Raw genomic sequence first — 70,199 nt, 5'->3', positions numbered from 1 at the left:
CAAAACCAAACCAAAGCAAAGAATACAAAACATACCCCAGACTTGGCTCCTCTGAAACCAGTGGCGCAGCACTTAGCTCCTGAGTCCCCTGATTTTGTTCCCTGAGAACAAAAATTGTAGGTGTAAATCAGTTGGATTTCAAATCCAGCCTACTTGAATGTTTTCAAAACACAGAAACAAAAAAAGGGGGGTGGGATTATTTTGGAAGATAATTATTTTGTGAATCTGCATGTCCAAACTTTATCACACATAATTTCAAAGTACTCACTGGCTGGATAAAGTTCAGTTAGTGTTTGCTGTTCCCCTTTGCAAATGGACACCCTCATGCACTCATGCACACCTGTTGGCATGTACATGCCCCAGGCAGGTTGGCCCTTTAGGAAGCTCAGGGACACCATGGCCATCGGCATTTTATGGCCAAGGAGAAGGAGGCAAAGACTCGAAAACATGTTTCCACGTTTGCTCAGTAAATGCAGAATCTGGAATTTTAAAGTGTCTCTTCTGCCCAGGAGGCTGAGGCAGGAGGATCAGAAGTTCCAGTCAGTCTGGGCAACTTTGTGGGATTCTGTTTCAAACTTTAAAAAATAATAATAAAAAAAGGGCTGGGATGTAGCTCAGTGGTAGAGTTGCCTCTGGTTCAATGACCAGCATCAGACAGGCACAGGCACACCTTTCTCTCTTCTTTCTTTTCTTACCTTACTTTCCAATTTTCCTGGTGTCTCTCAAGTTAGCCAGTCCCCTCCAAACTGCAGTGTCATAGTTCCTGGCCTGGCCACTGTAGAGCATGTGACTGGGTCACAGAGGCCCTGGCTTGCCAACCTCCAGGGTATGCTCGGTGCCAGATGCCCTGCTGTCCAGCTGGGCTTTGGGGTGAGGGCAGACTTGGTGGCAAGGCAGGGCCTCCTCTGGGGCCCTCTCAGCTGGCCTCCCAGTCTTTGTCTGGCCCTGTATTTAATGTCACTCCTTCCCTAAGTGTCTGTGAGCCACATGTCCTGAGGTACTCTCCTGGGAGGAGGGATAGGAACATATGGAGGAGAGGAGCATCATCAAGGAGGAGGAGGAGGAGTCAGTGGAAGGGTTGGGAGCCAACAGATAGGGGAGATGCACACGCTCTGAGTTTTGGCAGGTGGTCCTTGTTTAGGGCACAGACCTGAGCTTTAGCACTGGCAGCTCTGGAAACCCCCAGGGGCTGGACGGGCCCAGAGGGCAGGGAGCATGGAAGGAAGGACAAAGCCCAGGGCTCTACTACATCCTGCAGCAGGCAGTGGGGAGGCTTTTAAGTTAAGAGGAACCAGAAAATCTGGTGACCTTACAGCCCATTGGAGTGAGACCTCAGGGAATGAGAGTCCCATCAACATCCAGCCACATGTTTGGCCTTGACTCTATGCCTCTTGCTAAGCAGAGGCAGCTGGGGAACCTGGGCCTGTATGTGGTGTCTGGAGCTCTGTCCCCATTCCCTGTCTTACAGAAAGTCCTCTAAGTACCATCACAAGGATGCAGCTCAAGGAGGATTAAGAAAGCCTGGTTTCCTTTCCCAGGCTATGCCAGCTGCCCGAGGTGCTGCCAGCCCCAGGCTCTACCCCCGTACCCAGTAGGCGGCCCAGGGCATTCCCAGGTTCCCTTGCTGTCTGACTCTGGCTGGTCTGGCCACTGAGAGGCCCTGATGGGTGGGACAAGAGGCAAGTCAAGGTCTTCCTGTCTCCGGCCCCTCCTTTGCTGTGGACAGCTGCTGAGATGTGGCAGGTTCCTCTTGGCTGCAGGACCAGATGGGCAGCTCAGGGCTCATCATTTTCTCCCCCTGCTCCTTTGGCTCAAGGGTGGTAACACAACTTTCAGAACCCTGGACCCCTGTCACCTCTCTGCCCTTTCATTCCCTTCTCTTCAGTCAACACTTCTGCATGCACCTGCTGTCTTTTATAGGTAGGGCCATCAGATAGAATGTAGAAGGCCTAGCAAAATCTGAATTTCAGATAAACTACAAATACTATTTACATTCGTATTTTATACTATTTTTCATATAAATATGCCCCAAATATCATACAGGATATAATGATACCAAACAGTGACTTGCTGCTTATCGGAAATTCACATCTAACTGGGTGTCTTGTGTTTTGCTTTCTAAGTCTTACAGTCCAACTTTCAGGGCCCCTGATTGATGCATCAATGTGTCCTGCAGGGCATGGAGCATTTCCAGCCACCTTTCCACTTCCTACAGGAGTAGGTGGACTTGGCAGCTCTGCCAGGCAGAGAGAGTTTGGAGCTGCTTCTTTCTGATGTTGGGTGGTGGAGGCTTTTCTGCAGACAGGAGCCATGCTCTAAAGATGAGGAAGTGAGAAGATTCGTCAAAATGTAACCCCAGTTGCCTGTCATCAGTCCGCAGAATGCTTCCAGGGACATGGGCACCCCAACGACCTAGGAAACACCTTTAGTGATCTAGGACACACCCCAGGGACCTAAGATACACCCCAACAGCCTAGGACACACCCTCAATGACCTAACCCCTCCTGCTAGGCCCCACCCCTTAAAGGTTCCACCACCTCATCACTGAGGACCAAGCCTCTGGCACATGAACCCTGGGCAACAAACCACATCCAACCACAGCAACACCTACAAAACATGGTAGAGGAGTAGAGAAGGGAGATGGGAAGGGTCAGGTAATAAGAGCATGGCCTCAAGCCAGTCTCTAATGCAGGAAGCTTAACGACACCTGCTGGGAATCCTGGGAGTCCACAAGCAGTTGGTACTCCAGGGTGTTCCACTAAAGGGAGCTGGGCATTAGTACCTAGCTGGTGACCAAGTGCTGTGCCCAGGAGTGTGATTACTCTCTGGCACTTGTGACCTCTACACAAGGCAAAGGAAGTTCAGGACAGGCAGGCAGGGGCCAGCAGGTGGAGGCCAGGAGGTCAGCTGTCAGGAGCCATCACCACTTTGCCAGGAAGCAGCTAAGGTGGTGCTTGTTTTTTCTTTGTTTGTTTGGGTTTTTTGGTACCGGGGATCAAACTTGGGTCCTTGCGCTTGCACAGCAGGTGGCAAAACCACTGAGCTAAATCCCTGGCCCTAAGGTGGTGTTTGTGAAGCCAAGTGCCAAGGTGAATTCAGATCCTCTGAAGGCAGCATGACTGAGCACAGGCCCTGCAGGCCCCTATATAGGACCCCGCATCCCATCTATAAAGTGAGTATATTCAATCCTCCCACCTGCTGAGCTTGTGGTGAGGAGGTGGGGCGCTGGCTCCAGCATGTGCAGGCCTGGTGCAAAATGACAATGCAGGTCCCTTGCTCAGAAATGATTAAGTTTCAAGAGAGCAGCAGCATTAAACCAAGTGCTCCTGAGTGCAGGACCCTTGAACATGAGATTAGATGCAGAAAGGTTTTATCAACTGATGTGTTCAGGCCTTGTGTGAGATGGTGATAAGCTGAGGGCAGCAGGTATCCAAATGAGCACATAATAAACATCCCTCATGTGGAGAGAGGTCTCGTGCTCCAGCCAGAGTAATCAAGAGGATCAGCAGCTGCTGCAGACCCTGGGGATCTGGACAGACTGTCCTCAAAAGGGGCAGCTGGGCTATTGACCTTGGCTGAGGCTCAGAACTTTGCTCCCAGGTCAAAGGGTTGGCAGACTTGGACCCAGGATAAGAAACACAGACAGACAAGAATTGCAGGCTTCTGAGTAACACACAGTAATGTTCCAGTATGGAAGCCTGTTAGGGCCAGAGCACATGCCCAGGGTACCACTTGCTGGGTCCAAGCCTCTGCTCAGAGAAAATGCTGCCAATGTATAGTGCTCCTGTACACACAGCTCTCAGTGTCCCCCACCATGTTCAGAAGGGCACATGTGGGCCTCCTCCTGCCTCACAATCTCTGGAAAGCTCTCAGGATTTCATCCAGGTATCAGTGCTCTCGTGGCTTGGGATATTTGGAATTGAGACAGGTCAAGCTCACACTGACCTTGATTTTTCAACAGGACCCCTAGATCCCTCAAGATCTAGCTGTTCAATTCTTAGTATGTCTGTAGTAATAAAGCTATCTGCCATAAGCAATTTACAAGATTCAACCCAGGAATTAAACTTAAAAAAATAGAAAATGAGAAGACAGCTAAGCAAGGTGCAATCCATACTTCCAGGTCACCAAAGGCAAACCCAGGGGGCAATGTGGTGGAACAATTCGAGGGCCACCCACCTAGACTCTCTGAAGTGGTAACTGGAAGTAACAAAGCAGATGAATGAGGCTCTAGAAAAAATCAAATCAAATCAGAAATAATCTCTTAGATAACTACAGAGATAATGACCATAATGAAAGACATGGTTAGTGACTCTAGAGCAGATACAGACAAAATAAATAAAGGAGCTTAGAAAAATGATGGAAACCATGAATGCCCAATGTAGGGGAAAAATGGAATCATGAAACAGATTCAAACAGATATCCAAGAGATCAATAATTCCAGTGAAAGTACACGCAGCAGAATGAGTCAGTGTGAGGACAGAATATCAGATATTGAAGACAAGATTGCCATTAGTGATCATGAAAAGAAAGATTTTTAAAAAATAGGAAGGGACCATGAAAAATCAATCCAATAGCTGTTAGATGATGCAAAGAAGAATAATATAAGACTGACTGGAATCAAAGAAAAAGCAGGAGATAGTGCAAATGACATAAAAAACCTGTTCACAGAAGTCATGGCAGAAGACTTCCCAAGCATGGAAAAAGAATTTAACATACAGACAAGTGAGGTATATAGAACTCTAATTAGACATGCACAGAATCCCTGTCACCATGAAAGGGAGCACACTCACAAGTGTGAATGCTCAGGTGTTCACAGCCCAGGAACTCTGGGGGAAATTGCAGGGCACCTCAGATCCGACCACCTCTTTGCTTCCCTCCTGCCTTGGCTTCCAGAGCACACACCCTGCCCTCTTGGTTCCCCCCTTGCTTGTTGCAGCTCCTATTTAGTCTCCTCACTGCCTTCTTCCACCACCTGCAGCATTTTCAGTAACTTCAAGATCCCTACAAAAATGATGAAAAGAAAAAAGTCTGGGCCACCCAGAGAGCTAGCAGAAACCACTCCAGCTGGGGAATCTCAGCCCCAGCTCCAGGCAGCTTGTTCCCCAGGGATAGGGGCAGCTCACTTCATGCTCAGAGGTTGGAATGTCCACCCAGGGTCCGGAGGTCCCACTGGAGGCTTTGGAAAGTACAGAGTCACCCTCTTGTGGACTGTGAGAGGGCAGCTCTGGTGGATGGGGTGAAGGCAGGACTGTGGGATCCACATGGAACTGGCCAGCCCTTTTCCTGGATGGGCCAGAGAGCATTCAAGAGAGTACCTGGGCTCGACCAGAAATGGCTGTGGACCTGGGAATACCCACAAGTCTGGATGCAGCAGTGGACCCACACAAGGCAGCGATGGATCCACAGTGCTTTATGGACATGCACTAAATGAATCTCCACAACAGCTCTATGAGGTAGGGTCTCAGTACCATCCCCACCCCATCCACAGTTTCAGTTACTCATGATTAACTCAGGTCCAAAACTAAATGGAAAATTCCAGGAATAATTCCTAACTTTTAAATTGTGTGCCATTCTTCTGAGCAGTGTTGTGAAATCTTGTGCCATTTCACTTGTTATAGTTTAGATCTGAGGAGTCTCCCAAAGCCTCACTTGTGTGGAAGGTGATTGGATCATGGGGCACTATACTCACCAGTCGATTAGTCCATGGATGATTTCATACCTGGCTTGCTATTAGGAGGTGGGGCCTGGTTACAGGTGGGCCACTAGGAGTGTGACCCAGAAGGATTTATCTCCCTCCCAGGTTTCTCCTTTTACTCTCTGCTTTCTGGCCACCATGATATGAGCAGTTGTCCTCCATCAGACCTTTTCACCATTCCCTTCTTTCCCTCCTTGGAGCTGCCCTACTATGGACCAAATCCTCTAAAAACCATGAGCCAAAAGAAACCTCTCCTCCTTTTAGTTGTGGGTGGTGGACATTTTGTCCCAGTGACAAGAAAATCACTAAGACACCACTCCTTCCAGCCCAGAATGTGAATCATCCAGGTGTTCAATGTATCCAAGCTGTATATGCTACCAACCTATTGCCAGAGACTCCTGCAGTAAGTCTCTAGTCCCCACCTGCCTAGTGTCCAATGCAAGGTTGAAGAAAAACTTAAGACAGAGTTAAAGAGAAAGTGTGACACTGGGATGGCCAATGCTCCTTTGGCAAAAGGCACTGAACCCATCTCTTCCACCAAATTTTATTACTCATCAATCAGGGTAAAGGTGCATGTATAGATGTTCAGTATGTGAAATTACCATCGGAACCAATGCTTTAAAGAGAGATCAAAACATTTTCAAATTAGAAACAAGATAGACAAAATATATGGCTGTAATTAGAGCACTGTCCTGCAAGCTATGAAGGGACTAACTGTGGGAATGGAATTTGGGTGTGATTACTCCGACCTCAGCTATGGATGTTGTCTTGTATTAGTCCCACAGCTTCATAGGACATTACTCTGGTCTCAGCTGTGGCCATTAACAGGAAGGTCATATTGACCTCCTCGATACCGCAGTGCTCATGAGATACTTCTGTGAGTCACGTAGCTTCAGTCAGACTCGCTTCTTAAAGTAAGCCAATCGAGGGATTTAACTCTTTGCAGCCTGCACTGCTTACAGCATGTTTTGGGCATAATCAATATTGAGGGCTCTGGCACCTATTGGTTGTATATAACTGTTGTAACAGTTTAACTTTCTTATTAGTTATAAAATCACTTACTGTATTATTGTATCATCTACTGTATAGAAATTCCTGTATCTAATTTATAAGGAACTATATCATAGGTATGTATAGGAAAAACATTGGCTACTTAGGTTTCAGTACTATCTGCAGTTTCAGGCCTCCCCTGGGGGTCTTGGAATGCATCTCCCAGGTATAAGGAAGATCTACTGTATAGTCAACCCCACTTTGCAGAGGAAGAAACTGAGGCTCAGCAAAACTAACAGACTCACCCAGGACTGGGCAGTTCATGACCAAAGAGGTACTAGTGACATGCGTCTGCACTTGGTGTCCTTCTAGGCAGAAATGAATGACTCTATCAATGCCAGAACTTGGGTCTGGAATGATGTCCCCAAAGGCCCATGTACTAAAGGTGTGGTCCCCAGCATGGTGCTACTGGAGGTGGAGCCTAGGGGGCAGTCTTTCAGTGCTTGGGCTGTACCTTGGAAGGGAACTGTGGCACCTCAGCCTTCCTTTTTCTCTCTTTCACATTCTGACCAGGAAATGAGCAGCTTTGCTCTGTCACCTTCTCCTGCTGTGATGTGCCATCTCCCAGCAGCAGCTTTAAAACAGTGTGTCCCCCTGATCCGACTGGGACTCCAAAATCATGAGCCAAAAATAAATATTTCCTCTTTATGAACTGATTGTCTCAGGCATTTGTTATCATGACAAAAAGCTGATACAATATTCCTACATTAATAAAGTGCTCATAATGGCATGGGACTTGTGTGGGAAGTGGATGGATCATGACTACAGGAAAGATGCACAGGGAGATGATGATTCTGTTACTGAGGTTCAGAGCAGGGAGGGAACACAGCATGCAGGTGGCATAACTGAAACCCAAGTCGGCCAGGTCCTGGAAAGCCTCTGTTCCGAGTGGAGATTCTTCCTGGGGAAGGTTCTGGTTCCAGGAATCAGAGGAATGATGATGTCCCTGGCTTCCCTAAGCCCTGGCTCCCAGGTCAGAGAACACCTTCCCAAGCCTCACCTTGGGAGGGTGGTCCCCAAGGCACTGCAGGAAGTGGAGGCTGAGGCAGGGAGCTGAGATGTCACTCCTGTAGGGAACAATCCCCACCCACCCCTCTGCGGGCGTCTGTCTCCCTCCAAGGAAGGCCCTGCCTCAGAAGAGCTGGGCCAGGCATGGCCTTGGAGCACCTCAGGACCTGCTTGGGTGACTCCCCAACTCTGGAAGTCTTCCTCTGTGTAAGGCAAAGGTGGGGCAGAAGCCTGGGGCAGCGGGACTGGGCTGGGCCAGGCTAGACCCAGAGCACAAGGCGCCCAGCAGAGCTTCCTGGCCCCTGGGCTGCTCTGGATCTTGCTTGCTCTTGCACCAGGGCTGGGGGAGGGTGGGGTGGGTCACTGAGAGTTCCCTCTGGAGCACAGTTGCTCAGCAACAGGCCTGGTGTCATCCTCGCTCTGCTCAATCCTACCCTGGCTTTACCTCCACCCATTCCCCAAAGCCACCTCTGCCAGCATTATGACATCACAGCCCGACTGTGGCTTTGTGCTTGCAGCAGTGAGTGAGTCAACAGGGCCCCTTCCTCCTCCTGCGTAGGAACCTGTGTCCAGTGCTAGGGTTGGGCAGGCTGATGAGGGGACACAGCTCTCCTCACGGCCCCACTCTCTCACTCTGCTTCCTCATACACTGGATCTGGCTCAGCAGACGGCCAAGGAAGGAAGGCCCTGCCAAGGGACAGGGGCCTAGGAACCGAGCTGTGGGGCTGTGATAGAACCCTTGTTAGCTAGACCCAGCTTGGCCATGAACTTGCTCATTGTCTCTGTCCAGCTCCAGCCCAGCTCTCGAGGCCCTGTGTGAGCCCAGGGCTCACAGTAGGTGGGAGGTGAGTGAACAGAGTGTGATGACCCCATGGCTCCTTCCAGGATGTTGCTGGAAGCCCCCCAGCATCTTGGTGCCTGGGAACTTAAATTTAGGGGTGATGGGCTGTACCGCTTCTGGGGTGTTGAGGATGCTGGGTGCATCTCAAAGGCTCTGAGCTGTGGAATCAATGAACCTCAAGTCCAAATCAGTCCTGCTCTGTGGCCTTGAGCTGGTCATAGCTGTTCTGAGCCTCTGCTTCCTTTGCTCTGAGGTGGGATCCCCAGCCCAGCTTCTGAGGGCTACGAGAGGATCCTGAGAGGAAGCCACCTCTGCAATCGTCCTGTTTGGTCCACCTGCCTCTTGCCCTGTGCACCCACCTTCAGCGTGGCCTGGGGCCGTGAGGATCAATGCTCCTGGCCATGGACGCAGGCCAGAAAGCTGGCCTGAATGACCCTGACGACAAGGACAGGGACCTAGAGATGCTCTTGCACCAACTCTGCCATCTGCAGGCCAGGTACAAGCTGTCCCAGCCCTGCTGTACCCTGCCTCAGCCTTTACCCCAGTGCTACCCACGTGACTGGGATGGAACAAAACTGCCTTGAGAGGAGCCCAGGCCAAAGAGAGTAGAGCAGAGGGGTGCTCTGCCTGAAAGAAAGTCCAGGCCATGGGGTGGCTGTGGGGACAGGCAAGAGGCACGGCCATCGTCCTTTGGCCCCAGCTCACCTTTGACCCCACAGCGGGGGCCGCTCCTAGGCCCACTGGGGCTGTGTCCCCTCATCAGGGAGGAGGGCCGGTGGGTGGCTGTCCCTATGCCCCATCAGCAGGGTGCCTCTGAGGTCAGTCTGCATTTCTGCTGCCCTGGCTAAGTGGAGACCCTGGGTCCTCACCTCACTTGGAAGGGACTTAAATTACTGGCCACCTATAAAAGTCTGAAGCTGGTGCAGAAGGGGGTGTGTAGCTTTATGAAGCAAGGTCCAGCCCTGTCATCAGGACCTCAGGGGGCTTCTGATCCCAGGAAGGGCAGCGCTGCTTGGCCCATACCCCCTAGGCACTTTAGAGAAAGACCATTTGTTCCTGCATTTTTCAGGCTTATAGGCTAAGAACGCAGGGCCCAGAGTGGCAGAGTGGCTTGCTCTGGGTCACTCGGCAGGCGCTCAGAGATCCCAGCCTAGCCCCTGTTGGCAGTCAGAGCGTGGGTGGGCAGGCTGAGGTCAGGCCACTGCCCCCTTCCCTTTGCCCCTGAGCTCTGACCTTGACTGGGCCCAGCGCAGGCAGCCTACCAGGCACGGGGATTCCTTGTCCTGAGTCAAGCTGGGGCTGGGTGGGGCCCGACCTCAGGCTGAGCCTCACCTCACGATGTGTTGAGCACCCATGTGTTCCTGCCCGCTGTGGGAGGGTCTCACACTCCCCAAGCACAGGCTGACAACCACGCACGGACAAGAGAAGCACCTGGCTTCAGTCACCAGCTGGGAGGGGTGGTCGGCCTGCTAGCTGGCCTCAGCCACCACCTGTCCCACCTCGGGAAGGACACTGAGGACTCTGACACCGAGAGGACCTGGTCTCCACTCTCTCCGTTTCCCCCTTTGCTGCCTGACCACCGGAAGTCATTTGACCTGTATGTGGCTCCGTTTGCTGCACAGGAAGGCAGGGTGGGGGGCTCCTCAGTCAGTGGCCATCTGATAGGCAGTAAGTGGCCGGCTCAGTGCAAACCTGAGCAGGAGGTCCATGGAGGGGAGTCGAGGCTGGGGCCATGCAGGAGCAGGGGCCACCGTGCCTCGTTCTCAGCATGTCTCGGCTCCACAGGCAGAGGAAGCTGAAGAGAGAGCTGGAGAGGCACCAGCTGTCTGCAGGCTATCTGATGAAGGTCCTCAAGAGACTCCCCAAAGGTACATGGCTCGGAAAAGCCAGTCCCCTCCATGCTGGAACACAGCATGTGACCGCACTGAGCTCCAGTGCCTGTCTGAAGCCTGGCAACGAGCAGAAGTGACAGCACTGTGGCTAAGAAGGACACAGGTGCCCAAGGCAAGCTGCCTGGTCCCTACCCCACCTACCCTAACAACCCTGTGTCTCTGGGGGTCCTCAGGGTCTTGATTTCTCTCTCCATAAATGAGCACAGTAGCTGTGGGGGCTGCATAAACTGACCCATCCTTGTGAGCACAGGGCATCGTGCCTGGCGTTTAGCACCAGGTAAACATCAGCCACGATGATGATCGCAGCCACCTCTGTATTTGCAGGGTCAACCAACCTGGGATCAAAAATAAGCAAAAATCCCGCATCTGTACAGAATAGACTTTTTTTCTTCAACACCACCTTGATATTGCGTTAGGCACTGTAAATTGTGGAGAGGTGTTTAAAGTACGAGGGAAGTTATATAGGCTCTCTGCAAACTCTCCACCACTTTATAGAGGGGCCTGAGCCTCCTTGGGCTGTGGAGTCTGAGGCTTGGGGGTCCCTGGGGCCATGCCCACCCATACTAAGGAACAAGTGTGTTTTGCTTGTCTTTGGTATTGTGGTTGGTTTTGCTATTGTTAAATAAACACTAAAACTGGTGTTTTGTTTTGTTTGTCTTGTCATAATTTGTGTCAAAGTTGGCTGTTAAAAGTGCATCCAGCTTATCAGAAAAGTGAAAGAGAGACAAAAATGCGTATTTATTATCATCTTTATTAGTTCAGTATCGTGATAATAGAAATAATTATTCCCACTTATTAATGTGCTAAGGTCTTCAGCAAATTTTTTTTTTACATGCTTCTAAGCTTTGGGTTACTGTGTTACCTGGGCTCAGAGAGGATAAGGAACTTGTCCAAGGTTGCCCAGCCAGGAGGCAGTGGGGCTGGGTCTCAACAGCTGGTCTAGCTGACCTTGTAGCCATGGTGCTCGGTGCTACAAAGATGGTACTGCTGCCACGGGGCTATGGGAGCCTCAACTGTGTCCTAGAGGTCAGGAGAGGCTTTGAAGTGAGCCTGGCAAAGGGAAGGGCATTGCAGGAGAGGGAAGAGCACCCTGCTTGGCTGGTGTGTCAGGGTGGGCACATGCGCTGGAGCTGGCAGGGGTGCTGGGAGAGGCATCTGGGGTAGACCTTGAGTGCTGAGCCAAGGGAGAGCAGAGGACCCCAGCCAATGTGAGGCTTGAAGTAACCCAGCATCCTTAGCTTCCTGGTTTGGAACCTTCCTGACTCAGCTGTTCCTCCCTATTTGACCCATCCAGGGTGGTCACCAGCTACACTCTTCCCTGGGCTCGAGTCTGCTGCTGCCCTGGGGCATCTCCTGCCTCACCTGCAGCCTAGGTCCAGAATCCGAGCTCTCAGCTGAGTGGCTGCCAGAGCCCTTTTCTATGTTCTGGCTTCTCCTGGGGTGGGGATGAGGTGCGGGCACTGTCCTGGAGTCAGTGGGCAGGGTTATCTGCCCCTCAACCCTGGGCTCTGGCAGGAATTCCCAGCTGCAGCATCGCCTGCCTAGGAGCACTCAGTGCCAGCCCACCCACCGAAGCCTGGTCCCCATAGGCTGCAGTGACTTGGAGGAGCCGGAGGCGGCCCGGCTGGAGGCCCTGGTGCGGCACTGCGGGAAGCTCCTGGTGGTCGGCAGGGACGCCCAGCAGCACCTGGATGCCTTCTCCCAGATGAGCCAGGCTGTGCACTGGGGACTGGAGTCCCTGGAGGATGAACATCAGGCTCTCGTGCCGGTGAGACCGGTCCCCCGGCTCAGACCGCTGGGGACCCAGGCCCCTTTCCTCTGCACTCAGGAGAGCCTGCAGCAGGGGGTAGTCTGGGTAGAAGGTTACTCCTGATCCTGTCCTGTCCTGTGTCCTCTCTCTCTCCCTCCCGGGCTGACTCTCTTTGTGCACAGTGGAAAAGCCAAGAGTTCTGGATTCAGAAAGATGGAGGCTCTGGTCCCTGCTTGGTTACTGACCAGCAGTGAGAGGAATCTGTGCCCTCTCTGAGCCTCAGTTTCCTCATCTGTGAAATAGCCACAACACATCTGAGCTATTAGTGTTCTTGTGAGACACCAAATAACTGTCTCACCGGTGGGCGTGTGGCACACACCTGTAACCCCAGCTCCTCAGGAGGCCGAGGCAGGAGGATCACAAGTTCTGGGCTAGTCTGGGCAATGTAGTGAGACCCTGCCTCAACATGAAATAAAAAGGGCTAGGGCTCAGTGGGAGGAAGCTTCTCTTGCATGGGCAAAGCACGGGGTTGAATCCCCACAACTGCAAAACACAAAGAAGCAGCAAACTGTCACGATGAATGCTCAGAAATCCCATAATGCATAGAACTTTTGTGAGGTACACATTCCACGTGGAGGGACAGGACCTGCCAGCAAAAGCCTGGAATCCAGAGGACTGCTGTCACCGCACCAGGACCATTGCATGATGTTTGGAGAGTTGCTGCCCCCTAGTGGTGAGGCTGCAAAACTACCCCACTCCGCAGCTTTTTCCCTTTGGACAAGAACCAGGTCGATGCCTGGGCTGGGTCCCTTGAGAAGCAGTTTAGAAGCTCATGGCCTTTAAATCTGCAGTACCCGAGGCAGGTGCTTTTATCCCCAGGGCTTGGAGGACTGAGAGATGAGTGAGGTGACCGTGCAGTGGAGGCAGGACCCTGTTCTTCCTGAAAGCTTTGATGTCCCTCAGGGCGATGAGCTGCTTCCCAGGGGAAGAAACACCATCAAACCTTGGCCTGCATCTCCTGTAACTCACCAGGGGCCCGAAAATGAGCAAATTGAGACTCAGCATCCAGGGCCCGAAGCATGGTCAGGTGAGAGACGTTTCCTCCCCAGGCATTTATACTGGACAAGATAGAGACTGAGGATGATCTTGCTGCTCATGGGACCCAGGGTGCGCTGGGGTGAAGACAACCTCGAGGACAAGAGCCTGCGAAGGTACCCTAGGCCCTTCAGGAAGTGGCCAAAGAGCCGAGTCACCACCCTAGGACCCCTTTTCCCAGTGGCCGGGCTTCAGAGAGCTCCAGCCTGTCCTGATGGCCCCGCCTTCCAGGCCAAGGCATCAGAACCCTGGTGGCTCCCTACCTGCTTTGCCTCCTCCTCTTGTCACTACGGAGGGGGCAGAGGGCAGCCCGGGGCAGTGAGAGGGCAGGTGCAGGGCCATGCTAGGGTGGGCAGGGCTCAAGGTGAGGCTGCCTGGAGGGGCTGGGCAGAAGAGGGGCAGGAAGCCCCAGGTTGGCATCTGCTCACAGGGGAGCCAGGGCTGCATTCCCACCAGTCACTGGGGGCCCAGGATGGAGGCACCGTTGGGGCCCCTGCGAGCTTGAAGTAAAGGCGCTCTCAGGAGCCCTGGCAAAGCCCTCCCTGGGTGATTTCCTCCCTGTCAGATTGGGTGAGAGGAAGTCTGAGGAGCCCAGCCCCTGCCTGACATTTCTAAGTCAAGGTTGGGGACATTTGAAAATCATCCCACAGCCACTAGCAAACAAGGACCCAGAATAATCCGGTGACTTATGTAGGTGAAGACTTCAAGGTAAGAGCGGCTGAAGAGCTGCAAACAGCGGTGAGCCAGCAAATTACCTCTTAAAGGTGTGGGGGTGAATGCTTGTAATACCAGCAGGTGAGAGGCTGATGCAGGAGGACTGCTGCTGTTGAGGCCAGCCTGGGTTACATCGTGAGTTCAAGGCCAGCCTGGAATACATAGCAAGACCCTGTGTCCAAAAGCAAAGGACCTGATGTAGCTTAGTACTAAGGCCCTGGGTTCAATTCCCAGTGCTGACCCAAAAAAGTGCTGATATTCAGTCAACAAACACTGGGGTGGACTCCATTCCAAGTGCTGCTGGAAGGCAGAGGCAGAAGGAGCAAAGGAGGTGTGTGAAATGGGAACTGGCCACTGAATTAATCAGGGTACTCAAACATGATAAAGGAAGCCGAGTGTGGGCAGGTCTTGCTAGTATTTTGTTTTTTGTTTTGTTTTTGGTACCGGGGATCGAACTCCAGTCCTTGCACTTGCAAAGCAGGTGGGCGAAACCACTGAGCTAAATCCCTGGCCCAAGGTCTTGCTAGTATTTTAAAGAGGGAACCAAGGAGGCACCACCGATCTGAGTTTCTGGTGTCTTAGGTCTGTGGAGAAGTCTTGAAGCTGAGCAGGAGCTTTGGGCTTTGCCTCTAACTCCCCACCTGCCTGGGGCCGGTGCGGGTCAGGTACTCAGTGCTGGATGAATGGAAGCATGGGAGTGAATAAGGGAGGTTTCTGACGGGGGCTCTGAAGGGTCACCTTCCTGCTGGATGCCAGAGGCCTGGCCCTCAAGGTGTTGTCCCCATAACCCAAGCGCCAGGAAGCACTAGTTTCCTAGCCTCCATTTACAGGAGGAAGCCAAAGCCCCGTGAAGCCAGTGGCTTGACCAGGTCTCACAGCCATGGAGAGGTTGGGTTGGGATGAGAATGTGGGTGTAGGAGCCCCGAACTGAACACCGTCCCGTTAAAGACCCTGGTGAAGAAAGGGTACAGCATACTGGATGCCTGGAGGCAGTGTCCTGGCTTGCATTCGGGTCTGGGTGGCAGCTCTGCAGGTGGAGGCAGAGGGCATGGGCTCCTGCGGGTCCCCAGTACTCGAAGTCTGGGGACCCACATCAGTGACACCGACTGAGGGCCTGGGAGGAAGCCAGGGGCTGAGCTGGGCTTCACCCTCCAGGAGGAAGGGACCTTCAAGGACGACAGGCCACGTACACTGCGGGGACACCAGCTGTACCCTGAGCCCACCTGCCTGTTGTGGTCATGGCTTAGTTGTCTGGACTTTTATCGCCCTGCCTTGAATTCTCAAAGGTTTATCTTAACCACATAGCCTAGCACCCAGGTGCAGCCTGGCACAGAACAGGCCCTCTGTAAATGTGTGCTGGGTTAGCACGTGGTTACAAGCTCAGAGTAAATGATGAATGAATGAATGAATGAAAGTCTTAAGCAAAGGAGTAAATCTCTAAGTGGAAATTTTAAGGAAAGTAGAGGAGCCACAAGTGAGAGACATTTGGTAGAGGGCACGGAAGACTCTTGGCCAGCACTTGACCCTTGGTCACCCAAATCCCATGCACAAGTGGGAGAAACACTTGGGGCCACACCACCTCCCAGAATGAGGTGCTCCCCAGCAGCCCCGAAGATGAGCCCTGCAATGCCAGCCACGAGTTCGGGTTCGTGCATTGTCCAGGGAATCACTGGGGGGAAGAGCTCCCTGTGTCATGGGAGCAGGGGCTCAGGACCCAGGCAGAGTGTGGTGCTGGCTCCTGGGAGCAAGCAGTCCTCATTCTGGGACCCAAGAGGTCCTTTCCAGCCCCTCGGGTGGGATGGGAGGGGGCAGAATAACCGGCTAGGCCCGAGATGCAGTTGCAAACGTGTGTGTGCGTAGAGCTAAGTTTCTGTGGGGGACCAGATCATCCACAGGGCCTGGATGGATTATCAGCCACTTGGGAATGGATTTGGGAAGATCTGACTCGAACTAAGGTCTCATGATATCTGTAAGATTGACAGGTAGGGACCTGGTCTGGCGGGTACATGCCTATAATCCTGGCACTTGGGAGGCTGGGGCAGTATCGTAAGCTCAAGCTCCACTGGGACGATTGAGGGAGATTCTGTCTCAAAAACAACAAAACAACAAAAAGTAAAACAGAATTGGCAGATAGGCTGGGCCTACTCTCGTTTTTTTCTTTTTCTTTCTTCCCTTCGAAGAGAGTAGTGTAGTGCATTTGGAAAGGTTTCCAGAAGTTGATTTAAGAGCATAACACAATTTGAATCTTGCAGTCGTGTCCTGCACTGGAGATGGTGGAGGGAGGGGGGCTGCCCTGGGGTGGTTTATTCCTGCACTGATGGGTCTTAATTTTCCCATTTCCTTCGATCTCACCTGAGAAATGATCTAGGTAAGACACTGCCACTTGGAAGATGAACACTTTTCAGTTCGGCAGCTAATGGTAAAAAGGCTGAGGGTCAGACAGCCACTCTGAGAGGAGCGAGGGCTCCAAGTCTGCTTGGGAGAAGCAAGGCCTTTCAAGGGCAGCTGAAACTGATGCCCTGCTCAGAGAGGCACAGAAATTTGCTCAAGGTTGCACGGTAAAAGGTGGCAGATCCCAATTCCAGCTGCTAGTCTTTGATGAAATAGATGATCCGGGAAGTGCTCTTTGTTTCTGCTGCTTTCATTTCCCCCCAGGGACCCTGGCTGCGGTGCGCACACCTCACCGCCTCCGTTATCTGCCAACATAGCCGCATTAGAAGAAGGCCCACTCCACCGCAGCTTCCCATGTTCTGCTCCCCAGGCCCAGGAGGGTTTCTAGGGGTCGCAGAGCCTGGCATGTTCTGCCTTTCCCGCTCCGAGAGCTGGTATTCAGCACCTCGCTGGCACTGGCTCCGCCCAGGCTGAGACTGCGCTGTCTTGGTGCCCGGCCCCCCCTGGTGGTCAGGTGGGTCCCGTGCGGCACCCTGGGCCACTCCACGCCCAGTTGGCTTCTCCATCTCTGGCCCCCACCCTAGCCCTAATTCATCTCTGGCCTGGACCTCAGCTGTAGCCTCCTTCCTCTCAACCAACTGTCACAGCAGCCAGACACATCCCTCAAGATGTCATGTTCACCCTCCTTCCAGCCCCTCCCATGGCTCCCTGTTGCCCTTCAATCAAACCCCTTCCCAGTGTCTGTGGGATCTAGCCCTGGCCACCTCGCAGCCTGACCTGAAGCTGTCATCCCCTTCTTTCTTGTGCCGTAGGAGACCGGCCCCTCCCAGGTCCCACTGTTTTGTCACTTAGCCTTTGCTTGCTTCTGCTCATTCATTCAGCGCATTTTTATGAGCATCTCCTATGTGCCAGGTACTGAGCTAGATACTTGGGTGCTGGGTGACCTAGCCCTTGGCCTCTTGGGGCTGATGCCAAATAGGAGGAAAGGACACAGGCAGCAGTTCTGAATTGTGAGAAATGCTAAATGGGAAGTGGCGAAGTGCTAGGAGCAAGGCCACTGGGGTGGGGACAGGGCAGAGGACAAGTGAGACCTCCTGAGATGCATTCTGCAGGCCTCGGCTCACACGTCACCTCTCTGACAGCCACCCCCCTGCCAGGAGCCAGGGCCTCAGTGTCCACCCACAGCACCCTGTCCTCTTCCAGCCCAGCACTCGCCACACTTTGCATTTAGACTTTGATTTGTGCAACGGGAGGGTGCTGCAGCACATCCACGCTACCTCTGTGGGAGCTTGGGAAAGAAACTGGAGCTGCTTCCTCTGACAGTCACGGGAGATGTGGTCTCATAAACCCACTGCACAGAGGGGGAAACTGAGGCCAACAGCAAGGGAGGCTGCATTAGTGACCCTGCACTGTACCATGAGGTGGCCAGAGGTGAGCAAGAAGAGTGACCACATCTCATTTCCTGCTTGGAGGCACCTGGCCAAGTCAGCCAGGCCCCAGCTCAGACTCCCTCCACAGTGCTGGGACTGAAGTCCCCTAAAGGCTTGGCCAGGGGACAATGGGCTTCCCAGGTCACATGTGGTGCTGTGGGCAGGGCCACCTCGGGCCTCGCTTGGGTCTGAGCTCCCTGAGGGTCTCCCCCAGCTCTGCCTGGGGTTCTGCTCACTTCGTGGCCAGTGACAGAGCCAGAGAGGCCAAGCAGGACAGAGCCACCAGCATTTGGTGACCAGATCTCAGAAGTGATGTGCTGTCACTTGGCTGCATTACCAATGAGGCATGTGCCCCTCTGATGAGGGGAGACCTTAAAGTAGGGTCCTTTCCCTGTCGGGCTTCTCAGGGCCAAGCAGGATACCGAGGTTGAGTGTCAACAGCGCCAGCTTCATCCAGGGCCCAAACACGGAGAAGCGGGAGCCCAGCCCGCCGTGGCCCAGCAGTCAGGGGAGAATGCTCACCCGGGAAAGGGCTGGTGTTTTCCAGGAACCCGGCCTGCCTGGCTTCTCTCCTGATATGGGCCTTCCTGGTTGCTACCACGCGGAAGGTTAACCGTCAGGGGTCTGGTTTGTCATTCACATGGAAATCAGATGCTAAGGAAGTGTGGGGTCTACGGGAGCTGTGTGGGCCACCTGCACATGGCCCGGGTTGGCGCCAGCGTCCAGGCTTCCTGTTAAAGATAAGCACGCCTAGGGCCTAGCGCGGTGGGCACAGCAGGTTATCACGGCAGGCTGTGTAGATACTGAACCGGGTGACAGCTGTCCCCTGTTGGTTAGAAGCAGGTCCCTGGATCCAGCTCACCCTCCAGGGCTTGGCATAGCAGGAGGAGGGTCTCTGAAATGCCCAAGGGCCAGGATGCCCCTGGATGCCTTCAGGAGCTGGGCCCTGCTTCCACCACAGAGAAGCCCGGGTGGGACTGGGACAGGCACCTCTGCTGTCCTTGGATAGATGGCTCTGGCCACACTGAATGCTCCCGACTGTTTCTTGCCCAGCCTGGGAGGCTGTGTGTGTGGGGGGGCATAGCCCTTGCCATGGGAACTAACGGCATGTTGGCCCTCAGAAGCCAGCCCTGGGCAGCCCATGGGTGGGCACTGGCTGGAGAACAGGCCCATCCGTTATCTTTCCGGAGCCACAGGTAATGTTTAAACCCAAAAGGGAGCCTGGTGAGGTGCTAGCTGCCTTGACACTCACTTCTCCTCCTGGTGCTCTTGCCTCACCTCCGGAACCTAGAGCAGCTGCTTGTGTGCCAGCTCTCCAGGTCCTCTCCAGCGACACAGAAATCCCCTTCCCTTTTGGCTTCTACCACAAATGGACTCTCACCACAGGTAGCTGGAAAATTCAATCTCAACCATTGGGAGGCTCCTTCCCCATCTTCACTCTCTGCTGGGGTTGTGGCCTGGGCCCCTTCTTCAGGGCAGAAAAGCAAGCATTGACTGAGCTATCACAGTTTGCAGTTAGACATCGATTTGTACAGCTTGAGCAGGGGGAGTGGCACTAGTGACACACTCGATGCCCAGCCTGTGCCCTGTCTGGAGGACAAAGCAGTTTTGCCAGTCTAGGGGCAGCACGGGCCTCTTCTCTGAGGGTCCAGCAGGAGACACAGGAGTGGCCTATCCTGACAATCCGCTTCACCCTTCCCTAGTTCCAGAAAGGTCTCCCCTTGAGCTGGTTCAGCCTCAACCTCTGTCCTCCAGATCACATTGCTCTTGCTAGAAAGGTCTTTTGTCGAAAAGGAAACATCTTCCTAAAGTTTGCCAGGGAGGAGGCCAAGGGCCAGATTCCTGCTCTGCTGCTCTCTGATCTTCCCCAGCAGAGGAAAACTGGGCAGAGTTCCAGCTCTTGGGTGGAGGACAGCACAGACTCTCGAAGCAGAATGTGGAAGCTCTCTCTGACGGGGCCTGGTCCCACACCATGCATGATCTAGGGGAGGCTGATGATCCTCTTTTGGGTACCAGACACAACTCGCCTCAGAGCTCCTTCCTGCCACGTGCAAATCTGCACCTGCAAACAGAAGCGGGCAAGTCTTAGGCCTCATCATTACCAGTGGCATGGGTAGACATGAATTTCTGTGGTGTAGAAATTCAGAGGAATTCACATCCAGCTGGGCACAGGAAAGCTTCCTGGAGGAGAAGCCAGGCTGTGACAGTTGTGTGCTCTGAAGTGGACAAGCATGGGGAATGTTCTGGACCCTCAGAGCCATCTCCTGAGCTCCTGTATGTGTGGGGAAAGTGGGAAGTCAGGAAGAGAAGGCACAAGAAAAGTGGCCATTGTGGAGGGTTAGGGAGTCAACGTGGAAGGCCGGCCTGTGAGTTACAGCCTCTGAGCAGCCACCCCTGTGTGCCCAGCTCCTTCCTGGCAGCCTCACGCTTCCCAGGCCTTGTGAAGCCCCAGCTGCCACCCTCCAACCCCACCTGGACACCTGGACACCAGGTACGAGAGCCCCAGGAAGCAGGGCCAAGTCTTTCTGGACAGAACACAGTCACCCTGCCTGGGGTGGCCCCTGAGGGATGGCTCACATTTCAGCCCAATCCAGTTCTACAGCTGACTATAAGCTTTGTAACTCTTTTCTCTTCCAATCATCTTTCCAGAGTTCAGGACGAAGCCTGAAAAGTTCCAGGAGGAAGAGAGCATTTCTCTCTGTGATTTGGTGTCTGTTTGTTTAAAGACCTCATTGCTAAGTATATTTTAAAACTTTTTTTAATCACTCGTATCACCCAACCTTGTCCCTGAATGAGGGATAAAAACCCAGAGAGGATCTGGGATCTGCCACACACTGCTATGGGTCCTCAGGCAGCTCCCAGAGCTGGGGACCCAGGGTCCTTGTGTTCTCCAGCCCAGGGCACCTTCAACATGCCAGAGTGGGGCTTGTTTTGCAGCTACTGTGGCCTAGGGAAGGGAGGAGAGTGGGCCTGGGCCTCAGGAAGTAATGCTGCAGCCCAACTCACGGGCTCCTGGAAATCTCCTGACACTCCACACCCACATCCCACGGAGCTACTCATGGCCCAGTCCTTCCTCCACCAGGAGGTGCCCAGCATCCTGGAGCAGGCACTAAGTGACAAGTCAGGAGTCCATGGAGACTCCTTACTCGGCAGCACCAGGCTGCCCCTAATCACTTCACTGGCTTCCTTGGCTGTGAAAAACATAGTGGCCTGTAGTCCCAGCCACGTGGGAGGCTGAGGCAGGGGGGATCTCTTGAGCCCAGAAGCTCAAGGCCAACCTAGGCGACATAGTGAGACCCCCACCTCAAAACAAATGAAAGCAAAAAATAAAGAACAGAAACCTTCGAAAACCAAGTACGGGTGTGGGAACTCCATGGCCCCTACAACCACGTACATGGTTCCTTGGCAGAGTGAATTTAAACCCTGCTTTGGGGGAGTGTGGCTTGGAGGTAGAGTGCTTGCCTACCATGCCCAAGGCCCTGGGTGCCACCCTCAGCACCACAAACGAAAACAAAACAACGCCAGTTCTGGCATCAGACTGCCTGGGACTAAGTGAATGTGCTTGTGTGCCCTGTAGGTTTGGGTAACTACTTCTATGTCCTTTAGTGTCCACATCTGTAAAATAGGGGTCGTAACAAGAGGACCGACCCCACAAACCAGGTGTGAGAAATATGGAAGATAACTCATGCTGAAAGTCTAGGACAGTATCTGGTAGTGAGTGTTGTGTGTAATTGCGCAGTGTGAATGGCTGGCTGCGGTTGCTCCCGCTTCTGTGCCTCTACTAACACTACACTGACCACCCAGGATAAGATACCTGGAGGGCAGGGGTGAGTGGGGAGGAACTGCTTAGAACAATGTCAGTACTCATGCTCCTCGACTCTCGATGGGGTTGTACACAGTAAACCTATCGTGAATGGCAAGTATTAGAAGCCAAAAATGCATTTAACACACCTAACTACTGAACATCCTAGCTTAGCAATGCAGTGCGGAGAATATCCATTGTTTCCCATCCTGATGGCAAGGCTGACTGGGAGCCATGGTCCAGCGACTGGACGGCACATCAGCAGCCCAGGAAAAGATCAAAATTCAAAGTAGATCAGCACAAGTGCCCGTACTTATGAGATGGGTGCAGGTAATGTGTCGGAGCCCCCTTCTTCACAAATCCTTCCTCCTCACCCACAGTAGCCTCCCCCCAGGGCTGCGAACCAGTGTTTGAATGATAGCTGCTCCTTGTTTGATGTCCAGTAATAATGAGCTTGTACGCAGGTGAGTCACCTACCCCTGTTCAGTTTGCGCCTCCTACACAGCCTTACAATTCCAGAGCCATTCAGCCAACCATCCTGAAAATGTGTTCATTCAACAAACATTAATTGGGTGCATGGCAACCTACTGATTCACAGGTTGGAAGAGGGTAAAATATTACTTAGTAGCTACACAGGAGCAGGCAGGTGACAATGTTATTGGACACGCGTTTCCTAAGCTCCTGCCCTCTGATCTTGAGCAAACTATACTTATGTGACTTTGATTGTGAATTAATGAGGGCCAGCTAATCTTCCAGAGGATTTTAGTTTGTAGTTTTAGTTAAAAGCCCTTCAGCCTTCACAAAGGAGGACCTGTCTTTCTGGGTTGGGCTCCTTTGCTAGTTAAAAATTTTCTGTGTCTTTAAAAAGGGGCGGTACTCTGTCAAATATATCCTAAAACATAGGCTGAGAGTTCGTGAAGTCCCACCTACTTTCTGTGTCGTCCTGGAGCCCGGCCTCTGATTGCTCGCTGTCCACGTCAATCGCGGGGCGCGTGTCTTGCTGGGACACAGTGGAGGTCTAGCCTTTGGTTTTCTGAGCGGTAGGGTGTATTCTCCGTACATCCCACACCCTCGAGGCCCCTGCCGCCCGACCCAAAGGTGGAGCCGAGCAGCGCCTCTCGTGGCACCTTCCAGCACCGGATCGCTCCTCTCTGGGGCGGGACGCGGCCTCACGGCTCAGGTCACTATGGTCAGTGGCTCTGGGGGAGAAATTGGAAGAGGGAGCAGGGAGGGGACGCGGGGGCGGGGTCGCCGACCCGCGCCTGTGCTATTGCGGGCTCAGTCCCCTGCTCGGTCCCCGTGGCGTTCTGACCCTTGAAACCCTGAGTCCTAACCGGCGCCCGAGACCGGGGCGCACCCTACTGTCTTCCCGGGGCGCCTAAGTCAGGAGGTCCAGCTCGCCCCGAGGCCTCGGTCCCCGGTGCGTCTTCTCCAGGTGCCACCTGAAGCGGACCGTAGGTGCCCTCAACTGCAGCAGGGATGGGATCCCCCAGCGCTCCGGGTCCCGGCTTTGTTAAGGAGCCCTCTTCCCGCCCGCAGCTCGTGGCCCCACCCCGAGGGCTCGGCCATCGGAGACCACTGCCTCCTGCCCCTCTGCCCAGGACTGGACCTAGGGCTTGCACGAGTGGCGGGGTCGCTTGTACCTTGGATGGCTAGACATATGCTCCATCCCTGGATGCCAGCAGGTCTTTGGATCTAGTACCCACGTGGAGAAGCTGCCTCAGGTTGCAGCAAGTGAGTTAGGGGTCCAGGGAAAGCAGCCCAGAAGAACCCCAGAATCAGAGTCCTGGCCAAGCAGAAAGGCGTGGAAACAGACCAGACAGGGAAAGTGCTGGTACTTGGACTGGGAGTTGAATCCAGCCTCTGGATCCCGGTCCAGTGCTCGCTTTGTTACATCAGGTTGCCATGGGGGTCAGGCATCTTGCAGGGCGGTAGCTCCTGGGAGCTTGTAGACTGTGGGCCCTGGTGGATGTCTCCCCCTGCCCCTTGGAAAGTGAGAAGTGTGGCTGGGTTCCCTTTGCGCATCTGTATTCTGGGCTGCTGTGAGGACCTCCTGAGGCCGAGGTGTGGAGCATGGATGTTTAGCCGCAGATTTTGCTGTGATAACCAAACCCTGGAAATGAGTGTCCACTGGTGCCTGGTTCTTCGTGCCTGGCCTCCTCCCTCCCACACCTGGGTAGGAAAATGAGTCTCTACTGCAGAATGCTGTGGAGCTGGGACATGGGTCAGAGCCTGCTCTGAGTGCAGCATGGGCAGCCAGGGCCCCTGAGCTAGACTGTCCCAGACCTGCCGGCCTCCTGCTGGGGTGTGGCTAGGGAGGCCCAGGGCAACTGGAAGCATCAATTTCCTGCTTCTCCCTGGTGCCCAAGGGGCACTAGAAGGGGGCCCATCTGTTTTGATTGGAAACACAAAGGCCCTTGGGAGAGGGCAGGTGCTGCTGCTGGGAAGGCTGCAAACAGTGTGTGTGTGTGTGGGGGGTCCTATGCCCACTCCAGGTAGTTAGCACTTGGAAAAGAAGAGTCAGACACAAAGAGTAAAACCTCGGGTCTTCTTATGCGTATCCTGTCAATTATCAAACAAGCCCTCTGTGGGCTCCCTATTCGCACCCATGCTGAGCAGTGAGGAGCCCAGGTGCCTGCCTCTTTGATGCCTGTTGGCCAGGCCAGAGCTGGACACGCAAACCCTAAGCAACTGACATAGCCTACACGGCTGACCAGGGCTGTGGGAGCACAGTGAACTCTGAGAGAGTGGGGAGTGTTGGCTGGGGAAGGCTTCCCTGAAGAGGTCTTGAGCAGGGTATTGAAGGATGTATAGGAGTCTTCAGAAAGGATTCACAGCAGAGTACTTCCTAAGCAGCAGGGATGGTGGGCTTAATGGCCTTGAAATATGCTCAAGAGTGAGGTATCCTGGCAAAAGTCAACAGCCTCTGTAGGTGCAGAGGACTTGGGCAGCCCTGAGGTGAGTCTGGAAGCTTTAATGGGGTAGGAATGAAGGGCTCTGTCCGCTGAGCTGTGGAGTTGGGTTGCGGCAGGGGAGGGACTGTCACATTCAGGATGAGTGAGAATGGTCTAGAGTGGACACTCTGGCAGTGAAGTAGACACAGGTTGCGGTGGAGCTGCAGACCTGTTTCACTCATTAACGCAGTGTCTGTTTCTGGGGCTGCTGTAATGAGCACCACGCGCTGGGTGCTGCAGAATCATAGGAGTTCATTGTCTTGCTCAGGGGAGCACAGAAGTTTAAGATCAAGCTGTATGTTGGGCCTCGATGCCTCTTAGGGCGCTTTGTGTGTGGGGGCGGATCTGGCGCAGCCTGACTCTCAGCTTCCGGTAGCTCTTGGGCCTGTGGCAGAGCACCAGCCCGAATGTGGTGTTCTCCCTGCCTGTGTCCAAGTTTCTCCTTTTATAGGGACACCAGTGTGACCTCACCTTAACTGCTTACATCTGTAGTGACCCTGTTTCTAAATAAGGCTATGTTCTGAGGTCTGGAAGCTAGGACGTCGTTATGTCAATTCTGGGGACCCAATTCAACTCAGAACATTCAGTGTCGATTTTTGGAGCATTCCTGTGTGCCTGGTGCTGGAGATTCAGTGGGGACAGGCGAAGTCCCCATCCTCATGCAGTTGACATTCTAGCAGAGGAAGACAGGGTGTAAGTAAACAAGTGGCCGTGTCTGTCATGGCCTGAAGTGCTGAAGCAAACTAAGGTGATAGGGATGGGTGGGGAGGTCCAGAAGGCCTCTGATGAGCAGCATCACCCGAGTCATGTGAAGAGGCAGAGGAGCACCCCAGGAGAGGAACAGCACGTGGAAAGGCCCCGAGGTGGACATGGGCGTGTCCTGTGGGAGGAAATGAAAGAAGGCCAGGGTGGCTGGGACTCAGAGCAAGGTGAGCAAGGGCCAAATGAGGTCAGAGCTGGGAGACTGTTTTCAAAACACCGAGTCTTTCTCTAAGGGAGGAGGCTGTTGGGGAGTGTCTTACTCAGCTTGTGCTGCTGTAATCAATGCCATAGACCGGGGAATTTATAATAACTGGAAATGTATTGGCTTCCAGTTCTGGAGGCTGGGAAGTCTGAGATCAAGGGCTGATGTTCTTGCTGTATCCTAATGTGACAAGGGTAGAATGATAGGTGAGAAGCCAGAGATAAGGGCCTAGGCACATCTGCTCCCATGAGAACGCCTTAGTCCAGCCCTTATGGGGAGCTCCCGTGGCCTAATCCCTTCTTAAAGCTACCGCCTCTTAACACTGTTCAGTAACAGATAAATTCCAACATGGGTTTGGGCGGGGACATCCAAGCTGCGGCATCCTGCCTCCCCACTCCATGCTCCATTATGTACTTCTCTTACTCAACATGCACCCATTCCGCCCTGGTAGCTCCCAAAGTCTTAACTCATTCTAGCCCCACTCAAAAGCCCGAAGTCCAGAGTCTCAAATGAGTCTTGTATGTGTGGGACTCAGGAAGGTCATATCCTGAGGCAGATTGCTCTCCAGCTATGCAGCATGAAGTTGCACAAATTATGCACATCCAAGACACCATGGAGGAACAGGCCTGGGACAGACACTGCCTTCCAAAGGAGAAGTAGCCAAGAAGGAAGGGGCACTGGTCCTAAGTAAGTCCAACACCCACAGGGTGAATAACATTAAATCTTGAGGTTCTCGGAATAACCTTCCTTGACTCTTATTTCCTGCCTGCTGGACCCAATAGGCAGGGGTTGGGCCCCCAGGGCTTTGAGAAGCCCACGATATGGCTTTGCTTGGCACAGCCTGTGCAGCAGTCTCAAGGTTGGAGCCTTGTGTCTGCTGCTCTCTCAGGCTGCTGTTATACACTGGTATCTCTACAGTCGGGATCATGCCAGCTGTCCTGTTCCTATGGCTATACAAAAATTACTGTGGTGGGAACTCTCTCCAGTGGCCCTGCCCTGTGACAGGTCCCTTTGCCCCCAGGCTGTCAGCAGTATCCTTTGAGAAAGCCCTGGCTCCACAGCTCTGTGTTCTCTAGGCTTGCAGGGCAGCCCCATACCCATTGTACCACAAGTCACTGCCGTGGCCACTGGGGCCTCAGCACTGGCCATATCCAGCCTTGCCCAAGCCACAGCTGCCCACCAGGAATATAGGCTGTCCTGGAATACAGGGAGCAGATGCTTGGGCAAAGCAGGTGGCACCTGTGCCAGACTCCTTTCTAGTCATATTCATCCTTTTAGCAAAGGCCCGCTTGGTGACTCCTTTGGTTTGCTGTCCCACAGATGTACAGATGTGGTTTCATTCTTTACATGGCCAGGCTGCAAACTTTGCTCATTTCATTCCCTTGGATTATAAAGTCCATCTTTATAGCATTTCTCTCCTCTCACATTTTACTCTCTGTGGTTAACATGTTCACAATGGAGCTGTAATTCATACATCTCCCTGCTGAGCAGCTTGAACCACTGGTGGTACATGCATGATTGTCCCATGTATGACTGTACCATTTCTACCACCAATGGTACAAGCTGCCCAATGGGAGAGTCATGCATGTACCACTGGTAGTTCAAGTCAATGGGAACGTGTTGAAAGAAGACACTCAGCAGCTTGGCTGCTTTGCTACTTAGAGAGTTCAACTACCAGGTATCCTAGCTCATTGCTCTTAAATTTAGCCTTTCACAGAGCCCTTGGGCAAGTTATCTGCCACCTTATGATGAGGAAGTCCTTCCTCATTTCCAGCTGAGACCTTATCAGCCTGACTTTTACTGTCCAGATTTGTATCAGCACTCTGCTCACAGCCACTTAAGCAATCTCTAAGAAAATTCAGACTTTCCCTACAGCTTTCCTCTTCTTGAGCCCAACCCAGGCTTGGCCTTTAATGCTCCATTCATGGTGATATAGGCTGTCTCCAACATGCATTTCAGAACTATTCCAGCCCGTGCCCATCACCCAGCTCCAAGGCCACTGCCATTACTATTTTCAGGAATTTGTTAGAGCAACAGCTACTCTAAGAGAATATCACAAACTGAGTAATTTAAAATGAATAGAGATTTATTAGGATATGGTTCTGGAGCCTGAGAAATCCAAGAGCAAGGTGCTAGCATCAGGCTAGCATCATAACAGAATGGAAGGCATATGGCAGAAGGAGAAAGCTAGTGAGACCAAGAGGGAATGAATATGCTCCATGATAATGGCCAATGGCATTAGTTCACTCATGAGGGCAGAGCCCTGACTTTTTACTGCTGTTGCAGTGGCAATTAAGTCTCAATTTGAGTTTGGGAGCAGACAGGTGTCCACACCATAGCAGAGGTATTGAGGAAGGGCATCTCCTCATCTCTGAAGCAGCTTGCACTGGCTGTTTGTGGAGAAACCATCAGGATGGGTCCAGAAATGGAGGCCAGGAGATGGGTTGGGTAGACTTTATTGCAGCCTTCTTGGGGAAGATGGTAGAGGTTCATACTGTAGACTCAGGAGCAGAGCCAATGTAGTGGAAAAGTAGAAGAGTGATCCTAGATTTGGGGGTTATACTCTGGGTGGTTGGAGCTGGAGAAGTCTGAGGTAGAAGAAAGAGGTTAGGGACAGGTGAACTGGGAAATGCTGGATATATGGAGCATGGTAGGAGATGTTCAGACACAATCGGAGAGGGGACAGTGCTCAGGGGCTCTGCAAAGCCGTCCAGAAACTGCATCCCAGGGGACCCAGGTGCAGGGTCTTCTCTCAAATGTCTTGGCCAAACAGCAGAGAAGGAACATACAGGAAACTGAGTAATGGCCCCTGCCAAAAGATGTCCATGTCCTATTCCGAGAACCATGGCTGTTGCCATGTGAGAGGGCTTTGCAGCTGTGTTTAAGGATCTGAGATGGGAAGGTGACCCTGAGTCAGGCAGGTAGGTGCAGTGATATGACCACAGCATCCTTAGAGAGGGACGAGAGGTCAGAGGGGTACAAGGAGGGGATGTGCCAGGGAATGTGGGCAGCCTCCAGGAGCTGAGGAGGGCAGGGCACCTGAGTCCCCAGAGTGCTAGAAGGGGCACAGCCCATTCTCATCTTGACTTTAGCCCGGTGGTTCATTTTGGACTTTTGCCCTCCAACTCTAAGTGATGAAATTTGTGTCATTTTAAGGCATATATATTATATATCCTATCCCCGACCAGGCATTTAAGAGGCCATTTTCTTCTAGTGCCTGGAACAGCCCACTGCAGAGACCCAGCCCCTGGCAGGCAGGGCCAGGGCAGTCCGGAAGGGACTTAGACCTTCTGAGAGGGGCAGATAGCCCAGTTCTGAACCTTCCCTGCCTCCAGCCTCTTCTGGAAACCTGTTGGTGGCCCGGGATCAGGCCGTGCAGTGAGCAGTGGCTTCGGGGGTCTGGGCCTGGTTAAAGAGGTTCACATCAGGGGGTAGTGTGGAGGGAGATGGGCTGGCAGGAGCTGGGATGGCCCCCTGGCCCCAGGTGGGCGAAGGGATTCAGTGGTGTTCATGGTCAGAGGTGTGACCCTGAGGCCTGACTGCCGAGTTCATTAGTGTCTCCTGTTAACAGCTGTTTCCAAGCTGAGGCACTGCCTGACTTAGTTAATTAATATCTATTTGTAAACCAGCAATTAAAGAGCTAAAATTCTTTCCTGTGGCCTGATTAGCTCTGGCAGGATGATCAGGTGTGGCCTCTCTGCTCCTTCTTTATAACTTCCTGGAAATTTTCAGCCTGACTTTTAAAAGCAAATACTAATTAGTGCCAGCCAAGGTCAGACCCAGTGCACTGCTCCTGATGTATGAGCCAGCAATTGGAGGGTGTGCCCCCGTTCTGCCTGGAGTTTGGGTCTCTCATCTTACGGGGGGTGGGACCAGGGCTGCGCTTGTGGTGTGTGTGTGTGTGTGTGTGTGTGTGTGTGTGTGTGTGTCTGTATGTTAAGGATAAGGACTTGGGGTCACCCTGGAGGTGTGCTAGGCAGGGATTTGAGGGCCAAGGTGGTGTCACCTGGACGCCCCAGTAAACACCTGAGACCACTACGGGGTGCTGGAGCCAACCTAAGGTTTCATCCCCTGTGGATGGAGGATCCCTGCCCGGGCGGCTTGTCAAGAGGGAGGATTCTAAATAGCATTGAGCCAAGAAAAAGCCATGGTATCTATAAAATAATATGTATGCAAACTTAAAACACAAACACATAAAAACTTTTTTAGGGGCCGGGGATTTAGCTCAGTGGTTCCGCCGCCTGCCTCGCAAGTGCAAGGACCCGAGTTCGATCCCTGGTAACCAAAAAACAAAAAAACTTTTTAAAAAGACATCTGCGTTCCATTTATGTGAATGTGTAATGAACCATAGTCCTCCAGAGTAGTGAAATTCTGAAGACCAAGTAGAAATGCGGGTGCCAGAGACCAGGGGAGGAGGGGACAGGGAGGTCGTGTTTAGTGGGGACGGAGTTTCGGACGGGACGATGTTGTTCTGGAGATGGAGGGTGGCGATGGCCACACGAGGTCGAATGTGCTCTATGCCACTGAATTGTGCATTGAAAATGGTTAAAACAGTGTATTTTGTGTTGCCTGTGTTTCATCACAATGATTTTAGAAGACAGATGGATGTGGAGAGATGTGCCTTAGAAACATGGACAGCTGGGGCATGGAGGAATGGGTGCAACTGGGTAAAAGGAATAAACGGAGGCGGCGCAGAAACCAAGGCAGGCAGGAGGTGGGGCCCTAGGTGCCGTCCGGTGTGTATGCCTCAGTGTCACCGTTTCAAGTAGCATGAGTGAATTTGCCAAATGCAAAGTTGATGCTCAAATGTCCAATGCAGGACCCAAGTGGGCTCCCGGGCATGTCCTGCCTTGTGCTCCCCTGACCCTCCGTAAAGGTGCCTCATTTTGCCTCGGGATGGAGACTTTCTATACTGAAGTACGTATCTCTCTTTATTTAGGATCAACTCTTTAAACTCTTTCCACTTTTCCAGTGATGCCACCTCAGAAACTGCTAAGTAAATATCGCCGGCTTATGTCCTGTGATCCCCTTGCCCCCGACATTTGGGGAGGGTCTGTTTTTTTTTTTTATTGTTTGTGCCAGTCCATGCCCAAGCAGCATTAGATATGGTTGTTCTGCTTTTTAATCCATTTTTTAAAAGCCTCAAGCTGTAATTTAAGTTAGCTCTCTGCAAAAACAGCAAGACTTTTATAAAGTCCAAATGCATTGCTAGTGAAGTAATGAGACTTGGAATGAATTGGGATGAAGGGGCACTGCCAGGTGGTACAGCTGTGCCTTCTGGCATGCCTGAGGGTCCCCTTGAGATCCATTCAAGGAGAAGGGATTAAGATTGAGATTTCTGGGATCCCACTCATATCGTTGGCATCAGCACATGGTGTGAGTACAAAATTAACTGCACGCTGGTGACTGTTGTTTGTTATGCTAATAATGTCAGTCTCCTGTGATTTAGATCAAAAACTGTAACCTTTTTATAAAATTGCCCCTGAAGTCAGTAAAGCTGTCTTGTAAGTTCAAAAACCCTGCAAATGGAAATAGGGCAATTTAAAGCTGCGAATCAGAGGTCTACTTAGACTTCAAAATAGAGACTAAGTAGAAAGGAGTTCAAGGTAAAGTAGAAGCTGAGTACCTTCTTGACAGTGTTAAAAGGCTTGAAGAAGTGGAAGAGACTAACTTCTCCTGCCCATGTTGCTGATGTCTTTTTTATTGCTGGGGATAAAACCCAGGGCCTTACACATGCCAGACGAGTGTTGTGCCCTGAGCTACACCTACAGCCCATGATGTCTTAATGCTGAGCCTGGGTATCACCTAGGAATGGTCCTTGGTCCCCTAGACGAACCTCTCCCAGGCTTGGGAGCTGGAGGCAGGACCAGGCTGTCTGTGTGTCTGGGACAGCTGCAGGGCCAGGGCAGCGGCTTGGGCCCAGCCATCCCAAACAGAACACTGTTTTGTGGCCTGGCAGCCCTGGTCCTTTGAGAGCTGCTGGACTCTGGGCTCTGCATGCCCAGCACTTGGCATGGTTGCCTTTGCATGGCTTCAGAGTCACACAGGGGTATATTAAATCACTTCCTGCCACAAGGGATCCAACCTTGTTGGTAATGTGGGTATAAAAATGCCCACCTCACAAGATTGCTGTGATGATTAAATGAGATAATGGGGATACGAGAGCCTCTGTCCCAGGGTTTGGTATAGAGTAGGGTCACAATAATGGCACTTGTCACTACTTTTGTGTCTTGGGTTTTGAGTAGCAAGAGATCATCAAATTATCCTCTGTATGTTGGCTCCCAACTTGTGCTCACAGGATGGCTGTTATAAAGAAGTTGCACCTGCATTAAAGGGAGGAAGAGTGGGGAAGGAGTTGGATTTGCCATCCCTGTTCTTTTTATCCAAATCAAAAACTTTCCCAGCAGGCCCCAACAGACCTCCCATGGGTCTGGTTGGCTAGTTCTGGTTACATGGCCACCTGTAGCTGCAAGGGAGGCTAGGAAGATGATTGGGAAGGAGGTAGGATAGTCGTGCTTTACCCTGTCATTTTCATAATGCTGCCCAGAGTGCAGCTGGGGTTGTTAATGTGGAAGAAATGGGTAGTGGTGGGTAGGACAGTAGCCATCAGATACTGCCGGAGCAGTTGTCTGATTCCTCTGGGGGTTGCGCAGCCCGCCAGCTTGTGCCATGGTTCCTGGGCAGACAGGGAGGGATCCTGAGGCTGACTTAGTTTTGTAAAGAAAGTTGGGTATGGGATGGAAACTTCTAGAAATGAAACCCAGAATCCCACATCCCCACCCCAAGCACCTGTACACTCAGGTCCTGTTTTGCAAACACACTTTCTCCTGTCCTTTGGGACAACAGATTCTTCTCTATTGTGAGGTTTTCCTCTGGGAAGCTGCCTTGACTCTCCCTCCTAAGTCTAGGGGTGGGCATGTGTGGGCCCACCAGGAGGGGAGCAAAGGACTGAAGTGTGAGTTCAGGGAGAGCCCAAGCCTGGCTCAGCATGGGAACAGGGAGCACAAAGACTTCATGGAGGTGGTGGCTTTTATTGTTCATTTAACGGACGTTTCATCTGCCCGCCATACCTGGCTCTATGATGGTCCCTGGGCAATCAGACAGGTGGGCTGGAGATGGTGGACAGTAGGGCCCACTGCCCGGTGCTGTACAGCATTGGAGACTGGAGGGAGGGTCATCTGTGCCTCCTGGAGTTGCCCCTTCCCAGTCCCAACGCCTCTCCCCGTCCTGATGTCAGGTACTGGAATTGGGCCCAGAGAAGGTCATTATCAGAAGTTCAGAGCCTGTCCCTTGCAGAGACAGGAGTGACCCTAAAGTCACCGAGGCTTCACTGTGTAACCGCGTGGCCCAGCTCTCTGCCTCTGGGGACTCACCTTGGGAGGAAACTACGCCTCAAAGGCACGGGGACGTTCCTGCCATGGGGATGCGGTTTGTGACATCAACGGCCCCTCCAGGTGTGGGGTTTGGGTTGGGATTAGCCGTGAGTCAGCAGCGAGGCGGAGGGGCCCCTGGGACAGACCGATGGGCTCCAAGGCATCAAGGGAAGGAGGAGCTGCAGCCACAGCTCTGTGCCAAAAACGATGGCATAAAGGAGGAGGGCGGGCGTTTGTTTTCAGATAGAGCAGTTCAAGGCAACCAACCTTTCACCCATGCACTTCTGCCTGAAAATGGTCTCCCGGGGTTGCACGCAGGGCCCCCTTATTTTAAACCACAGGCGGCTTGAACATCATCCTCCTGTGTTGTTTCTGTGCTGACACGAGGAACAGGTTGGAGATGGGGTGCATCACCCACTTTTCTGAGCCCTGATGGGTGGTAGGAAAGCCCACTGTGGGGAGGTGGCTGTCTGAACACAGATGGCTCCTGCAGGGTCCCGGGTCCTGGAGTTTCCCCTGCCATGGTCCCTCCCTGCCAGCTGAGTTCTTCAGACCTGGAGAGACCCTGACTCTGGGATGTTGGCCTTTCTGGGTTGGAAATGACCTTGACCCAGAGCTGAGTTGCAGTGTGACCTTGACCTGCAAGCGGGATGCACAGTGCCCCCTGTTGCTGGTCAGCTCTGCTGACTCAGGTCTCAGCGCCCTTCCCCATGCTGCCCTCCAGCCCTCCTCCAGTGCCACACAGGGTGGCCTCCCCTGGTGACCGACCTTGTTACCTGGCATCATTAGTTTTCCTCTAAGCTACAAGCTTTGCTGGGGTGAGTGGGCACTGGGGTTCTTCCCTCCCTGTTTCCAGCATGAGACATTGTACTTGGCATAGGCTGGATCTTCAGGAATTGGTGGGTGAATAAAGGAGTGCATGAGGGAATGGGACAGGAAGGACAGAAGGAGACGAAAGGACATGTAAGATTCCTGCATGAAGATTCATTAGGTTTGAGGTTGATGAGGTGAGTCAGTCTGCAGGTTACAGGACAAGTTTCCTATAACCAGAGACACTTCTTCATAATGGTACTGATCCCAACCGTCTTGTCTGGGGACAGTGACAGTCCGGGCAAGCATCTCGGATGCTGGTCACATGCTCACAGGTTGAGTGAAGGTATCATTTGCTGCTCAGGGTGACCAGGAGCTAAAAGGCTCTCAGCTGGGTGAACCCAGGCAATTTTGGGATGGTCACAACGTTTCATCTTTCCTTGTCTTTCAGAGTGAAACATCTTTCAACCTAATATCAGAAAAATGTGACATTCTATCGATTCTTCGGGATCATCCTGAAAACAGAATTTATCAGAGGAAAATCCAGGTGAGCCAGAGGGTAGAAAGATGAGTTTAAATGAAGTGGAATGGAGTTGGGTGCAAAGAAGTGGGTGACGCTTTGAAGACTCAGTTTGCAGCAGGTTCCCGGCCAACTATAGCACTCCCAGAATATTCTGGTGCTGGGCCTGTGCCTTAGCAAGAAATCCTTTTCTGGCCAAAAAGACAAAACATTTTTTTTTTTTCAAAAGCTAAGCATGATTCTTAGAGCTTCATCTACTCCCTGGAACTTTCTTACAACTCTGTGAGGCAAGGACTATTATCCCCCTTTTACAGCTGAGGAAACTGAGGCACAATCACAGTACCTGAGTGGCTGAGCTGGGAATTGAACCCAGGTGGCCTGGCCTCATGGACTACCTTCCTGACCACTGCACTGGGGCACCTCCCAGGACAAGGGCAGTTGCTGCAGGGCCAAGAAGATCACCCTTGGGACCAGGGCAGTAGAAGGCGCGTGGGGCCCATCTCTGGCAGTGCCTCTGCCCTGCTGCACACATGGGCGGGACGGGCCAGCTCCAGGACGGACACCCAGTGCTGCTGTAGCCCCTCCTTGGGGTCCTCAAAACACAGGGCACAGCCTCCCGTCCCTGACTTATCTGAGACTCCCACAAGGGGTGGGTGTCAGTTAGCAGTGTAGGCGGGTGGTGTTGGCATCCTGAGACCCGCACACAGCTGCAGGAGCAGGGGCTGGGGCACCCCAACTCGTGTCCCTAGTGTCCTCTGGGGGGTTGAGAACAGGGTCTTGTGGGCACCTCCTGGCCAGCCTGCTTCAGGCGGCCCGGACCACTCCAGGCCTTCTCATCGTTGTGGTGGGAGCTGGGGCTCGCTGAGCCCCTACAAACTGTGCTCCTCTGACAAAACTCTGACAAGGCAGGACAGGGGGCCCAGGCCGCAGAAGAGGACGCTGGCTGCTCGGAGCAGGCCTGCGGGGGTGCACTGTGGACATTTCTCATACTGTTGAGAAGCGTCTGGAGCACCGTCCAGACGGCCAAGTCTGCCTGGGAGGCTCCAACCCACCGGCCCATGTCATTTGCTCCCTTGGGTGCCCGCCACACCCCACTCTGCTGCCAGCTGTCACTTCTCGAGGGGCCATTCTTCCAAGAAGCCCTCCCTGGCTTCTGGAGCCTGGTGTGGACCCCCTGCCCCATAAGACCCCTCTTCTCACCATCATCTAATCACCTGTCACCTCCCCTGACTATAAGCTGTCTGGGGACAGTGGTCACAGTGCTCTCTGCCGGATGCCAGGCCACCATCTGTGTATTTGCTGAAGGAATGAGAGTGGGCGAGACTGAAGGGCAGGGGCGGGTGTGGTCTGGGAGAGGTAGACCTGGGGCGCATGGCCAGGCCAGCATCACTGCAGGTGTCCACACGTCCTTCCCTGTCCGCAGGAACTCAGCAAAAGATTCACTGCAATCCGCAAGACCAGAGGGGATGGCAACTGCTTCTACCGGGCCTTGGGCTATTCCTACCTAGAGTCGCTGCTGGGCAAGAGTAGAGAGATCCTCAAGTGAGTGGCGGTGGGTGGCAGGGCTCCCTGGGTTTCCGTGCTGGGTCAGCCCTGGGTCTCTGGGAGGGAGGGAGGGAGGGAGGGACCCGGTGGCTCCTGGCAGAGGTCTGGATGCTGGGGAAGCCCAGCTGCTGCTGCGGTGAGGCCGAAGGCAACCTGGGGGCATCAGTGATTTTCCTTGTGCTTCTAGCCTCTGTGTCACCCAGGTCTGGGCCAGCCCGGGTGAGGCACCCTGAGCACTTACTTGGTTACTCACTCCATGAAGAAAACAACAAAAAAGCTCTACCTTGGCGTATTAAATCATTGCCGCTGACCTTGGGCTTGAGGGTGTGTGGTCCAGTGTCTGCCTGGCCCGGCCTGGCCCTGAGGCCAGTGCAGAGAAGGTCTCTGTCTGGAGCTGGTCCCGGCGGTGACCTGACATTAGACTTCCAGGGCTCTGCATACTTGGACATTTGTAGGAGCCCAGGGGAGCTTGTTAGGATGCAGGTTCCTCACACTTAGGTCTTAATGGTTCCGAGGTTCTGCGCTGCTAGGCTTTGGACCATACTAAGCATCGGGGAGCCAAGACCCACCTGGCCCTGATTCTTGGGGGCTCAAAGTCCTTGGAGGACTGGGCAGGGCCTGGCCCTCCTCAGACATGGACCCTCATACATACTCTGGGGCTGTGACTTTATCCTCCTTTGTGAAATCTCTCCCCCACTCCTCAACCTTGTCAGTGACTGTGGCTGCTGGTCCCACAGAGCTGCTCCCTTGTCCTTCCCATGCATGGCAGCAGACAGCAGCAGCCCTTCCTGCAGTTACTTGGGGCTATGTCTTGTCTGAGGCAGAGCTCTGGGTCCTGGAGCCAGGGCCCAGGCAGGGATTCCTTGCCAGGCCTCCCAGAGCAGGGATTCGGGTGCCAGGGAGGGGCTGTGCATTAAGAGCCTTCTGTGGGAGCAGAACTCACAGAGAAGGGTCTTTGGGTGGCTCTGGAAGGGTGGTTGGGTGCTAGCAAGTGTTTAACATCAGGGAGGCCTGGGTGTTTACCAATTGCTGTGGTGTAAATACTCCTGTCATGATCGATTTCCAGGTAGCAGAATGAGGTCACTGGGCACAGAATTGGAAAGAGACCACACACTGTAATCCACACAGCATTTCCACCACACATTCACAGTAGGACACATGATCTTGAGAGCGTAGATGACACCGAATAATGGAAAACAAGGGGTTTTGAGTATTTATCATCTTTGTTTTCAGGTACACTTTCTTTGCAAGTTTATACCATTTGGTGTTTTGCATTTGTTTTGTGGCACTGGGGATTGACCCCAAGGCCTTCACCCTGAGCTACATCCCCAGAGCTTTAAATTTATTTATTTTTATTTATTCATTTATTTATTTTGAGATAAGGTCTCACTAAGTTGCTAAGTTGCCTAGGCTGGGTTTGAACTTGTGATCCTCCTGCTTCAGCCTCCCAGAGTGGTGGATTACTGGCCTATGCCTCCACGCCCAGCCCATTTGGGTCTTAATAATGTCTGTGTTAATTCTCCTGGCTGGGAGAATTCCTGGAATCCTGGAAGTGTAAAGTTCAGTAGCTCTGATGAGGGGGAATAAACCAGCGGTGGCGAGGAGAGCATTCCCAGAGCTCTGGTCGGTGCCATGGGATGAAGTGCGAACAGGGACGGTTCTGTGTGGGTGGTATGACTGGGTAGAGATGAGGTGCTGCTGGAAACTCATATCCATGTGGGGAGCTTTGTGCCAGGGGTGGAGGCCAGAGTGTCGCTGGCACACCGGGGGGGGGGGGCCGGGGACAGGTAGGAGGAGGTAAGTGGACACATCCAGGTCAGAGGATGATAAGGAGGGGCAGTCAGGAGACCTTTGGAAAGTGAGATCAGCAGCCTGGGAGTGGGCGGTGATTTCCCCCATCCCTTCACCTGCGGAGGGGGTGTAATCGTCACCTCTGGGTTGATTCACAGAGGGGAAGACAAAGCACATCAGTGTGGGGGCCCCGTGGATGTACTTTGCAAGGTGGAAGGCACTTTACCTGTTGGTGACATGGGCCCCTCAGCATGGGACACCCTGGATTCCTCTATGACCACCCAATCTGCTGCCCTGCAGGTTCAAAGAGTGTGTGCTGCAGACCCCAAATGACCTTTTGGCTGCTGGCTTTGAGGAGCACAAATTCCAGAACTTCTTTAATGCTGTGAGTTCAAGGGTGCCAGGCTGGCTGAGGAGCCAGGGCCTTCTCATGGGCAGAGCAGATGAGAATAGACTCTTCCGATCCTCAGTCCCCAGCTGAGGATGTTTCCCTTTCCCTCTCTCCTGGGGCTGGGGAAGGACAGGGTTGCTACCTGCTGTGGGTTCTGGTGGCCTGGGGGGCCCTGGGCCTGCACCCCTCTGGAGGAGGCACCTCTTTCACCCCTTCCTACCTCAGCTGATGTGTGCAGGGACAGTTGAACCTGGGCCCCCGCAGCTCTGAATGTGTGATGGAGGAATTCTAACACAGGCGGTGGTGGGGACACCCATGCTGTCCCCTAGATGTGCCTCTGGGCTACAGTAGCACTAGCCCTCAGCACTTGGCTCTGCCAAAATCCGATTGATGTATCCCATAGCTTGAGGATCTGGAAATGAACATTCTGAGGACATCCTGGCAGATGGCATGGGTCTTGCTGGGGTGTCCCCTGCTGATGGCCAGTGGGGTGCAGTTTTACAGCGTGGTGGAGCTGGTAGAGAAGGATGGCTCGGTGTCCAACCTGCTCAAAGTGTTCAACGACCAGAGCTTCTCAGACCGCATCGTTCAGTTCTTGCGGCTGCTCACATCCGCCTTCATCCGGAACCGCGCCGACTTCTTCCGACACTTCGTCGATGAGGAGGTGGATATCAAAGGCTTCTGCACTCATGTAGGTCCTCCTGGGGCTCGGGTCTTGGGGTGCAAGCCTGGCTCTCGTTGGTTTCCTGCAGTTTCAGCTCCCATCCTTGGCCCGGGGACGTGGGTGTCAGCCACCCTTGCAGTTCAGGGGTTAGCAGGCTGTATGTTTAGGGACAGGTCACTTCCCGTCCCTGGGGAGTTCCCATCTGGAAAATCCAGGCTTTAGACTGGTCTGTGTATAAAAATACAGAGTATCAGCTGCAGTTCCATTTGTCCCAAGATGTGTTTTTGGCTTTCAATTTATTTAATCTGGAGTTGTGGCCAACATCTAAACACTGGACCATTTTCCTATGGCTATCTTGGTCTCTTTAAAAAGTTAGACCCTGACCTAGTGTGGCAGCAGCAGCCCCTCTGTGAGTCACCACATCTGCTCCCAGGTCTGCCTCTCTCCGTTCTCTTCAGCATCCAGACTCAGTCCCTCACTGGGCCTCTGGCCTCTCTGAGCACTGAAGATTCATTACTGGACAGGCTCTTTTGTGGCTCTGTCTGGTGCCAGGCTGCAGAGTTCCTGCCTCGTTCCAGTTTAGTAAAAGAGCCTGGCATAAAAAGATAACCATGTTCAGTTTTTGCAAGCTTGATGATTTCTAGTGGCGTCACTTCCTCTTGGAGCCTGCTCCCCCTGTGACATGAAGGTGTCAGCACCTCACCTCCCAGGTGGCAGTGAAGAGCACCTCCCAGTGTGCTCTGGGTGACCATGCCCCAGACCTCTGCTGGAATCCCTAAGCTTCCTTGTTTTCTTCACCTTGGCTTTGCAGGAAGTGGAGCCCATGGCCATGGAGTGTGACCACATCCAGATCACGGCCCTGTCCCAGGCACTGAACATCGCCCTGCAGGTGGAGTACGTGGACGAGATGGATACTGCCCTGAACCACCATGTGTTCCCTGAAGCTGCGATCCCTTCTGTTTACCTGCTGTATAAAACATCCCACTATAACATCCTTTATGCAGCTGATAAACACTGATTCATTTTAGGCCATGCAGTGGAACCTGTCACCCAACGGAACTGCATTCTAAATGGAACACTCCGGCTTTTCTATCTTTTAAGCGATTTAGGTTCTAACTAGAAAATGTATAGCTTTTCGGGCAAAGCCACTGGAAACAAGGCTTGCCCATTACGGACTATGGTAACTTGGTGATATTTTTAGTATTTATTTTGATGGAGGGTCAAATGCCTTCTAATTCTGGGCCAAGAAGCCAGGAACCCTGGCTGTGCACCCCAGTTCCTTGTGAGACCCTGTGTGGGTCACCTACCTTCACTGGACCTGTTTCCTCACCAGGAGGAGGATCCTGTTGTATGAAAATGGGAACCTCTGGTTTCTCCTCACCAAGGGCACTGCCCCTCCTCTGCAGGGGGAAGAAAGCTCAAGGCCAGTTGTCTTGATGAGTGACAGCACTGTGAAGACATCCAGCCCAGTTGTATGTGGAGCTGGTCTTTGGGGGGTGTCTCCATTCATGATGGGGGCGTCTTCCCGCCCCTCACTTGAGTCTTTTATGCCAAAGTCCAGAAAAGGGCCTTTGCCTTCAGCATGAAGAACGCTCAGGTTGCTGGGGCCCCCTCTACCTCTCAGGGCCAGAAGGGTCTGACTTCAGGGCTCTGCTACCTGCTGTCAGCCCCACCTGGATAAAGGCTTGCAGAGACCACAGCCTGCACCATGTGCTCATGTTCCCTCAGCCCCGACAGATCAGAGGCTGTGGTCTAGGCGCTCAGCTGGGGAGAAGCCTGTGCAGCCATGGACTCTAGCTGAGCAGAGTATCTTTTAGAAGGCTGTCTTGGCTTATTCCTCCCTTTCCCTCCCTGCTCTTTGTGGCCTGGCAAGGGGATAGGTGGCAAAGAGCAGAGACGAGCCATGGAAATTGACAGTGGGTGAGATTTTCATTGGTGACAACTGCCTGGCCATGCTTCCTCATTCATCCACCTGCACGGGTCCCCTTCAAGAACCTCCTCACCTGCCTGGCCTGCGTGGGTTGGCAGCCAAGATGGCCCTGATGGGGGGTCCAACCAGACAAGGCCTGGGCTGAAGCGCTTCCAGCCACCTCTGTTTCCTCTGCAGGAGCAAATGGAGAATGTCAGGTGTGGACGCCCCTGGGGTCCCTTCTGTAACCAAAGGCCACCTTCTCACCAGTTTCATTCTGCAGGGATTTCTTAGAATCTGTTGGTGCTATGACATAAGTCTGCACAGAACTGGGTAGCAGACTCCAAGTCTTATTGACACAAATCTACCTTGGTGAAAGCCAATAGCACTGTCGGGGTGGTTTACTTCTAAGCAGGCACCCTGGTTCCCACACTGCCCTCAGCTGGCATTTGGGCCCAAGGGCACCAGCTTTTCTACAGGGATGTAAACCTGACCCTCACCTCGGAGTTTGTTCAGTATCCCATCCGGCTCTGGGCAGGAAGGTTGGAGTCTGGACTCATCTCCAGGGAATCCACTTCCAAAGTGAAGTGCATGCACACACAGGGCGCTGACCGATGCCCTCCCTGGGCCCTCTTGAGAGGTACCAAGGTAGGTCCTGGGCCCAACAGCAGGGCTCTGAAGCACCGAGGAGGTGAGACTGGCAGCCCTTCTCTGCATCTGTGGCTGTGTGGGGTTCTCTGGTGGAGCTGCTCCCCTGCAGCATTCCCACACAGGGCCACCTCCCGGAGAGGTGGCCGTTAAGGCCCTGCCACAGTTTCATCCTCATGCCCGCTGCTTTTCCCTTTTCACAAAACCACTGACCAAATCCAAATCCTGCCTTTATTCCCTCCATGTGTGCCTTCAGGCCCTGTACCTAAGGGAAGGCACTGTAGAGGAAGTGACAGGACCGAGGAGCTTGCTGAATAAAACCAGGCGTTGTGCAGTTACCTGTGTCCACAGCCAGCTATGCTGGTGCTGCCACTTCCTGGGTAACTCCCCACACCCTACAGACCCAACTCTGCAGACCGAAGGCTTTGAGGGCTCGTCTTTACAACTGTGTATTTCTTTCCAAAGGAAACAAAGCACTGGAAAACATTTAGCAACAGAAAGAGCAGTGTCCTTTCTTTGGTCTGGGTTCCTATTTTAAGCACAACAAAAGGGCTCTGGAGCCAAATACTCAGGTTCAAATCTCAGCTTTGCCTTTCGCTGTGTGACCCTGGCTAAATTACTTTGCCACTCCGAGCTCCAATCACGTGTGGAACAGAGGCATGCTACAGGCTTATTGCTTCAAATGGAGTGAGATTATGCATGAAGACAACTGTAATACCTGATGGTAAGTGCTCTGCACATGAAATGCACCCCAACCCACCATTCCTGACAGGTAGCAGTGCTGCCTCATGCTGTGGGCCCCCAAATGTGGGACCATCAGGGGACCCATGAGGCAGAGGGAGACTTCACTACCTTGAGCAGAAACTGGAGGGCAGGGGCTGTGGCTCAATGGGCACCTGCTTCCCTGGGCAGTAGCTCAGGTTTCCTGGCATTAAAATGGTTTCCATGAACAACTGTTCCAGCTTCTCAATGTTGGGTACTTGCCGTGTACCCGAGAGCAACACCGAGTGATCTCCTGTGGGCTGTGTACATGAAGATGATGTGGGGAGGGACAGGAAGCTCAGGGAACACACCTCACTACAGTCTCTCCTTCCCGGGTGTGAGAATGGCCGGGAAGCTGGCCCCATCTGTTACCAAGAGCTCTGTGCTAGGTTTGTGTCAGGTGGCCCGAGACCTCCCCAGGGCTCAGCCACTGCTAAGGCCTGAGTAGTAAGTGGTTACCACCCACACTGCCCTCCACTGCCCCATTTGGAAAATGCTAGTCCCCTGCTGACCTCTGGATGGGGGCGCTCCTCCAGCTGTGTTCTCTCCTCCTGGCCAGGTCTCTAGCTGACACTGCGGGGAGGCAGGGTAGGGGCATTCCCAGCCACTGTTGGCTCCCAAGACCAAAGCACTTTTCTGAAGTTGCCTTGGGCCTAGAAGGAAGATGCACTGAGTTCTAACTCCACTTGACTGCTATGTGATTCTGAGTCAGTCTTAACCAGTTGGTGTGTTTCCTCAGCTATGAAATGAGTGTTACGGAAGGCCAGGTTACCTGGATCTTGGGGTACCTTGGTCCATGTGTACCCTCTTCAAATGCAGAGGGTCCCCTGAACCATGCAGCTGTACTGTGTCCCAAATGAACATCTCCAAGTCCACACTGAGCTATGCAGAAATCCAGCTTATGGTTGTAGCAGCTGTAGCTGCTTACCCAGACTGGCCCAGAGGGAGCCAGGGTGGCACCAGGCCACTCTCCCTGGGCACGGGCCTACCCAGGGCCCTGAGCCAAGCCCCAAGGGCCTGCACCCTGCAGAGCTCAGCCAAGAGAACAGTGTGGCCAGTGCTACAAGGAGGGTTAAGCGTGGGCACTGTGGCTAAGGCAGAATGCAGCATTCCCCCAGGTGGGGACAGCAGAGGCATCCCAGGCCCCAGGAAAAGCCTGTTTTTGCAGACAGGTGCATGGAATTCTTGGGGCTGAATGACACAAGGAGCCCATTCTGCCATAGGGAGTTGAGCTAGAGGCTGTGCTGCTGCAGGGGGGGATGGGAACATGCCGAGGACCTGGCAGCAATGCACTAAGTGACCTGCAGCGAGAGTCTCTGACACCATTCCCGCCCTATCAACGCTCAGGCACTGAGCCGTTAATGAAACAAACTGCCCCGGCTACAAATACCAGGATGACACTGTGGCTCTGACCATTTGTTTAATTCAAGAGAACAAGCTGAACACACAAGTCTGTAAACACGAGTACAGAAAGATGAAGCTGTTGTGAGAATTCTTACTCCACGACACAAATCTGCATGGGGTCTCTCTTGCTACAGGGTGGGAGAGCAGATTTTCTTTATGGGGTGGTGGAGTGGTACACGGAGGAAGGAAGGAGGGATTCACAAGCTCAGCGGAGAACAGACAGCGGTGTTGGGCCTCCCACAGCCTGACTGGGCAGCGGTCACACAGCACTTGTGCTTGGCTGTGGCGGTGCCTGCTGCTGTTCTCTGGGCCTCCTCTTCTGTCTGGAGAGGCAGCTCAGCGCAGACTCACCATTCCTCAGGGCAGCAGTGAGTGGGGGCAGCTTGCCAGACTGAGTGGGATACTTGGTTTTCAGGTCCTCCTTGAACAAGGGCTGGGAGAGCAGATGGCGCAGCTCCTTCTTCAGGACCTTCATCTGCTTTTGTCGCCGACGCTCTTCTTGCTGGTCTGCTTTTCCTCCTAGAGAGATGATAAAAGCCAGATCAAATTCACTATGTGTGCAGAAACATTTTGTTTCCTTTAGTGGCTAAGACAGTGGAGTATTTTGGAACTACTTGTGGAAGGCAGGGTTCCAAAGCTGTCTGCAGAAGCTAGTGGTGGCGTGATGGGAACTGTGAACATAGGAGGGATAGGCAGGACCACTCTCTGTCCTTTCTTCCACATGAAAACCTCGAAGACAGGAAGTATCTTCACTTTATAGAGGAGGCAGCTTGGGCTTAGAGAGGGTACCTGCAAAGCTCAGAGCCAGCTGTCAAACACAACAGTATCCAAGTAAGCTGACTGAAGGCTGGGTTTTCTGCTACTCTCACTTGCTGCCCCCCACCCTGGCTCCCGCAGCTTGACAGCTAAAAATCCCTCAGGAGACAGGAAACAGATCTACACTTTCTACAGCCCAGCTCTCCTGTGCCTCACCACCAGTGCTGTGACTGCACTGTGACTGCACGTGCACAGGCGGGCCTGGCAAAGGGGCACTCCCTTCCTGGTCCTCAGTCCCCCACAGCCTCACCCAAGCCACAGGCCTGAGCTACTCACTGACATCAAGCCCACTGCTTTAGCTCCTGGGTCCCAAGCAGAGCAGACACCAGGCATTAACTCTGCCCCTGAATTTGGTGACTCTGGCACCAAGACACCTATACTGTACCTCAGTGGAGGAGCACCCACGATGGGGTAGAGATGTGGTTCTCCCTTTCCTAGGCAGGGACCATGCAGATTCATTCCAGAAACCCCGTCCCTGTACAGAGTAAGGCTAAGGCGGTACCTGGTGGTGGTGCTGTTTCACTACACAAATCCCTTCTAGAGAGAAGGGATTTTGTATGAGCCTCATACAAAAAGGACAATTAATCCCTGGCCTGTTCATGTCATGAAACTGGAGATCAAACGAGATGATGACACCGAAGTGCTTTGTCAGCTGGGAAGGTAGGTACAACAGTAATGATGATAAATGGCTTATTGCCAGGTATTACTGTACGTATGTGATGTTCTTCAATCTTTACAACCCTGAGAGGGAGGCAGTTTGGTAAGGAAACTGAGGTACGGCTGACAGGTTAAATAACTTGACTTGGTCACAGCCGGTTAAAGAAATGAGCTGGCACCAAACATGGAGGTCTGGCCAGAGAACCTGCTCCCTGGACTGCAGCCTTCCCTTGTGAGACAGAGGCAGCCAAGGGCTCCAGACAGGACAGAAGAGGTGGAAGGAATAAAGACAGAGGGCATCAGGCTCATCAGGGATTATGGGCCATTAGCAAAAAAGAAAGGGCATTTGGGTGATTCCAACAGGATTCGTAGTATAGAAAGTTCCAATAAAAAAATGCAAAAACTGAAGGGAAAAGAAAGGAAAAATGAATGTATCCTTCTCCGCTTTCATCCAGCCCAAAGGGTTACCCTTATACATCTCTTCTTCCAGCTCAATCTCGAGGGCAGCCGCTGCCTGCTCAATCCAAGAATTGTGCAGACAAGCCTGGAAGTTCCGGTACTCAGCTTTCTCGATTTGTCGAGCTAGGCGTATTCGCTCCTGGGGGAAAAGAACACGAAGTATTCACCTGATAAGAGGTTTCAGGCCTCTGGGAAGCAGTCTCCCTGAAACTGTACTGTAAAACGGCTCTTACGATCACGGGACAGGATGCACTTAGCTCCTGCCCAAACTCGTTTGTTTGCACTCCTGATAAAGGCCCAGAGGGCAATCGTCGCATGGATGTGCACACACACAATCACATGACAGCTTTCCCAGTAATAAACTAAACTGCCCCTGCCAATCCCAGCTGACTGCTGTCCTACAGGTGGTCCAGCCTCAGCGAGCTCTTTCCCCCAGATGTCACGGCTGGTTGCCACAATGCTCTTCACTGGTTTGAGATCAGACTTCAGTGACAGGATGTCCCCCCAAATGGGAGATGGAACCATGGAAAGCCATGTGACTCCTGTCCTCCCTCCTAACAGGAATTCTGTACACTCTTCCCCTTTCCATCATCTCCCACCATACTTTGCCACACAGCTAATACTCCTTTTGAGCCAGAGTAGCCATGAGTCCTTGCATGCACCATGCTTTTGATTTCTCAATTTCTGGAACTCTATCCCTCTTCACCTCTCCACATCTCTGCCACAGGAAGAAATACCTTCTCCTCTCAACATAACTGCATTATCTCCTACCCCATTTTCAACCTGAACCCAGATGTAGTTGGTCTGCTCACAAACTGTGGATCCCCTGAGGAAAACCCACTCGCTCTGGTCCCTGACACTGCCCACAGTAAGCAATGTCTGTGTGGGGAACACCTGCTGGTTTGATGAACCTCCAAGGCAGGAGTTACTGGTTCCTGCTGCAGGGATGGAGTCAAACCTTTAGCATCTCTCAACTTTAGTTTCTGTCTTGTTACTCACACCTTTCAGATAGGATGTCCATGTGGACACACTCACTGCCCTAAGATTCAGGGAGAGACAGCAAACGTGGCTGAAGGAGAAAATATCCCTCATGTCTCATCACTCCCCTTTTCTTGCTTCTCCCTGCTCTGGTGCTCCTAGGTGTTTTACAAATCGCCTGTTCAGCTGCTTGCAGAACTTTATTCAGCTTCCACGTTTGAGGCTAGTGGAATCTCAGAGCATGGAATTCTGTGAGGTAGCGGCAATTGCCTCATTAGCACTGGGGTTTGAACAAAACTTCCTTTTTACCTTGACTACATCCATGTACTTTGTCTGCACAGGGAAGAGTGGGATATCCTCATCTTTCTTGAGGGTCCTGTAAATCTTCTTAAAGTTGACTACATCCTCAGGCCCGATTAGCATCAGGCTGAGGCCTTCACTGGTGGCACGAGCAGTTCGACCACTTCGGTGGATGTAAATCTCTGAGGTGCGAGGGACCTGCCCAAACAGAAACTGGGGTCAAACACAGCCACTGACTAATACTCATCCCCCAGGGCCACTTCCCCAAACTGGATGCTCCTCCCTACCATCTAGGCAGGTAGATACCTCTGCAGCAGCACAGACCAATCTAACAGACCCCTTTAGTCCCACATTCAAACTGTCCCAAGTTCAGACTATTTGCTGTGTAGGCTCTGCCCTCCCACGCCCGCTGCTCTGCTGCAAGTCCTCATAACCACTCAGGTGGATAGACCACTCCTGTTCACCATGCCCTAGGCCCACACTGCCAGCGTCATCTTCCTGAGTTAGGTCTAACCATAACCACCTCATTCTGGCTGAAGAAACCCAACAGGTTGTTTATTAACTACTTGGTATTTACATCCAACACAGAGTGATTGCACTGTGCCAGGTATTCTAATCACTATGTATTATACCATTTAACCCTCACCACAGCAGTATGAAATTCTTTCTGATTAGCCACATTTAATAGACGGTGACCTGGCCCATAGAGTTGTCATGAAAGCTACAGTGAGCTCGTGATGAAGCACATAGCACAGTGTGAGTACTCAGTAAATGGTAGCTATTATGACATTTTCATTGTGTTTCTCTATAATCCTTCTTTATGCTTTAAAAAATCTTTAGGGTACGGATTTCAGAGCAAATCCCTATTTGGGGAGGGGCTGGGTCAGTCCCTGTGGAAGAGAGCAAGATGCAGGATAAAGGAGTAGCTGTTACAGTGACACTGAACAGGAAGGAGGTACTAAGTAACTTGCTCCTAGCTAGCTAGCTATGAAGCATCAGATGGGATTCAAAGCAGGGCATTTTGGCTTTGGAGTCCATATTCCTAGCAACTACTCTTACTTTACAAGGTGCATGCACTAATGATACTGCTACTATCATTATGTACTAACATTTACCAAGTGCTTACGATGGGCCAGGTAACTTTTTTCTTTCGTATGGGGGATCGAACTGGGGAGCTTGTACTTACAAAGCAGGTGGTAGAATCACTGAGCTAAATCCCCAGCCCTGGCAGGTAACTTTTTAAGCTTGTTGTAAAATATTAACTTATTTTATTTAAATAAAAACCTACGAAGTAGGCAGTATCATAACTGCCATTAAACACACAAGAAAATGGAGGTGCAGGGAGATTAACCTGATCAAGATTATAATGCTGGAATTTAAGCCAAGAGAAGTCTTCATTACCATATTCTTCTACTTTTCTATGCAAAGATAACCATTAGCATGCTGTTCTGGTCTGAATATGATCTGTCTCTACTATGGCTGATGCCAAGGCTGAGTTCCTCAGCACAGCAGTCTTGGGAAGTAAGTGGGGGCCTAATGCGAAGTGTCTGGGTCATGGGAAGAGTCCCCAGAATAGATTAATGCTATCTCCAGGGAGGAAGCTCTTGCTCTAAAGGGGCTGGATTAGTTACTGTGAGAATGGGTTGTTATAAAGCAAGGTTATCTCCGTTTGTCCTTCTGCCTTGCGGATCCCACCAGAAGCTGAGCAGATGCTGGAGCCATGCTCTTGGACCCTCCAGCATCCAGAAGCACGAGGCAAAACAAATCTCGTTTCTTTGTAAATTATCCTCCAGTCTTAGATATTCTATTATAGCAAAAGAAAACGAAGATACATGCTTAACTTGCTATCTATTTCATGGAAGAAATGAAGACTAACCTGATGATATCAAGTATTGCAGCTTGGAGAGAAGGCTATGGGACATTAGCATATAAACTATGTCAAGGAGGTTTTCCTGAGACTGAATCTCACCAGTATTCCCAAAGTGGCACCAGTAAGCACTAGATCCCAGTGGTATATAGGCTGCAGGGGGAATCAGGACCAGTAACTCATCTTCCCCCTTCAACCTTTGATTTAAAAATCCCCCATTCAAAGTAAGATGCCTTCAAGGCCCCAGATAGCCCTACCTGGTAATGGATGACATGTTGGACTTTAGGAATATCCAGACCTCGAGCTGCCACATCTGTTGCCAAGAGAACACAACTATGGAGACAGAAAGCACATTCATAATTTTAACTAAAAGCAATCATTAAACTCCAACCACCTGCTGAACTCTTGAAACACTTCAATACAGTACTTACAACCATCTTACAAGACACCACCTAAATCAACAGGCTCAGAGGCTTAGCTTCCCAAGACATATATAGGCCTGTGCAGGTACTGTTGGATCTAAACCTGGGTCTCACTGACCCCAACCAACATGTCATACTCTACAATGACAGAAGGCCCCTTCCAATGAATTAAATGGGGCCATATATACTCTGGGTTAGGGACCTCATCTCCTAGCACTGTCACACAGACTTCCTCACTCTTCACAAGACTATTTGTACCGTGCTCCTTGCGCAGCAGTGTGGTCCAAAGACAGAAGGACAAACAGCTCTAAGAGAGGCAGCATGGGCTCTGGGGTCTGACAGACTTGGCTGAGGCTTAGCTCTGCCAGTTCCAGGATGAGAGACCCTGGGTGAGCTGATTAGCTTTTCCAGACCTGATTTTTTTCATCTATAAAATGAGAATAATGGTAGTTGAGTTAGTAGTTATTAAAGCTGACATTTAGCAAGCATATACTATGTGCCAGAGACTATTCCAAGCACTTTATATACAGGAATTCTCAATCACTCTATCCTTCCAACAACTCTGAGGTAGCTCCTATAATTATTCCAACTTGAGAAAATGGAGCACAGAGATGTTAAATAACTTGATGAGTTAGGAAGTGAAGGAGCCAGCACTGTTTCAGTTTGTGCTCTTAACGAGAATTTATCCTGCTGTTTCTTAAGGACATTAGAAGTGTCTATAGGGCCGGGGACCTAGCTTAGTGGCACCATACCTGCCTCACAAGCGCAAGGTCCTGAGTTCAATCCCCAGTACCAAAAAAAAAAGTGACTGTGATAATGTGCCTAAAGTGTAAGCACAGGACTTTATCTGTTGTTTAAATGTTCAATAATAATAAGTATTGTCACTATTATAAAAATTTCTGTATGCCATTAACAGCAAGCAAAAACACTAAATGAGGGTGACCTTGCCAAATACTGAACAAACATACAGACAACAAAAAGATAGCAAAAAAAAAAAAAAAGAAAAAAAAAAGATAGCTGCCTTCTACTATTAAGGACCCTATGACAGAAGGTGACTTCCTGTCATTTCCTTACCATCCTGGGTTGCCCATGGCCCAGTGGCTACAGGCTTAGCCTCTGGAGAAAGGCTTGACTTACTCTTCCAGCCGGGCAAACTGCTCCAGGTTTCTGAGCCTCTGCTTCTGGTGCATGCAGGCATGGAGAGTCAACGGCATGATATCCAGGACTTTGAGGAGTCCCGACAGGCGTTTGATGCAGGAGATGCTGTTGGCAAACACTAAGCTGCGGCCTGGGTACTGCATCAGGAAGTAGTACAGGTACAAGTCTTTCTCATCTGTCTCACAATGGATCTTGGTCTCTGTCAGCGTCTCCACTGTGCCCTCATTCCTTGTGAGATCAATGACTTTAGGCTTGCCTCTCATGCCAATCTTCTGCATGAGGAGGTCAAGTTTGGCAGTTTTGTCCATTTTTTTAACATGCTTCTTATGAAGCAGTCGAGCAGGAGCTTGATGTACCAGGGTCAGTGTAGCAGAAAAAACAAGTGTCTGTCTCTTTGGGTTGTACTGGGAATCACTGAGCATCTCTAGCAGCTGTGACAGCTCAGCAAAATGGCCTTTCTCAACCATCCGGTCTGCCTCATCTACGACCAGGCACCTGCAGATCCAGACAGAGCCACATCACTGTTTAGTAGCTGGGAAGAGGAATCATCCACATACTCTACGCCCCACCTGAACCACATGCTGTCAAGTGCAGGCACCACCCCCATCACCATGAGGGCCTCAACTTCCTCATACATGCCTAGCTTTCTAAGGGCAAGGCCAGGATGGTACCACATCATGGCATCCTAGGACAGGGAAAAGGCACTGCATACACCATCATGTCACCTAAGGCTTGAGAGCAGGTAAGGGAGAAGGGCGAGGTACCATCCTTCACCTGAGCTGCCGAAGGTTGCTTAAATGGGAGTGCTTTTCTTTAACAAGCTCCCACAGCCGTCCTGGCGTGGCAATCACAATCTCAGGATGGCGGTTCAACATCCTCTGCTGTTTCTGTGTGGACATCCCACCAACCAAAATAGCAGTTTTAATTCCTATGGGACAGAAAACATACAGGACAATTATTCAGTCTGGCTACTATTTTCTCGCATACTTAAATAGTATCTCCAGATTAGCAGATAGTCACCAGCCCAACCCCCTGCTCCATGGCATTGTTAAAAAAAGCTGGCCTGGCCTGACCAGCTCCTACAGCACTTAATGAGTATTTGTCATCTGGGCACTGTCTACTTCTCCAAGCTCATTTCTTTCTACTTCCTACCTTCCAATCCTGACAGATGGATGTGAAATCAGTCATGTCTATGTCCAAAGCACAGGGAAACATGAGCATTAGTGCACTACAGTGCTGGGAAGGATGTTACCTGCAGCCATGATATGCTTCCCTGAAGAAACCCTCCCCATTACCTTCAATTAGTTAATCTGAGGCTCCTCTGATGATTGTTATTTTTCTGTCTAGTGAAGGACTTTGCCCAGTATTCAGCACAAGAATCAATATAGGATCATGAAGGTGAAATGTTCAGCAAAGTGTCTGCACACAACAAGAACTTGGTAATTAAATGCTGCTTTTATTGTAACATTAAAATTCCCATTGTGCAACCCTTTCACAAAGGAATTCCCTGACAGAAATTCTTACCCTAAGGGAGGGATCAGTAAACTTTTTCTCAAAAGGTCACTCTTAAACATTACCAAGCCTCGTGTTCCACGTGGTCTCTCACAATTAACTTTGTCACTTTGCAACTGACAGTATATAGCCATAGATGCATCTATGTTCCAATAAAACTTTATTTATAAAAACATGCAGGTTGTTCTTCCCTGTCCTAGGCGTCTATGTTCAATAAATTAACTAATTTCCTCTGTATCTAGAATGGATTTAGCTATGTAGCATCCTTGGGACAATTAGGAAAATGTCACTCAGTTTTTCTGTAGGGTATAATTCTACAGCAGATGACAAAGGTTTTTCCTAGAGGTCAAAAGCCACAGTTCATTCACCTTTACCACTCAGCAGTTAGGATTTACTGAGGAAATACTCATTAAGCAGAACTAAACCTCACCTGTAAACTTGGCCACAGCATCAATATGCTGTTTGACCTGGACGGCCAGCTCTCGTGTGGGAGTCAGAACCAGCCCAAGCAGAGGACGCTTTGGATGTGTTTTATAGGTAGCAATTTTGTCATCCAACTCCTGTTTTAACTCGCCAGTCAGTTCTCCATCAAGCATTTCTTCCTCATCTTCAATCTGTTTGGGGACAGGTTCCTCTTCTATCAGAGAAGAAGGCCCTTCACCAGCATCATCATCATCACAGAGCAGGCTCTGGTCTGAGATGGAGGCATGGGTCTTGGCTCTGGCCTTCAACTCAGAATCACTGGGGAGTGCTATAGTCTCAACTCCAGCCTCACTGGGCAGCACTGCAGACTCACTTCCGGCCTTGCTTGGTGATTCAGTCTCAGCTCCAGCCTCTGTCTGGGTCTCTCCAGATGGCACTCCAGCATTACCTGGGATGGGCAAAGGCTTCTTCTTCTGCCACTGCAGCACTGCATGAATCATTGGGATGGCAAAGGCAAGAGTTTTCCCACTTCCTTAACAAATAAAAGAAAATGGTGTGAATCAACAAATGCATTTATAGTTTTCATCTGCAGTTCTGTCCTTTGCATAGAATAAGGGAACTTGAAATAGCTTAGAGATACCCTGACCAACATAAAAAGCTCCTCTCTGCACAGATTCCTTCAGAGCAAGGCAGCCAGAGAATCTATAATTTGGAACACAAGGAAAAGTGGCTGAGTTTGCCAGTGATGAATTATAAACATACAAGCAATGAAACCATTAAGAAATGGACAAGTTTTATTGTTTTAAAGGAACAAGACACTAAAAAGTCAGGAATGCAATTCTATATGATATTTTCCTAAAGCCTTTCTTTGGTGAAAAAGGGAGAAAAAGAAATTTTCTTAGTTTTTCAGAAAATTTAAATATAACACTTTTGTCCGTACTTGAAGATTTTTCAAACTGACTTTTTAATATACAGTACATGGAGCCCAAATTCCTATCATCTGGGTGGGAAAAACAAGCAACACCTCAAGCTGAGAATTTACAGCTGGCATTTTACTTTCCATGGCTTCAGATACTTGTGGTCAACCATGTCTGAAAATATTAAATGAAAAATTCCATCAATGAACAATTTATAAGTTCTAAATTGGACACCACTCCAAGTGGCACGATGAACTCTTGCACCTTCTGGCTCCTCCTACCCAAGAAACACAATCTTCCCTTTGTCTCGAGTATTCACACTGTATATGCTCCTCCCCTCCCCATCCCCTTAGTCAGTCAGCAGCCACCTCAGTTATCAGAGTTAATGTCACTGCCTGTGTTTAAGCAACCCTCATTCTGCTTAACAATGACCCCAGAGTACAAGAGGAGTGAGGCTGGCAATTCAGATCAGCCAAAGTGAAGCCATAAACTTGCTTTAACCAAAAAGCTGAAAGTTCTTAAGGAAGGAAAAAAAAAATGTGATTGCTAAGAACTAGGAATGAATTTTCTTTCCATGAAATTGTGAAGGAAAAAGAAATTAATACTGGTCTTGCCAGTATACCTCAAACTGCAATGCCACTGCTTGGTAAGTGTTTAGTTAAGCTATAAAAGGCTTACGTGTGTGTGTGTGTGTGTGTGTGTGCGTGCGTGCGTGTGTGCGTGTGTGTGTGTGTGTGTGTGGTGTTCAGGACCATTTGTACCTCCAGCATCCACTAGGGAATCCTGGAAGGCATTCTCCTCAGATAGTGATGTACACCTGTAGTTTCAAAGAAAAAATGCCCTAAGTAGAAGCAAATAAATGATCTCTGGAGGAAAAAGATCATTATAAGCACCAGAAAAGTTTCACACATAACTAGGAAAGAAAATGAGCAGCTTTAAGAATAGCCAAACAAGGAAACAAGGTATTGTAAGAGGAAGAGGAGGAAGAAGAGGAAGAAGAGGAAAAGGAGGAAAAGGAGGAAAAGGAGGAAAAGGAGGAAGAGGAGGAAGAGGAGGAAGAGGAGGAGGAGGAGGATGACGGCAGTAAAACAAAACCATAGAAAAAGATTTTCCATCAGAAACAAAAAAGCAGGAAGCAGCACAGCAACATTTTTATTTGAGAACCTGAAAAAAAATCTGACAATTTTTGAATTCTATACCCAGAAATCTCTTTAAAACAAACGTGAAATAGAGTTTTTTGGCATACTGAAACTGAGATAATTCACTAGCAACATAACTAGTCTACAAGAAATGCTAAAGAAAGTCTTTCATGGAGAAAAAAAAGATGGCATCCAATGAAAATCTTGATCTACACAAAAGAATCAAGAGTACCAGAAATGGTTACTATATAAATAAATATATTTTAAAAACTTCTTTTTTTTTTGGTATCAGGGATCAAACTTGGGTCCTTGCGCTTGTGCAGCAGGTGGCGAAACCACTGAGCTAAATCCCCGGCCCTAAAAAAACCTTCTTTTGGGACTTCAACCACATATAGAAATAAAGTATACAACAAAAAGCACAAAGTTGGGAAGAAATGGAAATATACTCTTGTAAGGCTCTTATACCACATGTGTAGTAGTATATCACTTGAAAGTAAACTACAATAAATTAAATATATATGTAACTGATAATACTAAGTTGCAAAATACAATGTTAATGTATATATTTATATATAGATTCAAATTATAATATATTTACAATATACAAATATATTTTATGTACAAATATATATTTATATTTTATTTATATATTTATGTTCATATACTAATAAATCCATCGTATTTCTATCAGCAACAAATAGAAAGCTTTATCACTTTCAAAAGAAACAATAAATATGCAAAATGTACACACTAAAAACCATAAAACATTGCTGAGAAAATTTAAAGACCAAAGTAGAGAAATATACCACAGTCACAGGTTAAAAGACCTAATATTGTTAAGATAACATCTGTCCTCAATTTGTTCTATAATCAATGCAATCTCAACCCAAACATTAGCTTGCTTTTGGAGAGTATGTTGATTCTAAATTTTATATGGGAATGTGAAGGCCTAGAATAACCAAAATCATTTTTTTTTTTTTGGTACCGGGGATTGAACTTGGGTCCTTGCACTTGTGCAGCAGGCAGTGAAACCACTGAGCTAAATCCCCCCCGGCCCCCAAAATCATTTTTATAAAGACATTATAACTAAGTTGATAAAGTATTAATGTATAGATAGGTAAGGTGATCAAAACAAAAACAAAAATGCAAAGTTAACTCAGTAGAAACAATAGTTTCTCAATGAACTGTGCTGAAATAATTAATATTCATACACAAAAATTTTTTAAAAATCTTATTCAATAACATAAAGACTAACTCAGCACCACAAACTGAAACATTAGACTTAAAATAGGGTAAAAATCTTTGTGATCTTGAGTTAGGCAGAGTTCTTAAGATGATACACCATCCATCGGAGAAAACATCAGCAATTTGAACATCAAAATAAAGAACTTATTTCCCTCCTTCTTCCCATTTCCCTCTCTCCCTTTCTTCCTAGCTGGGTATAGAACGCAGGGCCTTGCGCAAGCACAGTACTTTATCTACCACTGAGACACAGGCCCTAGCACTCTCCCAAGGGAGCTCCATCTCCTCCCCCAGAATTTGTGCTCTGTGTGAAACACTGCTGAAACAATGAAAAGACAAGCCAAACACAGAAAGAAAAATGTGTAAATTGAGTATTTGACAAAGGATATGTATCTAGAATGTATAAAAAGCTCTCAAACTCAGCAATAAGAGAACTTAATTGAAAATGGGCAAAAGAACTAAACCAACACTAACAAAGTAGATGGACAGGATGATTTCCAAATAAACATATGGAAAGTTGCCTGACATCTTAGTCACTAGGGAAATGCAAATTAAAACCCCAGGATATAACATTAAAATTTTTAAAGTTTAACAGAATTAAGGACTGACCAAACCAAGTTACGGAAAAGAATATGGACCAAACCCGAACTCACAATACCTGGTAGTTACATAATATGGTACAATCGCTTTGGAAAACTCCTAAAAAGTTACATTTACTAGAAAATCTAGCCATTCTACACCCAACAGTATTTACTCAACAGAAATTAAAGAATGTACCCACACAAAGACTGATATATCTATGTATTTATTTGTAATTTCCAAAAACTAGAAAAAAGTCCCATCCACAAATGGATGAATATTGTGCTCTATGTCAGAATACCACTTATTAATAAAAAGGAATAAACTATTGGTATCTGCAATAACATGGCTTAACCTCAAATTAAGCTAAATAAAAAAGAGCGACTCCCCTCCTCCCAAAGGTATATATTGTATAATTCTACTATATAAAATTCTAGAAAGTGATAGCCTACCAGTAGTTTCCTGAAAAAGAACAAGGATGGGGGGAGGGAGGGATTACAAAGGAATCCAAGGCATCTTTTCAGAGTAATGGTCATATTCATTGTTGCATGGGCAGCAGTTTTGTCTATAGTCCCAAATGTATGGCCTGTCCCGTGTCTTTTCAAGTGCTAGACCTGCAGATACATAGCATTCTGTGGGGGAACAGGGCAGGGTAGATCCAAATGTCAGGCTCTAGTCACAGTAGCTCACAAAGACACTGCCTCTGCGTCTCAAAGATCTGCTTCCAGGACTCTGCACCTACCAAAGAGGTATAGCAGAATCCTTAAGGGCACACAGGCCTATCCTAGGATATGGCATTGCCCTTTCAGTTTTAGGAAATCTATCCTCTGTGAGGTAGTTACTTCATCTATAAAATGGGAGTAATAAGATGGTGTGTTGAACACCTGTGATCACATTACTCTGGGAGGCTGAGGCAGGAGGATTGCAAGTTAGAGCCTAGCCTGAACAACTTAAATAAATAAAATAAATAAATGTAGTCAGTGGCCCTGGGTTCAATCCCAGTGTGTCAAATGAAATAAAGTAAAAATGACATAATTACCTCAAGGTAGTTACAGGAACTGAGTTCGTCAATATAAAGCACTTAACACAGTTCACCGCACATTTAAAAGCCTAGTACGTGTTCTAAGTAATTATTATTATCTCCATTCCCCATTTCCTGGTTTTTCCTTGCTCATCCATCTATAGGATTTTCACACAGGACCTTTTCCCAAGTTTCCTGTTTCTAGTACTGTCTAGGTTTATACAATATAGCAAGTACTGAAGCTGTGGCTACTAAACAGTTCAAATGTAATTACTCTAAATTGACATGTGCTGTAAATTTAAAACACACCAGATTTTGAAAATTTAGTGCAAAAGTATCAACACAAAATACTTCATTGACAATCTTACACGAATTACATTTTGAAATAATATTGATTGGCTAAATGTTTGTTAAAATTAATTTGCACTTTTTAAACTTTCTACATTTGAACAACTCTTTTGAAAACTGCAGTTCTTCCTTATACTGGCATAGATATATCTATCTCTCTAGCAGGCTGATCTTAGCCTTACCTTATTCTTTTCAGCCATTTAGAATGGGCCTAAGAACAAGAAAAGTTACCATTTGCAGATAACTTACAAACTTTACTGTAGCATTTAACCTTCCCGACAATAGAAGACATAAAGTAGTGCTTTCATCTGTATTTTATAACAGGATACAGAGAGATAAAGCTAAGGTACCAAAATCAGGAAGGAGTGGATTTCAACCCAGAGCTGGCTGACTTCTCAACACTTTCTTTGAGGTTAGTCTCATCAATTCTCTCCCAGTTCTCCAGCATATTAACAGCTACAGACTCAATTCTGCCCTGTCAGCAGCCCCTTACCTGTCTCAGCAGCCCCCAGGATGTCCAGCCTGTCACGGATGGCAGGCACCAAGGTCAGGGCTTGGATAGGTGTGGGTGCAGAGAAGCCTAGGAAGCTGAGCGCTCGGAGAACTGGCTTAGGTACAAATAAGTCCTTCCAGGCTGACACATCTGCTTTCTGGTCATGCACTTCAGGCATCCATGTCTTAGCTTTTTTGGGCACCTTAGGGGCAGTGCTTTGGGAAGGCTCTAATTTTTTTTTCCCCTTGTTTTTCTTCTTTTTTGGAACAGTTTGTACCAGGGTTTCTGATGCTACCTTCCCTTCCTCTGGACCAGGACAAACAGTGTCATATCCATGGGGCTCTGGCTCAGCATCTTTGACCTCAAACTCTTTCTGGGTAGAGGTTTCTTCAGTAACAAGTACCACATCTTTATTCTTCTTCAATTTGACCTTTTTCTTTGGGGAACTAGGCTCTCCTTCTTCCTCCTCTTCTGAAACTGTTTGTGCCTTTCTCTTCTTGGGATCCTCTTCGAAGAGACCGGAGGAATTCTTGGCAGGGGAGACCAACCGGTAATCTGTCAGTTCCTCAAAGCACACCAAGTCATCCATCTGTCCATCTGCAAACATATTTGGGTCAATCTGCACCTGCTTCCATTTTCCCACAACTTTAATGCCCTTTGTCTGAAATTTACCACGATGTGGTGGCTTTTGCCTCGATTTTGTCTCCTTCAACTTCATGGTTGCTGAAAAGAAAAGGAGAGAAATGTTCCTTTAGGTTGGTGACTGAGACGCACAGGGTTCTAAGGCAACAAATACTTTCTAACCAACTTAATCAAGTACTGGGCCCTGGAAAGAACTGACCGTACAAAGACTGCTATAACATAGCTGCTCCCACTTAGACAAGATGCTCCCAGCTGAAAAAGACATACACCCACAGAACAGGAAGGTTGGCCTGGAACAGAGAGGATATAGGAGATGGAGCAAAGACATGAGATAAACCTGGCTTGGATTCCAGATCTAACATTTCATGAGTGTGTGACCTTGAACACACTCCTCTCTGAACCTCAGTGTTTTCACCTATAAAGAGGGGAGGAGCCTAATAATACACATAAGCTGAATAACGTAAAAGATGGAGAATGAGGCTTGTTATATGTAAGAATCAAAGGTAGTTTTTCGTTTGTTTGAGGGTTGGGGGGTGCTTTATAAAAAGCGCACTGAGCTATCTTCCTCCTCAACTCAAGAGGGCAAATGCCTGTTTCATCATTCTGGCCTCTGCCACTTGCGTTAAAACCCACCCAGTTTTTTTCATTGCATTTAAGTAGTTTAAAAAACATTTAGGCAGAACTCGTTGGGTGGAACTCGATGCATATCCTGTTTAAGAAAGATAAATTACATGGGAAACACAAAACCTCACTAAATGAAAAGCACTGGATTCTGAGGCAACAAATACTTCAGAAGTTAAACCCCGTTTCAAACTCGGACCCATCACTTCCAGTTCTTGCCAGCCTACGGTGACGACATCAATTTCTGTGAGCCTCAGTTTCCCCATAGGAGGACAGAGAGAACACTTGGGTCGTTACAAGAAAACGACATGGTGACGCAAGTCAAAAACCCGCTCAGCATGGCGCCAGGCAAGGGAGGCCTGCGGGCAATCAGCTTAGGTTCGCCCCCCCCAACCCCACAAACCACCGGGGTCCAGCGTCGGGCACCGAGCGGGGATCACCGGAACCGGGACAAGGACGCGGATAGCGCGGCCCAGCAGGGCAAGCTAGGCAAGGGTCCTTTCTCGGTGCCGGCCGAGAGACAGGCTTCTCGCCTCGTCTGGAGCATTACCCCGCGCACAAAACCTCAAAGCCGAGGCCGCCGGGCCTGGAGACCCAAAGGGCCCCGGGCGCGGGGAGCCGCGTGCAGGCTGCTTGGCCCGCGGCCTCCCTCTCTCGACCTAGGGAACCCGGCAAAGCCCACCCGAAGCGTCACTCCACAGCCCTAACAGGTATCGGACTCAACCCCAGCCCCGCTCCAGTATTTACCACGCGGAGACGCCCGTCAGCCGCCTCTGAAATCCCCAACGCAGTCTCTTAACTGCAGTTTCGACTGCAGTTCCGGGGCGGGACTTTCCACGCACGCGTGCGCGCTTCAGAAGGAAGTCCCGCCTTCACACCAACTTTTGCTACTTGATTGGCTGCTCTGCGGAACTTCTGCGCAAGCGCGGAGAGCCAGGTCGCTGTATATGCTGGACTCTCCCTTGCGGCCTGCTACCTGAACTGAGTGTGCAGAAAAGGCGGCGCAGGTCCCACATTCTAACGGCTGTGCACAAGTCTTGTTCTCTTGGACTAGTTTTGATGTAGTCGTTGTCCACGTGTTGAGTGCCTACTATGTGCTTGGAAACTTGCACACATTTCCTTATTTAATTTAGAACCCAACCAACCAGTGTAGGACGAGCTATGTTTTCCAGATTCGGTTTTGTTTTGTTTTAAGCGCCTCGCCTGTTGCCTATGCCTAACTTCAAAATGCATGCTTTAACGACCAACCTAAACAGGCTTCTTTGTAAGAGAGCAAGAGAAATCAGCTTCGCAGCAGATAGTGACTTTTTCCATGTGGCTGTCCTTGGACCACCTGGAAAACCTTTCTCCTACATCGTGTCTGATGATGTGGGGAAATGGCGGGGAATTCTCTAGGGTTAGATCAGGTGAGTACCAAACCACCCCCTACCATGGAGCAAATATGGGTCAGAGTTTAACTCCCGGGGGAGAAGGACTTGCCACTAGATCCCCCAAATTTGGAGACGCATAGAGCCTGGGCCCAAGTCTGCTAACGAGACTGGAGCTGTCCCGGTGGCTGAATGAGCAGGAAGGGCTGCACCTCTTGATGACAAGATAAGTGCTCTTCTCGGGGCCAGTTACACACACTTGGAGTGATGGGAGGTTTTCTGGGCAGAACCTTTCCTAACAGTTGTTTTCTGGGAAAAAGGACAGCAGAAAGAGGCTGGAAGAGGCCCCTGAGATGGGAATTGGGGGCTTAGAATGGTACATGCTGGAGATGCTCACTGAGGCCCTCTGAAGAAAGAGACAATCATCTGTGTTAATCAGGGTTTTCAGAGAAACTGAACCAACAGAATGCATATGTGTGTGTAAATTGGAAAGAAATTGTTTTAATTTTTTTAGATAGGAGAGGGGATGATTCAAGCCAAGAGCGAAAGGACAAAAACATTGGATTACAGTAGTGGGGACATAGGTATTTTCTCTTCTTCTCAATATTCTAATGGAAAAAAAGTTATTTTCTAAAGAAATAAAATAACGTAACAATTTATTTTAATTAGAGTCAGGGCTTTTTTTCTTTCAGTTGGTAAAATTAATCAAGATCAAGACACCCAATAAGGGATAGGTCCTATAGTTACCAGGGCATGAAACAACATTGAATGCAGCACCATTCAGTGCCAGTGGCTGGAGGAGATGTACTTACAAATGTGAAGATCTGTTTCAAAAAATACAGAAGGGCTGGGATATAACTCAGAGGTAGAGAGCTTGCGTAGCATGCACAAGGCCCTGGGTTTGATCCCCAGTATTGGGAAAAATCCCCTCAAAAATTACTGAAGAGTGGACATGGCTTTGGGGTAATTATCAAAAGTGTTGGAGCAATTGGGACAGTTGAGCTCATAAAACTACCTCCATAAAGATGTGACAGAGCTAGCCAGGGAGATCTCCTAGGGAAGGTTGGGAGTCTGAAATCAGATACCCTGGACTGAAATCAGAGTTCTGTAATATTGACAGTGTGACTTTGGAAAGTTATTTACTTTTCCTACATCTGTTTCCTGATCTGTAAAGTCAGAGCAGCAGTAATCCTCAGAGAGTTGTGAGGATTAAATGCAATAATGTAAGTGGATCACTGTGGTTCATGGTGAGCCCAGGTTGACCTTAAAATTCCTTTTATTGTTATCACACTGTTCCTTCTATGCATACATGTACTTTTGATATAGTACACATCAAAGACTAACCAGTCAGGAGAAAACACATTTCAGCAAAATGCCCCCATAGAATTATTTCAAACCTTTACTGTTGCCAATGACACCAGGATACATTCATGTGCAGATATTTTTATGCGATCGCTTGATTCTTTCATTACAGTGGTCACCAAGAGATAAAATTTCTGCATTAAATGAGCTTCTGATGCACGCTGATAAATCACTGACCAGAAAGTACACATCAGGACACAACCTGCCCATCAGGGAACTAGGAAGATTCCCCTTTCCACCTCCATGCAGAGACTGGATACTTTCAGTTATTTGCTTTTGAAAAATAATCAAATAATAAAGTAATGAACAGATAATAAGGATGTAGTTAGCACCATGCCATTTCCTGCCATGAACGTCTAGAATAAAAACCTATGACCACATGTTCTGCAAATGACCTGGGCTGTGCTAATCTGACTGCTTTGTGAAAGAACACAAAGGTGGAAGGGACCCGGGACTGTGTCTCTGCTGCCATGTGTATTAGGGGGATTTTGGTTTCCTACAGCAGCAGAAGCAGAGCCCCAGTTCTTTACCAGGCAAGATGCAGGTATTAAAGCATCCATTTACTGCCAAAGAAGGATGATAACTGAGGTAGTTTGGCCCCAGAGCCAACAGATGGTGCAGTGCCCTCCCCGTGTCCCAGTTTCTTGATGGTGGCATTCTCGGGTGGCCCAGTTCTTCAGTGTCATCCTAGTGGCAGAGGCCATTTCTGGAAATGCAGCTGAGACCCTCCTTCCCCAAAGCTAGAACACTCCAGTAGTCATTTGAATGCCTGTGTTAAAAGCCATTCTACTTAAGTTACCTGGACTGACTGCTGTTACCGTCAGCAAACTACAAAATAACGTGTACACACACACCCTATACATCACCATTCTTTTACTATTTGTGACATTGAATGTCTTTTTGAACATTTATTGGTGTGTGTAATTCTTTCTTGAAGAACTGTCTCTTCTGGTCTTTTGAGTTTGTATTTTTTAAAAAGACAATTCTTTTAAAAAATCATTTCATAAAAACTGTTTACATTGAGGATACTCATAGTGCAAAAAATATTTGTTTTGTTTTCCCAAAATAGGTCACTTCTTTCTTCACTTTGTTTATAGTATTTTTAATGACACATGTGGTTTGATCCTGAGACAGCGAGGAACCACCTTGGTGGAACAGTGATGGGACAGAAGGCTAAGGTGACAAAATAAACCCCTGAGCACAGTAAACTATTACCCCTTGTAGTATGGGAAGCTTCAGCAGACCAATCATGAAACCCAGATAAAACTGCAAAAGCAGAATGTTTGCATGAAATAAATTGTTAACAAACAAGGCTGGGGATTTACCTCAGTGGTGCTGCCGCCTGCTACACAAGCTCAAGTTCCCAAGTTCGATTACCGGTACCAAAAAAAAAAAAAAAAAAAGAATTGTTAAAAAAACTAAGTAAGCCCTTAGCATCTGGTCTCACTCAACTTATGATCGCTAACTTTGGAGGTCACACTGCTGGGTAATACACTATTGGTTCCCGCTAGTTTTGCTGTAGGATAACATCTTTGTTCTGTGGGTGAAGATAATAATTACCTGGATTACTTTTTGGGGACCTGAGGGCCACTTTTGCTGAAAACATTAACTCTACAGGTGAAGTTATAGAAATCTGACAGGTATCTAAAATGGGATAAAATCTTGTCATCTCTGTCTTCTTATTGTCTGTCCCTGTTGCTGTGTGAACACTTGAGTCAGATTCTACTCAGTTCTGTATATACACATATTGATCATTTTCAAATGTTTGGTTCAAGACTATTACCTTGGCATATTATCTTTGGAGTTGCTGTGTATCTTCTTTTTCTTTCTCTCTTCCCTCTTTTCTCCCCTCACCCTTACGTGTCTTCAGAAGCCACTAAACCCAAGCACCAGAAATCCTTCAGCCCTATCACAGGACCCAAGCCCACAAGGCTGGGATATTTTGCATGGGACAGTGGTGCCAGCTACTCCAAAATTCCACGCACAGCCTCTGGGATGAGTTGACTGTGAACACCTGGTGGCCCAAGTCCATCACAAAAATGAACATCTCTGGAACTGTGCCCCTGACCAATGGGAATTACTGGAATTTAGCCCATGTCGGCAAATCAATAAAAACCTGCTGCTCTCTGTTCTGGGAGCAGCTGCTTGGTTACTGTGTATGTCCTTGCAGTGTCCCAGACTTGTTTATTTGTCCCAGTCTCATTTCTACCATTTCCAGGTCAAAAGATCCTATCATCAGTATCATCATGAAGTAGAGACTTGTCTTTTTCTCCTGGATCATTGCTCAAGAGCTCCGTAAATATGTTTTAAATGAAAGAACGGGGGGAAGAACAAGAAAAGTGAGGATCTCATTGTTAAGTCAGGGGAGACGGGAAGGCAGGAAGTAAAAGAAGTGACAGAATCTCGGGGTGGGAGAGGCCTTCTGCTTAAGATAGCTTTAAACGCCTTGAGTCTGTCCCTTATTCAAGACAAAGAAATGAGATGGCCAGACTTAGTGCCTGATCCTCCACCCCACGACTTTGTTTAGCTTTACAACATTACCCCCAAACAACGCAGCCAGTGTTGCTTAAATTTTCGCAAGCGTCCTGTGGTTTTTCACAGCTGGGTTGCAGAGTTTCCCTTGACCCCCAGGGGGCAGCATCGATCCTGGCTTCACCGGCAAACGCCAGACCTCAAAGACATTGCTTGCTTGGAGAAATAGCTTTTCCGAATTTCCTATCTCTAGAGTAGTTAGAAAAACAATCTGTGGACAGAAAAGAATGGTGGCTCTCATACCAAATAACGGGATCTTTTGAGCCAGAGATGGTTCAAATATTGCAAGTGCACACGCTCCTGCCCAGGCAAAGTTTTGGGAAAGGGGCTTTAGCCAAACTGGAGCTTCAGCTGAAGGAAGTCAGCAGTTGGTCAAGAGAATAAGCAAGCAGCTGCTCCCAGAACAGAGAGCAGCAGGTTTTTATAGACTTGCCGACATGGGCTAAATTCCAGTAATTCCCATTGGTCAGGGGCACAGTTCCAGAGATGTTTATTTTTGTGATGGACTTGGGCCACCAGGTGTTCACAGTCAACTCATCCCAGAGGCTGTGTGTGGAATTTTTGGAGTAGCTGGCACCATTGTCCCATGCAAAATATCCCAGCCTTGTGGGCTTGGGTCCTGTGATAGGGCTGAAGGACTTCAGGTGCTTGGGTTTCTGTGGCTTCTGAAGAAACACAAGGGTGAGGGCAGAATAGAGAGGACAGAGAAAGAAAAAGAAGACACATAGCGGCTCCAATGGGCAGTATGCCAAGTTAATCCTGTATAATACTCTTGGACCAAACATTTGAAAATGATCAATATGTGTATATGCAGAACTAAGTAGAATCTGACCCAAGGGTTCAGACAGCAAAGGGGACAGACAGTATGAACATGGAGTTGTCAAGGTTTTTATCCCATTTCAGTCACCTACCAGATTTCTGTAAGCTCAAATGAAAGCTCAGGGTTTTCAGCAAAAGTGGCCTTCATGTCCCTGGAAAGTAACCCAGGCAATTGTTATAACCCACAGGAGAAGGTGTTGCCATACAGCAATGCTAGCAGGAAATTAATACTGTATGCCCCAAAAGTGTGACCTCCAAAATTAATGATTTTAAGCTGAGAGCCAGCAAAACTAGAGAGTTTTAGTTCCTCCTTGTTAACAATTTTCGTCTTGTATAAACATTCTGCTTTTGTGGTTTCGTCAGCATCTTATGACTGGTCTGCTGAAACCTGCCATGGTACAATGGGTAATAGTTTATAGTGCCCATAGGCTTATTTTGTCATTACAGCCTTCTCCATTCCTGCCATGCCATGGTGGTTCCTACCTGTCTCATCCCCCCCTTGAGAGCCTTTATCCTCCTTATTCATAAAGAGTCGGGACTGGAAACCTTTTCCTCTGTAACTTCTTTAACTTGACACATGGAGAAGCCTTGTGTAATGTGTGAACAGAACTCTTGATTCACTGCCATCTTTTACCCGAAACTTTCCCAAATCCCACCTGAGGTGGTTAGTGGTGAGTGTAGTAGATAGCAGGATGCTTCGCAAGAAGAGCAGATGGATGCTAGTCGGTGCAGTGAGCACTGAAGATAAACATCCCCTGAGCAGTGGTATTTGTTGCTCAGGTCACCAGGGCCACTCATCGACAGGGGACCCAGAAGGGGTCTTACAAGTCCTGTTCAGCTCGACAGCTGGGTACCTCCATGTCAGAGGTAAATGCATCTCCATCCTCCCTGGGGACTTGGAACTGGAACTCTCAGCATGTCTCTTCCTGTGAACATCATCCCTAACTCCCCTGCTTTCAGATGGACATGGCTGGGGAGCCCCTTGAAGGATCTTGTGTTGTTGACCAGAAAACCATGCGAGTCAACTCAGCTAGGGGCAGCATAACTGTAAGGCAGACACAGGGCCAGCAGAGGAGTTCATCTGGTAGTAAGACACACATAGGCACACTCCTAAGATGCCACGTGGCTGTAGGGGAGGCCCAAGATGGCGGTGGGGAGGAAGCTGTGGACAGTCACAGGTCTGGTTCTGCTTTTCCGTGTCCGAGGGCACCACATGCCACCTGGGGCCTTAGGAAGACCCACCTGGGTAGTTGCACCTTTTGGCTACTGGCTCTGTGCCCCCACACCCCTCCCCCACTTTCACCTTAGTTCTGGTGGCAGCCAGGTGAGACTTTGAAGCAGGCCTCCTGGGCTGCAAGTTCTTCAAGTTGCAGATGGCATATTTGGCCCTGGGTGATACAGACCTCAGTGGTATTTGGAAGCTCTGTAGCACACAGATTCCCTGGTACTGAAAGAAGGCCAAGGCATGAGGGCAGGAGCCCTCTCCCCAAGGGCCTCTGACAGTTTTCTACCGAAATCATCTTCCCAGAGATCCATCTGGCTAACTAGTCTGAAAGTTTGCCACTTGAATGTTTGAAATTCAGGCACATGACATGTCTGTTTTCGATTCTGCTTTTTTCTTGTAGTCACTTTTCTGACAGTCCGGACTCAGAGTCTACAAAAACAAAATGAAAAAATGAAGCACCCAATACAAATCTATCCCAACACCAAAAATAGCCACCACTGGCTTGGAGACTACTGCTTAAGGCTCCTGTCATCCTGTTATTTTCCAGACTGTGAAAGAGCTTGGCGAGTTCCTGTTCTTTCAGGGATATCCTGCTAAGAGCTACATTGCATGGACCACACAGATAAGGAAAGTGGGAATGGGGGCATTGTCAGCAAACATGGCTGCACGGGAAAACACTGCATGTTCTGAGTCAAAAAAAAAAATGACACATGGACATAATTCCTACCTATCTTTTGGCAATTATAAGGGTTTCTTGATGTCTGGTCTAAAGGGAATGACAATGATAGTAAAATGGGACGTTGGCTTGGGATGGGTTGGAATCCCTTGTGACCATCGGTTTTACTTGAAATTGTTGCAGCCTAAAAACAGAAACTTAACAAGCCAGTTAAGCAAATAGAGGCCAAAGATTACATAGACCAAAGAATTTTGAAACAAAATTTGTCTGTAGTACTTGTGGGAATCTTTTCTATGAATCTGACTGCAAACGCTTTAGAGAAGAATCAAAACTGAATGACAAAAGACTCAGAACAATTATAGTTAGTATTGTAATGAGAATTTGACAATTGGCATTAATAACATTAAAAGGGACCCGGGATTTAGCTCAGTGGTGCCTGCCATGCAAGCACAAGGTCCAGAGTTCGATCCCCAGTACAAAAAAAAAAAAAAAAGAGAATAACATTAAAAGTTAAATTGCTGTACTTGAAACAGACATAAACCAAATTTATATAGATTTTATGTTGAATTTCAATAACAAGAATAATCCAAACACATTTACCAATTTCTAAACAAGAGAATTGAATCCAAATTATGACAAAATGAAACAAGTTAAGGCCATTTGTCCACATGGCCAAACTCTAATGTTCTTTTCTGCTGTTAGTCTTATATAGACTCTACTACTAAATGAAGTTTAAAATGTCACCCTTTCATCTTTTTTCCTTTGGTCTAAGAACTAACAGGTGTTTACATTCCAATTAGGATTGGCTGGTGTGGTGGCACACTCCTGTAATCCCAGCACTCAGGGAGGCTGAGGCAGAAGGATCACCATGAGTTTGAGGCCAGCCTGAACTGCATAGTGAGATCCTGTCTCATTAAAAAAAAAAAAAAAAAAAGGATTGGCTGCATAACAAATTTCCAAGTAACTGAATAACAAAATTAACTTAGTAGCAGCAGAAAGTGGCAGAAGAGAAGAAAAAATTCATAGCAACACACACACACACACAGCCTTTATGTTGGTTGATCCTATAATTGCAGTCTGAGAGCTGTTTTAAAACTGTTTGCAGGAAATGTTTAGGCTTGCTAATTACTTACTCTGTGGAGGATGACCCTAGGCTTCTCCAAAGTGATGTTCATTTGGGTTCCTGAAGCCACATGAGCATTTGGACCCATTATTTTCTATTCCATAGCAAAACCCTTTTTCAGTGGAGCCAATTTGGGGGTGAGGGTGGAGAGGGAAGCTGGCTTGAGTGTTAGTTTAGTCATCCCAATTGGGGATGTCCTGGGCATTCCTATTGCCAGTGACTCTCCATGTGGCAGAAGGCACATTGACTAAATCCCAGAGGTTGCATCTGGCAGCTCCTAAACTTCCTATAGTGTTATCTAAAGGGAGCTGGATCAAGAGAGCCAAAAACTGGGTTTTCTGATATCTAAGACCTCTGAATTTTGTGTCCCACAATGAATGGTACTCAGGAGGGGTATAAAACCCAAGAGCACAGGCTGGGGATTTAGCCAAGTGGTGTCGCTGCCTGCCTCACAAGCACAAGGTTCTGAGTTCGATCCCCAGTGCCAACCCCCAAGAGCAAGCATCTAGATGAATTTTAATGGTATTCGTCCCATATGCTCTGATCAAGGACCTGACACAACAGGGTAGAGGTGGCCTGTGACACTAAAGGATGGGCCCCCAAAGGAATCCATCCATTCAAGGTTTCTAGCCTGGAAGAAATCCCACAAATTGCTGTTGGACCTTGTTCCTGGATTAGATTAACAACAATCTCTTGAAGCACAACACAGTCATGAGAACTCACTGGAGAACTTTATTTTCCAGCCAGGACCCATGTACAATCCAACCAAGTCCGAGGACAAAAGGCCCCAAGTGAAATGAGGACTGCATATTTAAAGGGAAAAACCACAGAAAAAGTCCCTCCTTCCATTCCCCTGGGTTACGGATTGTTGCAGATCACCTGAAACACAGTTTGTGTTTATTTTACCTTGCAGTTACATGCATCAGTTAGGGGTGGGATTTTCTCCCAGGAGACAGTGCAGCTGGAAGTCACGTATCTGCAAAATGCAGGAGAATGTTCTCAACGTGGTGCTGGTGTTGCTAAGTTGCTAAGTTGGGTCTCACAGTTGCTAAATTGCATCAATTATGGTCAGAAGAACACCAAACAATGTGTTTCAAAATGGGGAGGAAGAGACTATTGGTAGAGAAACTGGAATTACAGAGATTGTACTTTTTATGATGCCCATAGTACACAGGGTGGCCAAGAAAAATCACATTGTTGGAGAAGGAAGTCAAAGACTCTTCCCTAAAGGAAAGAGCAATAGCTGGGGAAATGATCAGGCTTGAGAGCAGGAATCATGAGCCAAGGAAAAGGAGGAAGACCTTTTGCAATATAATCAGAACAAGCCAGTGAAGGGTGGGGTGCAGGAAAGAGCATGACTCACAATGGAAACATGGCTACAGAAAACCTGAACAGGAAATTTTAAACTTCTGCTGCAGGCAGTTGAGGAGGGAAAGTGTGCTTGAACTCTTTCCCACCTGGATCTCTTAAAGGACTCATTCCCCTTCAAACCAGGGTGCTTCCCTAGATGGCCTGCCCTAACTGGAACTTCTACTAGAGTGGAAGGAAAGAAAGAAGACCCATGAGTCCTGCATAGTTAGTGTCTGAAAACTTCACCAGCTCCCACGGGCAGTATCAGCCATGGATCAAGTGCCACTCAAGCCTGTGCCACTAGGGGAATTCTCCACCGACTCTTTAAAGGGAAACTGTGGAATTCAGGGCAGATAGAGCTTGTGCCCTTTGGTCTTTGAAAACAAAAAGAGGTAAAGAGAAAGAGAGAAAGGAAATTAGGAATTGGGAGAGCATTGCCTGTGAGATGGGAAAATCAGTCAGGTCAAAGGAAGCTGGAATTCACCTGCTGAGTGAGCAGCTGCATAAGCTGTGTATATGGGGTCAGTGTCCAGGAGTCCCGTACTGGTAGAATCACCAAAGGTATGATGCCAGACAATAAGATCTTTTGACCTAGAGACAGTAGAAATGAGGCTGGGCCAAATATTGCAAGCACGCACACTCTGGACAGGCAGATTTACTGGGAGGAGGAAGACTTGAGACATACTGGGGCTTCAGCTGAAGGGAGTCAACAATTCGACAAGAGTGTGACCAAGCAGCTGCTCCCAGA

General features: G+C 49.6%; 3 protein-coding genes across 3 annotated transcripts; 2 read left to right on the top strand and 1 right to left on the bottom strand.

Annotated features, from left to right (window-relative positions):
- The first annotated feature begins 8,292 nt into the window (after window positions 1-8,292).
- Window positions 8,293-13,546, top strand: Ccdc197 (coiled-coil domain containing 197). The gene is given in 6 exon segments (XM_087195226.1): window positions 8,293-9,090; window positions 10,380-10,462; window positions 12,076-12,254; window positions 13,346-13,371; window positions 13,373-13,488; window positions 13,491-13,546. Coding segments are annotated over 6 exon segments (567 nt in total). The 5' UTR covers window positions 8,293-8,983.
- Window positions 13,547-22,637: 9,091 nt separating this feature from the next.
- Otub2 (OTU deubiquitinase, ubiquitin aldehyde binding 2) lies at window positions 22,638-42,190 on the top strand. Its single transcript, XM_004837051.3, has 6 exons — window positions 22,638-22,857; window positions 34,221-34,316; window positions 35,713-35,831; window positions 37,926-38,010; window positions 38,513-38,707; window positions 39,492-42,190. Exons 1-6 carry the CDS (start codon window positions 22,855-22,857, stop codon window positions 39,696-39,698), a joined length of 705 nt encoding a protein of 234 aa, XP_004837108.1. The 5' UTR covers window positions 22,638-22,854; the 3' UTR covers window positions 39,699-42,190.
- Window positions 42,191-43,406: 1,216 nt separating this feature from the next.
- Ddx24 (DEAD-box helicase 24) lies at window positions 43,407-59,856 on the bottom strand. The gene is made up of 9 exons (XM_087195495.1): window positions 59,745-59,856; window positions 57,735-58,457; window positions 52,003-52,527; window positions 50,835-50,988; window positions 50,040-50,555; window positions 48,738-48,813; window positions 46,623-46,811; window positions 45,345-45,474; window positions 43,407-43,922 (listed from the first exon to the last, which is right to left on the bottom strand). Exons 2-9 carry the CDS (start codon window positions 58,450-58,452, stop codon window positions 43,663-43,665), a joined length of 2,568 nt encoding a protein of 855 aa, XP_087051621.1. The 5' UTR covers window positions 58,453-58,457; window positions 59,745-59,856; the 3' UTR covers window positions 43,407-43,662.
- Window positions 59,857-70,199: the final 10,343 nt, after the last annotated feature.

The sequence above is a fragment of the Heterocephalus glaber genome, unplaced genomic scaffold, assembly GCF_053883595.1.
Source record: "Heterocephalus glaber isolate CG9 unplaced genomic scaffold, H.glaber_assembly_v1.0 deba00001608, whole genome shotgun sequence".
In the NCBI taxonomy this organism is placed as follows: domain Eukaryota; kingdom Metazoa; phylum Chordata; class Mammalia; order Rodentia; family Bathyergidae; genus Heterocephalus; species Heterocephalus glaber.
The sequence above is the reverse complement of the archived record's forward strand: the minus strand, read 5'-3'. Positions and strand labels throughout refer to the sequence as shown.

Coding starts and splice junctions, on each gene's coding strand:
- Otub2 (XM_004837051.3), top strand. Junction 38,011..38,512: donor TCCAGAACTTCTTTAATGCT/GTGAGTTCAAGG, acceptor AGTGGGGTGCAG/TTTTACAGCGTGGTGGAGCT. Junction 38,708..39,491: donor TCAAAGGCTTCTGCACTCAT/GTAGGTCCTCCT, acceptor TTGGCTTTGCAG/GAAGTGGAGCCCATGGCCAT.
- Ddx24 (XM_087195495.1), bottom strand. CDS start 58,452: ATGAAGTTGAAGGAGACAAAATCGAGGCAAAAGCCACCACATCGTGGT. Junction 52,528..57,734: donor CCTGGGGGCTGCTGAGACAG/GTAAGGGGCTGC, acceptor TTATTTGTTAAG/GAAGTGGGAAAACTCTTGCC. Junction 48,814..50,039: donor CAGTTTGCCCGGCTGGAAGA/GTAAGTCAAGCC, acceptor CTGTCTCCATAG/TTGTGTTCTCTTGGCAACAG.